Source organism: Tenrec ecaudatus, chromosome 11, assembly GCF_050624435.1.
Source record: "Tenrec ecaudatus isolate mTenEca1 chromosome 11, mTenEca1.hap1, whole genome shotgun sequence".
Classification (NCBI taxonomy): Eukaryota; Metazoa; Chordata; class Mammalia; order Afrosoricida; family Tenrecidae; genus Tenrec; species Tenrec ecaudatus.
This window is the reverse complement of record NC_134540.1, coordinates 90,182,625-90,254,713: the sequence shown is the minus strand read 5'-3', so window position 1 is coordinate 90,254,713 and position 72,089 is coordinate 90,182,625. Positions and strand designations below refer to the sequence as shown.

Genomic DNA, 72,089 nt, shown 5'->3' with positions numbered 1-72,089 from the left:
AGTACACCTTTTCTGGCCCAGGATCCTGCTCAGGATAGCACATTGCATTCCATGGCCATGTCCCCATCATAAACTCACCTGGTTATGATCGATTCTCAGGCTTTCCTTGTTTTTAGTTTTGAATGACATGGACAGGTTTTAGAAGTACTGGTCAGGTATTTTGTTGAAGGTGTCTTTTTGGAGATGTGTCTAATGTTTCCCTCGGGATGCGATGGGGTTGTGGGTTTGAAGGATGAAGACCTCATAGTAAAGTGCCACTCTCCTCCTATCATATTAAAGGTCGCTGTCCAGTTCATGTTGATTCGGTATGCCAGAGTAGAGCTGCCTCAGAGTGTTTTCAAGAACCTAGATCTTTTGGATAGTAGCTAAGTGCTTAACCACTGTGCCACTTCCTATCAAAAGTGCGTACTGTGGACATAACTTACCGCTGTCGATGCTGACCTTTTTCTCAAGGTCAGGGTGCACCTGGAGGACTTTGATTCTAATGAGAAGCATGGTCACCAGAGCGGCTCACGCAGGTCTCCAGCTCTTGCGGCCTGTCCTCAAGACCTGCTGTAATCCGGGAATGTCAATGCAGCACTATGTGCCTGTGGCTGAGTGACAGCTGAGGGACAGAAACACAGATGAGAAGTTTACGTCATCCGACCAGAACCTTGATTTCGTTCATAGTGTTTTATCGAGAGGTAGCCTATTAGAAAACCCCAAAGACACCGTCTTAGAAAATGAGGAGGAAATGATGTATTTGCCTGGTAAGGTCCGTATGACTGGATTACATTCCTGAGAGGTGGTCAGTGATCTAACACTTTTCTCATTGATGCACTGAAAATATCGCTGTCTAAGAAGTTTCTGAAAGCAGATGCCTTCCTCTTTTGCACCACAAATGAATCCCTTTCAGGTTAAACAGTTGAATAGCTTCTGCTAATGGAGGAGGAAGAGCTGGGAAGGGGAGCAGGACATCTCGAAACAGGTCATCAATAGCACCGAATTGTACATGGAGAAACAAATTAATTGAGTGCCATGTTGCTCAAGACCAAAAGAGGAATGCTTTTAAGATGAAATGTCAAATAATTTATGAAAAACAATACCTAAAGCCAAAGATCCATTGTTTATGAAAAGTCATCGCCCAAAGTCCATTTGCGAGCAGATCTCATTAGCTCAACGTCATTCGCTGGAAGACAGCTTGTCAGCCCCTGACATCCAAGGAAGCCCCTCCAATGGAGCGCTGCCACCTTTGCACCGTGCTTCTGCATATGGTCTGCATGGGAAGGGTACTGATATGTAATAAACTGTGCCCAGATCTGCTATGCCTTTGTTTCCCTTGCACTTGGCCTCTGCCCTGCTCAGGGTTCATGGGGACTGATGGCTGCCCAGGACCTGATCTGGGAGAGCCATCAAAGGGAAATGCAAAGCATGACAGGGCGAAACTACACACACAAAACACATACACACACAACACACGCACACACGCCGTGCTTATTCTCACCCAGTGCTTCTTTCCTCCTCAGTCCATCTGCACAGCCAACACCTCTTCCTCCTGCCCTGGAACACAACACACAGCATCCCCTGAGTGGAGCGTTACCAGCCCCAATACTGACCACTCATCTTTTCTCCCCCTCTAAAAGCAATGATGTGTTGGTGCTACTCAGATGGCTTCCTGGTTTCTCACTCGTTTCCGCCCCTCTGACGCTGCGTGGTGGGTGGGTGGGTGGGGGGGAAGATGGTGGCATACCAGCCTCTCGGGACCGTCACCAAAGAGAAATACAAAGCATTCCAGGAAGCCCGAGAGCAATTATGACTTTGGATTTATGAGACCCTGCGAACACAGATCACAAAAGCCTGTTCTCCATCAGAAAAGCTGCCAGGAGCCCTCATCAAGTCTGACAGCATGTTTTTTTTAACACAAACACTGTATTTGGCAGATGTCACCGAAACAAATGTGTGTCTTGGTTCAACGCTCTAGGATGAAAACCGAACTTCCATCTGGAAATAAAAAATGGCTTGTTCTAGCCCAGCGGCCTCCCATTCATCAGTGCCTGAAAGGCTCTGAGGGGACTGAAAGTGCTTGGAAGGTCAGCATGAAGTACGCGTGAGAACTAATGTACTCTGGTCTCAGGCAGGGGCTGCAGGAGCCACGCCAATTGTGCGAACAAGAGCTTAATATAAAGGGGAGCTGGCTTGCTGTGGAGCTGCGAACTAGGTTACCGGGCAGTGCACTACTCACTGAAGGCTTGTGTCCATGTGTCTCCAGCTGGTGCTCCCTGTGGTTGGGCTTGGGCTTTCTCATATTGTTGTTGTGGATTGACTTGGTACTTGAATGTGTGGTGTTTCTTTGTCTTCTCAAGAATTCAAACTCACTACCATGGAGTGGAGGCCAACTTCTTGAGACTTTATAGGATGCAGTACAACTGCTGTGGGGGCTTCTGAGCTGGGAACAGCAAGCTTCCTCTTTCTCCTGTGGAGCAGCTCCTGGTTTTGACTTTGACGTTAGCAACCCAATACATAGCGCACACCCCCCCCCCCTGCACCTGCCCCGCTCCACCTATTTGCTTTTATAATCTAAGACTTAATGTGCTATTTGAATGTGCCCACACCGTTTCTATTCCAGTGACTGACCCCAGAGCTGTTCAGTATGCTTTGGTTAAGGGGAAGGTGTTTTTCTTCTACATGTAGAAAGGGCCACATCAATTCCTTTTGTAGGATGTCTTGACCAATCGTTATTAGCAAGGCTGCCCTCAGGAAGTTGAGAATACAATCCAGTGTTCATTGCGGGCGCATATCTTAGTTTTTGTCCTTTTAAGCAACCCATTGAGTGGCCTTCAGTAGATAGCCATTTCAACTGTGTTTTCCCCCTGCCCCGGAAGGGAGGACTTCAGCCTGTCTGGAATGAAAATGGCCTCTTTCTGTGAGTTGCCTTTTCAGATTTTTCTGCTGAAAAGAATTTCAAAATGACTGAATAAAGGAAATAGTGTCAATGTGATGTATCAGAGAGACTTAATGTGGTATTTGATGTAGCGGCTCATGTTATTTGCTTGTAAAAATTGACTTAAATTATCTTGAATTACATGAACTGTCAGAAAAAGCCGCACCAGCAGATGATGGTAATGAAAAGAAATCTTTTAGCAGAAAGGGAATGGGGCTGACTCACCGAGGCATCTGATTTGCACATTTTGTAGCTGTTTCTGAGAACGGTTTAATTCAATTCACTGGTGGGAGTGCCCTGGCAGTCATAAACGGGAAGGCAGCAAAACTTCAATTGTTTTCCAACTAAATTGGAATCTCCAAATTCTGGAAAGGTACCTGGGGAGGGTAGCTGAAGCAAGCTAGGAGGGGAAGGGAAAGCTATGAGGAAGCCAATATAAGGCAAGCCGAGCTGTACTAATTCAATCTTTATTTCCTTTTAAAATGTTTTCTTGTTTGCTTCAGATCTCTGTTTTAAAAAAGACCCCCCAAAAATATGAAACAGGTAAAGTCTACTCTGTCCTCTACCCCATCCCATTCCTCACTGATATTCCCTCTGGAGGTGACTCTTCTGAAAATGGGAGCAACATTCCCATCCAAGTTTTTTCTATTCTTATGGCACCAGTGGGTGTGTCCCTAATATATATATATAGAGATAGAATACATATATATATACTACTTCTCTATCCCTTTATATACCTATGTTGTCCAGATTACTAATGACATAATTCCACATTAGGCTGCTCCTCACAAGGTCACAGGTTCGAAACCACCAGCCGCTCCTCAAAAGAAAGAGGAAACATTCTACTTTCATACAGATTTTAGTCTTGGAAACCCAAACGGGCAATTCTTCCCTCCCTCCCATCTAGGGTTGCTGTGAGTTGGAATCAACTCAGTGGCAGTGAGAGGCGGGTGTTTTCGCGCACATGCATGGAATTGTGCTACAGATGCTACCCTGCAACTGGTTTCTTTCATTCCACAGGATGCTTTAGACAGTTGCTCATGATCCTATGCAGCCTCCTCCTTCGTTGTCTGTTCTTAATCTGAAAGCTCCGCTCAAGCCTGTTCGCTTTGAGTGACTCCGCGGGCATTGCAAATGCCAGTGACAAGGCTCTGAGCATCGTGGCAGCGCACAGCCACCACAGTACGACACACTGACAGATGAGTGGTGGAGTTCAGGCTTCTCATTTCTCAAATCCTCCACGTATGTGTCAGTGTGCCATCCGGTGGTGAACTGCGTGTTACTGTGACGGTGGAAGCTCTGCCACTAACACGTCCCATATCAGGATAGGCGACTGTGGGGCTTTCACACCAAGAACAGACGAGGAAGATGGAGGAGTGGGCAATCGATTCCTGGGGGACTTAACCACTGAAGACACTAGGAACAGTAGAGGAACGTTGTCTGATACCGCACCTGGAGCTGAGCTCTGGGGTTAGAAGGCACTCAAAACACAACTGGAAAAAAGCTGAGTCCTCCACGAAGACCCCGCTTTGATGATGAGGAAGGGGCTTTGGAGATCCTTCTTTGCTGATGATCAAGTCTCAAAATGAGGAGAAGCAGAAACGGAACGTGAAATGCATGAGGCATGACTCTAGAAAGATGTGGAAGTTGTCAGTAAATGAAATGGAGCCCACACAGGTTGCTGATATTCTAGTTATCAGGGTGCTGAAATGGATGGTCCCGGCCATCTTGAATCAACCAATCATAAGGTTTACTATATTTGGAATTCAAATTCAAGAGGAATGGTGTCATATTTGTCATAAAAAAGAACATTTCAGGGTTTATCTTGAAGTACAGTGCTGTATATGATAAGATAATCATATGATAGAATTTTAGGGTCCCTGGTGATGTCATGGTAAAGTGTTGGACTGTGATTTGCAAGGTCAGCAGTTCGAAACTACCAACTGCTTCTCTGGATAAAGATAAAGCTTTCTACTCCAGTAAAGAGTTACAATCTCAACAACACTCAGGGACAGTTCTGCTCTGTCCTATAGGGTCGTTACGTGTCAACATTGATTCGATGGCGGTGAGTTTTGAGAACAACTTCTTCCTCGCAAATATCATTTTCCCCAACAACATAAATGGTGCCTATAAACATGACCTCACTGAGAGGTTGGAGACGGAGATGTGGAACGAAGATAGAATTTAGCCAGGAATGTGAAATTTGAGAAAGATTTGATTGAGGCAGGGAAAGAACTCCCGGGAGGGAAGGGAGAACAGGGAAAGGGACGGGGGCATCTTGAACCCCAGGGGGTCCACCAAGGAGTTAGGTCAGGGAAGCTGCAGCTTGTCAGTGAGGTGGAGATAAACAGGGCTGGAGCTAAGGAAGTATATGTTGTCAGAAGGAATGGAGAATTTTTATTGCTTGCAGCTGCAGGGCCTTGAGTCAGGATGTGACCCGTGGGAAGTCATCTTGTTGTTTGGAAACTGCTCTCTGGAGTGCTGGGAAAGGGGATATACAAACCTGCCTGGGAAGATAAATTGCTTCCTGGGGTGCTGGGGAAGGGGCTACACAAACCCAGTCTGGAGAGATAAGTTCTTTGGGGTGCGGGGGAAGGAGTTGCGTAGTTCAATAGGTCATCCATCCTCCCAAGAGGCTGGGAATGGCAGCTGTGAGGTTTCATCGTCCTGAGGAGCCAGAGACGAGGTGGGGGCTGCCTAGTCCGGACCCGGCCCAAACACTCACCAAATAAAATACACTGGAATCAACTTGAGTACATCTGTGGGTAGCATCGATGGTGAAGTTCAATATCATCAGCCAAAACAAGGCCAGGAGCCAACTTTGAAATAGAACAATAAGTCAGTTCAGGTTGAAACTGAAGAAAATTAAAACAAGCCCCAAAGTACCAAAATATGACCTTGAGTATATCCAACCTGAATTTCAAAATCATCTTAAAAGCAGATTTGACACGTTGAAGACTAGTGATGGAAGATCAGATTAGTGTGGGAGGACATCAGCAGTATCATACATGAAGAGAGCAAAATGTCGTAAAAAAGTAGGAGAGAAAGAAAAGACCAAAGTGGATGTCAGAAGAGACTCTATCACGTGCCCTCAAACATAGACTATCTAAAGAAACTGGCAAAAATGATGACGCGAGAGAAGAGCGAAACGGACATTTCAAAAGGCAGCTCAAGAAGACAAAGTATTAGAAAGAAATGAGCAAAGGTCTAGAGTTAGTTAGGAAAGCAAAAGGAAAGAAAGAAGTGAACAACAGATACCAGCCTTGAGTTGAAATATTGTAGGATTCTTGGGGCAAAACAGCGAATGGAGCAAGAAGCATGGAAAGATGAACGTAGTGCAGACAAAAACTGGCCGACACTCAACTATTTCAATAGACAGCATATGGTCCCAAACAAATGGTCCAATGAAAGTGAAAGCTGTATTGAAAGCATTAACCAAAAGCAAGACCCCAGGGATTGATGGAATGTCAAATGAAATATTTCACCATGTTGATAAAGCACTGGAAGCACTCACTATTTTATGACAAGAAATTTGGAAAATAGCTACTTGGCCAACCAATTGGGAGATATTTGTATTTGTATCTATTCCAAAATAAAAGTGAGTGACCCGGTAGACTGTGGAAATAGTTAAACAATATCATTAATATCACATACAAGTAAAATTTTGCTGAAGATAATTCAACATTGGTCACAACTGCACAACAGCAGGGAGTTCCACTATTTCTGTTCAAAACACTCAACAAAATAGGAATCGCAGTAAATTCCTCAACATAATAAAAGTCATAAATGAGAAATCAACAGTCAACATCATGCTTAATGGGGAAAAACTAGAAACGTTACACTGAAAACAGGGACCAGGCAAGGATGTCCTATTTCACCACTCTCATTCAGTATCATGCTGGAAGTTTTAGCTAAAGCCATAAAACAATGAAAAGAAATCAAGGGACTATAAATAAGTAAAGAAGAAGTGAAACTCTCCATATTTGCAGATAATATGATCCTATATACAGAAAACCCAAAAGTCTCCATAAAAAGCCCGCTGGAAAAGATTGAGGAATTCGGCAAGGTGGCAGGATACAAAGTTAATTAACCAGAAATCAATTGGATTCTTGTATGCCAGCAAAGAGAACTACAAAAAAGACATAAAGCAATGCCATTAACAATAACCACACAAATTATGAAATACTTCAGAATAAACTTACCTAAAGAAACAAATGAATTATACAGAGAAAATTACAGAACATTACTATAAGAAACTAAAAAGGACCTATATAAATGGAAGGATATTCCATGCTTATAGATAGGCAGACTTAATATTGTGATAATGACAGTATTACCTAAAACAATCTATAGATACAATGCAATTCCAAGTCAAATCCCAAATAAATTCTTTAAACAAATGGAAAAACTAATCGCCATTTTCATATGGAGGGGCTAAAGACCTAGATAAGCAAAGAGCTACTTAAAATGAAGAAGAACCAAGCAGGAGGCCTAGCACTGCCTAACCTACAAACCTACTACCTAGCCACAGTAGTCAAAACAGCCTGTTCCCGGTACAATGAGGATGCATGGACAATGGATCAGAAACAAAAGGCAAGCACAAATGCATCTGTCTAGAGACATCTAATCTTTCACAAAGGAGCTAGAAATATCCAACGGGAGAGAGACAGCCTCTTCAACAAATGGTGCTGGCCAAACTGGAGTTCTATATGTAGAAGAATGAAACAAGACCCACATCTTTCCTGGTGCATAAAAGTGAACTCAAGATGCATTAACGACCTAAATGTGAACCCTAAGCTCCCAGGACCATCAATGAGAAGGTTGGAACAAACTGAAGGCCATATTGCTGGTCATACATTGGCTACCAAGTATAATGGAGGAGACACATTCAGCAGAGGAAAATATAGATAGATGACTGGGATGTGCTGAAATTACATCACTTACGAACATCAAAAGATTTCATCAGGAAGAATGAAAAGAGAGCCCAAAAACTGGGAAAAATTTTTTTTTACGAATGACACATCAGACAAAGGGCTAAATACCAAAATATACAGGACTCTACAACAACTCAATAAGAACATAACAAGAGACCCAATTAAGATATGGGAAAGACATGAACAGACAGTTCACCAAAAATGAAGTACAAATTGCTAACAAGCATATGAAAAAATGCTCACGATCAGTAGACAAATTAAAACCACAATGAGATACTTTTGAACCTACAGTACTAGCTCAAATTAAACAAACAAACAGAAAATAAATGCGGAGAGATTGGAACTCGTATACACTGCTAATGGACTTTTAAATACATGCATCCACCATGAGAAATGATATGGTGATACTTAAAGCAACTGGAAATGAAATCCCATATGATCCAGCAATACCACTATTAGGCACATACCCTAAAAACATAAGAGACACAACACGAGTGTAGGTGGGCTCTCCCATGTTCATAGCAGCACAGTTCACAATAGGGAGAAACTGGAAGAAGCCCAGATGCCCAACAGTGAGAGAATGGATAAACAATCTCTGGTAAACACACACAATGGAATACTATGCATCCCTAAAAAATAGCAACAAAAGCATGAAACACTGTATGACACGAAAGGACTTGGAAACCATTATGCCGAGTGAAGTAAGTCAATTACAAAAGGACAAGAATTGTTTGAGTGAACTGCTAGAACAAGAAACATCAACGGAACAAATCTTAGGAACGAATTCCTGAGCAGAGGGAGCAAAGGCTGCCTACCAGCCATGAACCATACATCATCTCACTTTTGCATACTTCACAAGAGCCAGTGTGAAGGAGGACACCCCACATTGTCTGGGGTCACTTCTTCAAAAAGAGGGGATTGGGAGATGACCATCCATTTGAGACTACACAACACTGACACAAGACTGGGGCAAATCACAAGAAGCTTTCTGGAAATTCAAGCCAAGACCATGAGAGGGGACCACCTACATTGTGGAGAAGACGCTGGTAATTCTGTTGGTGAGTATGGTGGCTGATTGGGGAGAACTAACCACATAGCGGGCAGGGATGCTAAACAATGAATATAGGGAACCTAGGGGGACAATGCGCCAGATTTTAGGTTCCTGAGTAGAGACTACGAATTTGTTTCTACATAACCTTTGGTGAACCATGCCATGGACTGAGCACCACAATGATCATGGAAGGTGACTTGGCAAGCAATAGGGCACAACACAGAGGCTATACCAGAAGCACTGGTGTAGAGGCCCTGCTGAATGAACTGAACACCACCTAGAAGCTGCTTACACCCTTGGGCTGAGGGCTAAGATACTTGGATGGGAGAGGAAGCAGAGAGGGAGGGTGGGTCTCAGGAGTGGTAAATGAAGACAGGATGGGGGAAGGGAGTACTAGAACTGACGGTGATTGCACAACACTTTTTATTGGCAAAAAGGCATAAATGATTTTTTTTTAAAAAGGTGATTTTACCATGGTGGGAGAGGGGGTTCTTAAATTGATATGGTAATGATTATACAATTCTCCTAGATATGATTGAATGATTGAACTATTGAAGTATATGCTATATAAATTATGTACCAACAAAACGGTTAAAAAACAACAAAACAGGGAGTTGCCAGAAATTCGAGGTAGATTCAGAAGAGGACATGGAAAATGGTCTATCACTGCTGACATCAGATGTATGTTGGCTCAAAGCAGATACTATCAGAAAGATAGTTAATTGTGCTCTACTGACTGTGTTCTGCAGGGTTCTCTAGAGAAACAAAACTAGGACACTTATGATTATATATATAAGGATAGGCTTATACAGCAAGAAGGAATATAGCCGCTAATTAGTCCACACAGCAGTACAGAGGGCTCAGTTCAACTCATTTTTGTGAAACAGTTAATATAGTGAACGTCCTTCAACTCATTGTGGGGGGGGGGGCCTTCAGTCTAAGGTTAAGAAAACAGACAGCTGAGCCTTCCCTCAGGCAAAACAGGTAGAGTCTGTCTAAAAGCAGCAGATAGCAGGGTGGGTCAGCAACAGTCAGCATGGGACCTTAGTGAAGCAGGCCGGGATGGGATATCGAACTCAAGCAATGCAAGGGACCAAGCTCCACCAGCCTCAGGCTCAAGCGATGTGTGTTGGACAGGGTTCTCTAGAGAGACAAAACCAGATTGCTAGTAATTATATATAAATATATTTATAAAGATAGATATAATACAATAAATGAACTGTTAAATTATATACAGACAGATAATACAAAGAAATTAAGTTAAATTATAAAGCAGTAAGACACTAGCAGTCCTTTAAGGCTTGAGAGCCGCCAGTTGCCAGTCCCTTTCTGTAGAGAGAGCTGGGCTATATATACCCAGGCAGCAAACAGCAAGGCAGGTCACCAACTGTCACCAACTGTCGGTCCCCAGCTCCAGAGACAAACATTCCAAACGTGTGGGATTAAAGAGAACTCAATTTACAGCAACACAGTCCACAGGCTAGGCATCCTACAGGTAGTGTACCCCTTTAAATTGAGGCACAGAACAAGCAAGGCAAGGCTCACCGAGCCATTTATCCCTCTGCCCTTCAGTTAATCCTACTTGTGTTTATTGGCCAGGCTGGCACAACAAACTATCGCACGATGTATACACCAGCAGCGTGGCAAAGCAGACCTTGAAGGAGCCTCAAGCTCTAGCAACACAATCCACAGGTTGGCTTAGCCCACAGGTAGTGTAGCACACAGGTTAAGGCAGAGAATTAGCTAACGCAGCAGCCTGCTGGTCCAGTCACCAGAGAGCAAGAGAGATGGGAGTGGGCCTCACAGAACCTTTTATCTCGTTGCCCTCCAATCAAGCTGCAACCTGATTAAACTCTGTCTCCCATGTTCCTATTGGCCTAGCTGGCATATAAACTTAACTGTCACATTGACTGTGCAAAGACATTTAACTATGTGGATAATAACCATCTATGGATAATCTTAGCAATAATGGGAATGCTGGGAAATTAATTGTGCTCATGTGGTACCTATACACTGATCAACAGGCAATTGTTCAAACGTGGTTTAAAATCAGGAAAGTGCATATCAGGGTTGTATCCTTTCACCATGCTTATACAATCTGTATGCTCAGCAAATAATCTGAGACTCTGGACTTTTTAAAGAACTTGGCACCCAGTTTGGAGGAAGACTCATTAGCAACACCGTTGATGTGCAGGTGGCACAACCTTGCTTGCTATAACTGAAGATGACTTGAAACATTTACTGATAAAAATCAAGGGATAGTTTTCAGTGTGGGTTAATTTGATGTAACGGAAACCAAATTTCTCCCAACTGATCAATACAAAGCATGATGATAAACATAGGAAAGATTGATATTGTCAAGGGCTTCACTGGACTTGGATCCACAACCAACACCTGCCCAACCAGCTGTCAAGAAACCTAATATAATGCACAAGAACGCTTTAAAGTGTTTAGAAAAAAGATACCACTTTGAGAACTAAGGTGTACTTAACCTAGGGAGCTCTGGTGCCATACAAGGAGCCCTGGTGGCATAGTGGGTAATGAGCTGAACTGCTTACCACAAGGTTAGTGATTTAAACCCGTAAGCTGCTCCATGGGAGAAAGATGAGGCTTTCTGCTCCAGGAAAGAGTCACAGTGTCAGAAACCCGCAGGGGCAGTTGTGCTCTGTCCTGCCAGGTCACTCCGTGACAATTGACTCAATGGCACTGAGTTTTTGATATTCTCTACTTTCTGCCAAGAACCGCCTGATATGAGCAATGATGCCCCTTGTCCTGTGTCCCTTTATACATCTGGCCTTAATATCTGGCAGTTCCCTGCTAATGTATGCCTGAACTGGTTAGTGAATAATCTTCAGCATTTTTAATTTACATGTGATATAAAAGACCCTGTTCTAAAATTGGTGCATTCTGTGGGGCGATTTTCCTTTGGAATGGGCACAAATATGGATCTCTTCCCATCAGTTGCCCAGCTAGCTGTCTTCCAAATTTCTTGGCATAGATGAGTGAGTGCTTCCTTGGCTTGCTGACACATTTCAGTTGTTATTCCATCGCTTCCTGGAGCCTTGTTTTGGTACAGTAACTCAGTGTTTTTTTGCCATGGAATCTTTCAATATTGCAACTTGAGGCTTGAATATTTTCTCTACTGCTTTCAGGTAAGCTATGCTAAGTAACGTCGATGTCGTTAGGTTAAAATTGAAGACCTTATAATTTGCTCTTCCTTTTTACCCATTTGAAATTTGATTCTTTTTCTGAGGGTTTTCTCTGTTTCGTTATGGTTTTTGGTATTGTTGTTTTATGTGTATGTTTTTCTTTGTATGAAATCCAGGAGAGCTAAATCTATAGAGACAGTAATTGGATTAGTAGTTCCTTCGGATTATGGTAGGGGAGCTTGGGAGAAAACAGGGAGTTAATAACGAGTTCAAGAAAGAAGAAAATGTTCTAAAGTTAGAGTTATGAGTAAATGGGAGCTCAAAATCCATTCTATACCTATGGTCTATATCTGTCCCGGGTTCACTTTAGAGACCTCATTATCATTTTACTGAACTTTACAAATCATCCCTATGGGGTATATGGTAATTTTATTGATAGTATGATTAATTTAGCCAATGGTATAGAATTTAAAATACTCTTGCAAATTGGAAAGTATGCAGGTCTAGGACTGAAATACATGAATTGTTGACTTATACAGATTAAAGATTTAAATGACTGGACACTATTTACATAAACAATGAGGGTTGAAGATATGGCAAAACTTTCAATAGTGCTCACCCACAAGGCCTGCTGGACCAGGAAATGTCATTTTTAAAAAGCAAAGCCAGTATGAAAATAGTTAAATATATTACCATAGTCTGAGTTGTCATTTACTGAACATCCCAAAACAAGAGATTTGAAGCAAAATCCAGCGACTTATAAATATCTAAGTTTGACGTCACCTACTTTTTGTATTCAGGCACTTCAGCCTTAAGCCCAAGGGAGTATTTCAGTTCCTTTAAACTACTACAGGCGTGTTTAGGTAAAGTCCAGTTTGCTTAGTGGAATTTTCACATTGGATCCTTTGGTGTTGACTATGAAGGCTATTGTTCATTTTGAGAAACAAAACCAGGACACTAATGATTTTATATATATTTATATAGATAGATATAACATAAGAAATAAACAGTTAAATAATCTATAAAGCAGTACAACTGGCGCAGTGCAACTCACTTCCGTGAGACAGCTAATGCACTGGCAGTCCTTCAAGTCTTGAGGGCCCCCAGGTAGTCCTCTGTAGAGCAGAGCATTCTGTAGCTAATTAGTCACAAGCAGCAAACAGCAAGGCAGGTCACCAACAGTCAGCCAGATGACAGGGTCCGACAGTTCCCAGCTCAAGCGATGTATACTCCAGTAGCGTGGTGAAGCAGGTCTTGAAGGATCCTCAACCTCAAACTACAGTGACACAGTCCATGGGTCAGGTGTCCCACAGGTAGTGTAGCTTGCAAATTGAGGCAGAGAACAAGCTAAGGCAGCTGCACACGGGTCTGATCATCAAAGAGCAAGAGACAAGAAAGGTGAGGCTCACTGAGCCATATGTCTCTCCCCCTTCAATTAATCCCACATGTGTTCATTGTCCATGTTGGCACAATAAACCTACCTATCACCCTAAGTGTGTTCTTCTTCCTGTGTGGCTTTCTAACTAGGTCTTTGCACATTTAATTATAATACTTTATTTTTTCTTCTAGAGTAGCTCTTTGAAATGTTATGTTCAGCTCTTTGACTGCATCATTTCTTCCATTTGCTTTAGCTGCTCTGTTATTAAAGGCAGTTGCAATCTTTACTGACATCCATTTTCCTTCTTTCCTCCTTTAAAAGACCTGTTACTTTATTCATGTATGACATTCTTGATGTCCTCTCACAGCTCTCCAGGTCTTCTGACATTAGTGTTCAAGGCATCAAATCTGTTATTGAGATATTCTTGAAATTCAGGTGGTATAGATTCAAGGTCATATTTGGGTTCTCATGGACTTGTTTTAATTTGTTTCAGCTTTGACCTGAACTTGGATATGAGCAATTGATGATTTGTTCCACAGTCACCCCATGGCCTGGTTTCGCTGTAGATTTTGAGCTTCTCCATAGATATAGTCCAATTAATTTCTGTGTGTTCCATCTGGCAAGGCCCTGTGTACAGTTGCCATGTGTGTTGTTGGAAAGGTATTTGCAATGAAGAAGCGTTCGGTCTTGCCAAAGTCTCTCATGCAATCGTCATTTTTGTTTCTGTCACTGAGACCATATTTTCCAACTACTGTTCCTTCATCTTTGTTTCCAGCTTTTACATTCCAACTACCAATAATGATCAATTATCTCGATTGCATGTTTGATCAGTTTCTGACTGAAGAAATTGATAAAAATTCTTCAACTTCTTCATCACCAGTTTTCATGGTTGGTGCATAAATTCAGTGTGCTGACTGAATTTCCTTGTATAGAAATCGATGTTATCCTATGACAGACAGCACTGTGCTATGAGATAAATCTTGAAATGTTCTTTTGGACAATGAATGTGATGTATTCCTCTTGAATTTGTCATATCTGGCATAGAAAATCATATGATTGTCTGATTCAGAATGGCCAATACCAGTCCAGTTCAGCTCCCCAATGCCTAGAACACCAATCTTTCTGTGCTCCATTTCATTTTGGTGACTTCCAATTTTCCTAGATTCATATTTCATACATTCCAAGTTCAAATTATTAATAGATGTCTGCGGTGGCTTCTTCTCACTTTGAGTTGTGTCCCAACAGCAAATGAAGGTCTTGAAGGCGCTGCTCCTCTGTCATCATGGTCGACTCGACTTTGAGAAGGCGGCTCTTCCTCAGTCGTATGTTGAGTGCCTTCCGACTTGAGGGGCTCATCTTCTGGCACTGTCTTTATCAATGCTTGCTTCTTCTCCTGAGGTTTTCAGTGTCTGACAATGTTCTGCTGCTAGCCATAAGGGTTTCAGTGGCTAGCTCCTCAGAAGTGGACAGCCTGTTCCTTCTCAGTAGTCTGTTTTTACTCTGGAAGCTCTGCTGAAACCTGTACATATTGGATAACCCTGCAGGTACTTGAAATACTGGAGACATAGCTTTCAGCATCACAGCAACACACAAACCACCACAGCACGACAAACTAACAAATGGCGGTGTCTCACTTTTAAAAACTATATATATATATATATATATATATATATATATATATATATATATATATATATACACACACACATAATCATAATTCAAGGAAACTTCACTCAGATTCTAACCCCTACAAGTATTTACTATTATAATTACCATTATAAGCATTCTTTCTACAAAAATTTATTTGAGATTGACTTTGTGTTTAGATTGAAATCTTTATCGTATAGGGTAGTTTTACAGAGCAGTCGTTTGTCATTCAATAACTTAATGCACATTGTTTTCATTTTCTCGTTGACTGAAATCCCCACAATGTAATATCTCTTACTCTACTTCATTTCTGTGTTTCCTGTTCCCCTCATCCCCTCCCCCAATTCTTCTGGACATTATCCTTTTGTAAAATGCTTCCCCTTTGGTCCCAAATTGTTGATGATTCGAAAGTGTACCAATGTTCGACCAATCTTCACGCCCCCAGGAAGCCTGGACTTTTTCTTTTTTTATGATTTTGAGTTTTATTCTACATTTTCCTTCCATTCTGCTGAGAGCCTTCTATTAGCATCCCTTACACAGCAGGTGGCAGTCATGGCTGAGGCACCATCTAGTTCTTGTCTCAGGGATTTGGGTGATAAATTAGTCCATTGTACTAATTGTTTTCCTGTGTCTTTAATTTCATCACTTTATTTTCCTTCAGCTAAGAAGACACAGCAATTAGATGGCCATTTATGACATTTAAGACCCCAAACAATAGCCATCAAAATTAGGGTGTAGCACAGTGTCTTTGAGCACTATGTTATACCAATTGACCTGGGTGTCCTGAGCCCGCAGACCTACCAACTCATTCCTTCAAGGTGTCTCATTACGTCTAAGAAAAAGGTTCATAATTTTGCCCCTGTATTGTCCACCACATTCATGGATATATTTGCACCAACTGTATCTACCCAGGCACAAATTCCCTATGTGAAACCTGTATATATGTGCAAGTGTATCCCCACTCTTCCTCTCCACCTGTCCAGTCTGTATCTATTCATGCATCTACTCATAGTTCACCATCATTGCAGGATGCTGTATATGATAGCAATTACCTTCGTTGCCTTTAGCTCTTGCTTCCTCCCAGGGGTGTCCCCCTGATTCCATTATTTTTCCTCTCACTGTATATTGCACCTTCTCCTTCTTACTGGATATTACACCTTCTCCTTCAGCCAAGTTAGCATGTATCTAATCTCTGACCAGCAAGTTATCCTTTTCCTCTCCCATCCCCAGTAACAATCAAAGTATGTTCCTATTAGTGCAAACAAACATCTTTCTAAAAAATATTTTACAATTGTGGTCTTCTGTAATATTTGTCCTTTAACAAATAATTTACTCAGGATAATGTTCACCCATGTTCTGAGGTGTTTCACAGATGCATCCTTATTCCTTAACGACAACTCTTAGATCTTATTGCTTAAAACACAGATGATTCCAGTAGTTCTTAAATTGTGATTGGTAGACCTTAAGTGTCCCTGAAACCATTTTAGGGGATGCACAAAATCAAAACTATTCTATTAAAATGTAATTGCTATCTTTACAGCTGACATGTGCAGTGATGATTCTAAAAAGGTGGGGCGGTAAAGGAGGGGGTCGGTGTAAAACTGCAGGTGCATTAGCAAAACTCAGCACCTTCTAATTGTTAGTATATTATCCACTCCTGTGCAGCTTTAAAAGAACAAAAGCATTTTAAGAAAGTCCTTGATTGAAGAACAAATATTTATTCACGCTCAGTGCTTCAGTACACGTTCTACGTGACAAGATGGGGTGTTGCATACTTAGTACAACAGTTGTCTCTGGGTAAGTACTCATGTGACGGTGCTGCAGGCAGAACTCACTGCTTTGATCATGAAAAACCATTGACGTTGGAAAGAATAATTGACAGACCATGGTCACCGTGAAATACAATGACTTAGCTATGACTCTTCAATTCCATGTCTTTGTACTGCCACCAAATGATTGCGTAAGGCCTGCAACAGGGTGTGTGAAACAGTAACAGAGAGGTATAAGAAAGTCATATCAGAAGGAGGAAGAGAATCCTGTTAGCACCAAGAAGAAAAGCACTGGGGACCACATGTAAGATCCTTGTCTGAAACAGCATGGGATGGAGGCCAGGGATCACAGCACCAAGATAATGCGCAGAGCAGAGGAGCCTCGCTGAGACAATGAGACAGTAAGGGAGCAAAGGCAGAGGCACCTCACTGTGACCATGAGCAAGGCAGAGGAGTCTCACTGTGACCATGAGCAAGGCAGAGGAGCAGTGCTGAGACCATGAGGCAGAGGAGTGGCCACACCAAAACCATGAGGCCGAGGCCAAGGGACCACATGGATAAGAAGTGGCCAAGAATCTGAGACGTGACTGCCAACATGCAGACACAAGAACCACCTCTTCACCATTTTGTCACCTGTTACCTTCCCTAAACCCTGTAAATGTTTAGAGTAGAAAGCGTCATCTTTCTCCTGCAGAGAAGCTGGTGGTTTCGAACCATCTACCTTGCAGTTAGAAGCCCAACACATAACCCACTGTGCCATCAGGGCTCCTTAACATCTGTAATAAACCCGATGCTTTTGAGTCTTGTCTATGAGTTCTACATGGTCAATGAAACAAATGATCAAATGCAACAGAGAAGCAGAGTATCGTAGGAAGGATCTTGGTGTCAAATAGGATAGATAATTGAAGGCGGACGAATGGCTGGTGTCTGGTCTCTGCCGTGTGGCAATCATCAAGCTAAAGACAGAGGTCAGACATGGCCGCATGCCAAATCCTCACTATTTCAGTCTTGGGTTTCTCTCTCTCTCTTTCTCTCTCTCTCGTCTGGCCCTTCCAGGCAAACAACTCCTGTTATTTATGACCAATGATAAAATTTGGGTTTTCAGGCAAAAATTAGTATGTTGAAAAACACTGGCCTTTGTGAGAGGTTTGATGATAGTAATGTGATTTCAAAACACAGGAGACTGGCAAAATGGAACCAAAAGATAAAAATGCAAAGTATAGACTTTACTTTTCAACACAAGGCCCATCAATTTCAAGACACTTTTGCAAGTGATGATACCATCCTGGGAATTGAATCATGTGACCACAGACATTAGTCACTGAAGCAAAATGGGTGCCCTTAAAGATTTTTTAAGATTAGGAAACTGAAAGAATTCAGAAAGATTTAACAAGTGGTGCTGGAAAAAATGAATATCAACATGCAGAAAAATGAAGCAAGACCCTTATATCACTCCGTGCACAAGAATAAACTCAAGGTGGATCACAGACCTTGAAGTTAAGCCCCAAACTATTAGGGCCATCAATGAGGGAATTGGGACCAACTTGAGAACTTTGACGCAGGGAATATACAGGCTATCAGAAATAGGGAAGGACACAAACACAGAGGAGGCACAAATTGACAAATGGAATATACTGAAGATAAAACACTTGTGTACATCGAAAGAATTCACCAAGAGAGTAATAAGAGAGTCCACAGACTGGGAAAACACCTTTAGCAATGACACATCAGACAAAGGCCTTATTACTAAAATCTACAATACTCTGCTAGCTTCCAAAAAGAAAAAAAAAATAGCCCAGTTGAAAGGTGGGCAAAGGACTTGAACAGAAATTTCACAGGGACAGAAATCCGAATGGCCAACAAACATATGAGAAAATGTTCCCGATCTTTAGCCATAAGAGAAATGCAAATAAAAACAACAATGAGGTACCACCTGACACCCTCAAAGGTAGCCCAATTCAAAAAATCAGAAAGCAACAAGTGTTGGAGGGGCTGTGGGGAGACAGGAACTCTCATCCACTGCTGGTGGGACTATATGTACAGCCACTATGGAAATCAATCTGGAGATACCTAAAACAGATGGAAATAGAGTTACCATAGGATCCAGCAATCCCCCTACTGGGCATATACCCCGAAGAGGCAAGAAACAAACCAAGACCAGACATCTGTGCTCCAATGTTCATTGCGGCCCAGTTCACAATTGCAAGGAGCTGGAAGCAACCCAAATTTCCATCAACTGACGATTGGATTAAAAAACTGTGGTATATACATACAATGGAGTACTACACTTCGCTAAAAAGCAATGATGAACGTATGAGGCACATAACGGCATGGGAAGAACTGGAGGAAATCATGCTAAGCGAAGTAAGTCAGGCACAAAAGGACAAGTACAACATGAGCCCACTGAGGTAAGTATTAAAAAAATGCAAAAGTGGCATAGGGGAAAAGCTACTGTATACAAACATTTTTTGGGGTGAAGACTGTGTAGTATGGCAGAGACCAGATCAAAACCAGGGATGCACATGGTAGACAATGATGGAGGAGGTGGGGAAAGGAAAATAAAAGGATGAATATAAGGAAGAAAAGGGGAGTGGGGGCATGGGGCACTAACCCACCCAAGGGGAGGGTATTGTTTATATCTCCACAGGGAAAGTGGGACCAGACTTCAACCCAGTGCCGCAAGGTGTGAATGCAATATCCCGGCGTGGAGTAGGGAACCAGTGGCGAGGTCTGGGAGGCTGGCCCCAGCACCAAAAATTAAGTGGATTCCTGCCCCTCCCCCGAAAAGAATTTGTTCCAAAGGACGACATTGACTCTGCAGCTCCGGGAGATGGACATATCTGATCAGAGCACACGGGAGCAGATGAAGGGGCGGGAGGAGAGAGTGGAACACAGCCTGGCCCACCAGGCCGTGAGGATGATGTTCCTGAGTAGAGCAGCCAGTCCACAGAGAGAACAACATGGCTGGCCATACTATGAGACATGATGCCCCTCAGTGACTAAGGGTGATACAGGGGACAGCACCAGAGACACAGTGTGGGAATTGCACCTGACCTGATCCCATCACACCGAGGCAAAGCACTGGGGGAGTGCAGCAGAACAGCAAGGGAATGGAGTGGCAAGGTCCCCAGGGAATGCTGAAAGTGGACTTTGGGGCCAGGGCGTGGTGCCCCAACAGACTGGACTGGAAAACGCTCCTAAGGGTGAGCAAATGATCCTTGAACTAACTACAAGCTTTTCTTTTGTGAAGTGTTTTGTTTTGGTTGTTTTGTTGTCTGATTGTATACTGTTGTTTTGTTTTCCTCTGTCTTGTTTTCGTGCATGTTAGTGTCTCCACAGGTCTGTCTGAATAGGACAGGCTGGATGAACTATCTGGAGGAAAAACAACGGGACCGACAGTTCCAGGAGGACTGGGGGGGGGGGTGTAGGGGGGTAAGGAAGTGGTGTTAACAAACACAGGAACAAGGGAACAACATGGGACCCAAAATGGTTGTGAGGGGGGAGTGGCAGGCCTGGTAGGAAATGATCAAGGGTATGGTTGCGTAGAGAAGAGATATAGCTGTAGCCTAGGTGGGGATGGAGCATGGTAGTGGGGCAGGAGGAAAGTCAAGGGAGATGGAGGAAGGAGCTGGGAGTCAAGGGGCATTTATGGAGGTCTAGACAAAGACAGGTACATGCAAATATATATATGAGGATGGGGCAATAGATCTATGTGTCTATATTTATAGGTTTAGTATTAAGGTGGCGGAAGGACCTTGGGCCTCTACTCAAGCACTCCCTCAATACATGAATACTTTCTTTTATTAAATTTGCACTCTATGATGCTCACTCTCCCGACACAACAGCTGAAGCCAAAGTGGGTGAACAAGTAAATGTGGTGAAGAAAGCTGATGGTGCCCGGCTATCAAAAGAGATAATGACTGGGGTCTTAAAGTCTTGAAGATAAACAAGTGGCCATCTAGCTCAGAAGCAACAAAGCCCACATGGTAGAACACACCAGCCTGTGCGATCACGAGGTGCCAAAGGGACCAGGTATAAGGCATCATGCAAAAAATATATATATATATATGTGTGTGTGTATGTGTATATATATATAGTTATAGATATATATCATAGTGAATGAAGGGGGAAGTGCAGAGTGGAGACCCAAGGCCGAAGTGTCGACCACTGGAGATCCCCTCATAGAGGGGTTTAGGAGAGGAAACAGGTCAGTTAAGGTGTGATGTAGTACTGATGAAGAACACAGCTTTCAAATGCTTTGAGAATGATTGGGGCAGGGAATGTATGGATGTGCTTTATACAATTGATGTATGTATATGTATGGATTGTGATAAGAGTTGTATGAGTCCCTAATAAAATGTAAAAAAAGAAAAGGGAAAAAAAAGAAAGAAAATGATTAGGGCAAGGAATGTACGGATGTGCTTTATACAATTGATGTATGTATATGTATGGACTGTGATAAGAGTTGTATGAGCCCCTAATAAAACGTTTTTTTTTTTTAAAAAAAACGAAGAACACAGCTTTCCTCCAGATCCTGGATGCTTCCTCCCCCAACTACCATGATCTGAATTCTACCTTGCAGGACTGGATAGGGCAGAGGTTGTACACTGGTGCATATGGGAGCTGGAGGCACAGGGAATCCAGGGTGAACGATACCTTCAGGACCAGGGGTATGAGGGGCGATGCTGGGAGGGTGGAGGGTGAGTGGGCTGGAAAGGGGAAACTGATTACAAGGATCCACATGAGACCTCCTCCCTGGGAGATGGACGGCAGAGAAGGGGGGGGGGAGACTCCGAATAGGACAAGATATGACAAAATAACAATCTGTGGATTATCAAGGGCTCATGAAGGAGGGGGGAGCGGGGAGGGAGGGGAAAAAAAGAGGACCTGATACAGAGGGCTTAGGTGGAGAGCAAATGCTTTGAGAGTAATTAGGGCAAAGAATGTACTGATGTGCTTTATACAATTGATGTATGTGTGGATTGTGATAAGAGTTGTATGAGCCCCTAATAAAATGTAAAAAAAGGAAAAAAAATGATTAGGGCAAAGAATGTACAGATATGCTTTATACAATTGATGTATGTATATACATGGATTGTGATGAGTTGTATGAGCCCCTAATAAAATGTTTTTTAAAAAAAGAATTCAGAAAGAGCCAATCAAGACGGTAAGGTGGGATGCCTAATGATCTCCCATCAAAACTCTAACAAAAGTGCCCTTGTTTAGTGCAAGGAATGACAGAAGCATTGTCATGGTGAAGGACGCTCTTGCAAAGTTTTCCCATGCATTTTTCGGCCAAAGCCTTGGCTAACGTTCTCAAAACTCTCATAGTAAGATGCTATTGCTCCCTGCAGAAAGTCAAGAAATGAAAGTTCCCAAACCCACTGCCATGTTCTTTGCTCTGAACCAGTCCACTTCTTTCAAAAATAGTTTTCTTGAGATGTAATTAACACAGAACACAATTCAATAGTTTGATTATTTTGAGGTTTGTTCATTCATTGCCACAATCAACTTTGGATCACTTTCTTCCTTCTTTTTAAAAAATCATTTTATTGGGGGCTCATACAACTCTTATCACCATCCCTACATACATCCATTGTGTAAAGCACATTTGTACATTCATTGCCTCATCATTCTCAAAACATTTGCTTTCTACTTAAGCCCTTGGCATCAACTCATTTTCCCCCCTCCTCCCCTGCTTCCCCTCCCTCATGAATCCCACTTTCTTCCTTTTTGTAGCTGTTGTTGATGACTCCTCATTCTCCACTACCAACCACCTTTCCTTCTATGTCCCTATGGAATGATCAATCCCATTGCTGTCTTCATAGATACCCCATCCTGGCTTCTCTGTAGACAAAAACACACCAAACAAAAACAAAAAATAAAAAAATGGACCTGCCCCCAAATAAAACCTCAACAGAAAAGAAATCCAAATAAATTCAAAATGGGTCAACAAGGAATTTAGCCATGTGGACACAAACATTACTCACTAAAGAAAAATTGGTGCCCTTTCATGACAAGGTGTTACATTCCAGCCTTACTCCAGCTGCTAAAATCCACTGTTACAGTGTTTTATATTTACATTTTATTACAGTAGATTAAAAATATCCCCATGGGGCGTAAGGTTAATTCTATTGATATTATTATTATTATTATTGTCAATGGTATAACATTTAAAACATTGTTAAAGGAATTTACACATGTATAGGACATCCTTTTAGACTACATACATGAATTATTAACTTGTACAGCCTGAAAACTTCGGTGGCTAGACATTATTATTTTAAGGGTTTTCACATTCTTAGACTGTGGTTGGTAGGGATCCACCTGTGACTCAATCCACATTGAGACCCGGCAAATGGATTTTGGTCTTCCAAAATCATTCATAACATCACTGAAACTGGGTGTTTTCTATTTAGGATCTGGTACCATTCTCTTCCCTGGGTTTGGGTTTTTATTTCCACAGTCGTTTGGGAGATAAAAGTTTATTGTGCCAACCTGGCCGATAAACACATGTGGGGTTAACTGAAACGTAGAGAGATAAATGGCTCGGTGAGCCTCACCTTTCGAGTTCTCAGGTCTTGCTCTCTGATGGTCAGACCAGGGTGCAGCTGCCTTAGCCAGTTCCCTGCTTCAGCTGGCAAGGCCCACTTCCTGAAAGACATCCCTGAGGAGAAGCCACATGGACCTACCCCAATGCAGCCCTTGGTGCTGGAGCACCCGTGAGGAGATCCCTGCCAGCGTTGAGATGCTCACATGCTCATTGATTCGGCTTTCCTCCTTCAATTGGTGTCATTGAATGTGTTTTGTGAGATGAAGGAGGATTTTGTGGATTGGTGTTGGGCATTTGGATTAATGGACTTGTGGGCTTAGGCAGCACTGGGTTTGGGATGTTTTCTTGATGTGCACGTACCCTTTATATGAAACTCTCATACATTTAAGTTTCTGTGGATTTGTTTCTCTAATGTACTCAGACTAACACAGTTTGTATTTTATTCTTTACAATCTTTGGATCACACAGGCTGGTGTGCTTCAACTGTGTGGACTTAGCTGACTCCTTAGCAGGCTGCTTGTTTGAAGACAAGTTTTTAAGTCACTGGACGCTTGGTTTTTCTAATAGCTGGGTACCATCTGATTCCTTGAACACACTTTGGTATTGAACCCACATCTTCAATGATCTCATGAGGGTGACAACCGAGCAGGGCCACGCCACAAGAACTCATTGTTCCAATACTGAGGCTGTGATTAAGTGGGAGCTCAAGATCCATTCACATATCTATGGTTCGTATATGTCTCTGGTTCACTTTTATAGACATTATCATTTTATTGGAGTGCATCATAAGTCATCCCCATGGGGCTATAATAATATTATTTTAGTCAATGGTATAGAATTCAAAACACTGTTAAAAAGTGATTATACATATGTAGGACATTAGGCTGTAATAATACATTGTTCATTTGAATAGCCGATTTCAGTAACACTCATTTACCGAGGCAGAACCTACTAGGTTAACACATGTCTCAAAAAAGCAGACAGCAGGAAAGCAACAAGTATATGTTGGTTCGAGGTCTCACTTCACTGGGTCCCCTCAAAGCAAGAGGTCTGAACCAAATCAAAGTCCAACCACCAATTCCCTCACCCTGGGGCAGCTATCATGTGCTTCATCTCCCACGAGGGCATTTTAAGTGTTCTCTTCAAGGGAGAACTTCAGCTCTTTAGATCTGCTGCAAGTGGGTGTTAAGGTAAAGCCTCGTTTGCGTTGGATTCCCCAGTTGTGTCCTTTTGGTGTGGTCTATAAAAGGTGTTGTGCACCTCAAAAGGGCAGAGTCAACTGTCCCAGTTGTTCATAGCACATCACCTGTGTTATCAGGGGCTGGACAGAAACTAGGTCCACAGTGCTGTTAGGAAGGTCATACCAGGCGTATTTGCCCCTTGGTCTCTGTAAGCAACGGTGTTTTTCTCACTGGTGAGTTGCATCCCTACCCCGGCCCCGGTGAGTAGTCCGCTCTGCTTTGATGGGACTCCAGTCTCTTGGTGCTTCTGCTCCGATTGTGTGGTCTTCAGGCTTGGAAGTAGTCATGTTTCACCCCTTGTTACAATGCTTGGGGAGGGGGGCGGCAATGCATCAGAATCTTGGTCCCACATGCTCCAAACATCCCCCAAAGGCTCTGCTCGTCTGTCCCTGGCTTGGGTGCGATGCTGAACCAGATGTCGCTGGCTGCTGTTTCCGATGTTAAGGGCACCATGAGACTGTTTCCTTGAACATCAACGTGCTTGGTTTGCCACTGCAAGCTTCATCTTCAGCTCTGCCGTCCTCTTCTGGAAAGGAATTACCCATTCATAAAGGGCTGATTGATATGGGGCGTTTCACCCATAAACTTTCAGGAAAGCAATGATCTCATCATGCTCAGACCACCCCAGCCCCACCTACATCTGATACTTGTTCTTCCATCTCGGGCTCCTGTTCAGACATGTCCTGGCAAGTTAGGATGGGTTTAGTTCTGTAAAAATTGAAATCCATGTAGTTTCATAGTATGCATTTCCTGTGAACTTTCTAAAGATCCCTCATATCAACACTTGGACAATCTGCAGGTTTTCCAAGTTATGCATTAGTTATGCATAGTTTGCATTAGGTTTCCAAATGGTTACTAAACCGAACAAATCGAACCAGCTGCTTTGGAGACTATTTTGACTCATAACTAGCTGATAGATGGTATAAAGTCATGCATGGAAAAAAAGATCTATTTCAAATACAAGATAAATTACTGAAACGTTTCATGTAGCAGTACTAGAAGTTCATAATAGTTCAATAGTTTCTGATTGTACAACTAGCCTTGAAAAAAGACTACCGCTATTGATTCCTGGAGGAGGCCCGGTGGTTTAGTGGGATGCAGGACTGCTTACTAGGTCGGCAGTTTAAACCTACCAGTCACCCCTCAGGAGAGAGTTGTTCTGCTCCATAAAGACCCACAGCCTTGGGAATCCAGAGGCGGACTACGCCGCCCTACGGGTCAGAACGGACTTAATGGCAGTTTGTTTCTGTAAGCTTTCTTCCCCACCCCAACAGTTTCGGTCTGTATCAAAGACTCAGAATTAACTGACAATACTATTCAAATATCCCATACTTTTCCAAGTACTTATTTTTGTGAGGCCAGGTTGTTTTAACAGACCCCAACGAAAGCATATATTTAGGTCATCTTTCCCACAGCAACAGTCATTTCGCAGAGAGAAGCCTTCCAAATCTCCTGTTAAAGACCTTTCCCTGGGTAGTCTATGGTTTTGTGTAAATGAACTTTTAAAATGTTTTTTCATTTTCCTAATGTTTGTGGCTAGTATAAAGGAGGGTAAAAGGGTCTTTGAGCTATACTAATAGTTCTGCATGAACTTAACTTTGGTAACTATTTATTACTCAGAAAAAGACAAGTAAGAAAACTTTCTATCAGTAAATATAGAGAGAAGGTCCCATACCAGTAAAGAATACAAATGTGAAAACCAGCCACTAAATTTAGGCCTTAGACGTCTAGACAGTATGGAAAGTTAAATTCAATGTCAGCTCTCCTTTGCCTTTACTAAGGCAAAGTTTTTAATAGCTCAAATAATATTGTACAATTCCAATTATTTTTAACTGAAAGTTTTACATGAATGGGACATGCCACAATGCTACAAAAATGCTAATAAAGACATGAGGTGACAGTTCGTCTAGAATTTCAGTTTACTCTTGGCCATCGTTAATGATAGCCATAAGATTAATTCCTCTAAAAAGCCAAATAAAAAACCCCCAAATTAAAAACTTATACAAAGTGGAGTATAAAGAACCTTCACATACCCACTAACTGGTTTAAAAAAATACAAGGCTTCACAAAGTTCATGGAAAAAATGGAATAAAAAGATCATGAAACAAATTTACCAACTTCTTGAAGCCTCCCAATGCCGTATCAGCTCACAACCAATCTTTTAAAAAATCAATCGCTATTCACTCCTCCTATACTTCGGGAAAAATTTAGGTATAATTCCATCTACAATTTCTGTATGTCTAAGCAAGAACTTTATGCATGAATGCAGATGTCTCGCCAGAATAATTTAATCTGGTTATCAATTATGTATGAAACATGACTGTCGCTGTGCGGTACTTTGCCCCAAGAAAACCAGAGGCTGACCATGTATTCCAAAATCAATCAAAAGTTTTGATTCTTTGTGTATTGAGAAATTCACCTAACAGTTTTTTGTAAACTTTTAAAATTCACAACGAACTCTCTAAAATGCAATTTAAAAACTAGTCAAAACAGAGGATGCCCTTATATTTCATTTCTCTTACACACTAAGAATATTTTGGTGTCTTGGTTCAATCTGTTAAAAAGGTCTCAAGGTAAGTCTGGTTTGGCCTTGATTACTGAGTAGGGGCACGAGCACCACGTACTTACCCTTTCTGAGCCCCAAATAAGTTCTGCTTTTTAAAAAAAAAATTTTATTAGGGGCTCGTGCAGTTCTTATAATCCATCCATCCATCGTGTCAAGCACATTTATTGCCATCCTTATTCTCAAAACATTTGCTTTCTACTTGAGCTCTTAATATCAGCCCATTTCCCTCCCTCCCTCCCTTTCCACTCCCTCTCCCTCATGAACCCTTGAGAATAAATTATTTTGTCATTTCTTAGTCTGTCTCCCTTTACCCACTTTTCTGTTGCCCACCCCCCAGGGAGGTTATATGTAGATCCTTGTAATCAGTTCCCCCTTTCCATTCCACCCTCCCAGTATCCCCTCTAACCACTTGTCCTGAAGGGATCATCCATCCTGGATTCCCTTTCCAGTTCCTATCTGTACCAGTGTACATCCTGTGCCCTAGCCAGATTTGTAAAGTAGAATTGGGAATGATAGTGGGAGGAGGAAGCATTAACAACTAGAGGAAAGTTGTTTCATCATTGCTCCACTGCACCCTGGCTCATCTCCCCAGGACCCTTCTGAAAGGGGTGTCAAGTTTGCTACAGATGGCTTTGGGTCTCCACTCTGCACTCACCTTCATTTACAATGTTTTGTTCTTTGATGCCAGGTACCTGACCACCCAGTGGTCAGAGGCTGGTGTGCTTCTTTCATGTGGGCTTTGTTTCTGAGCAGATGGCTGCTTGTTTATCTTCAAGTCTTTAAGACCCCAGATGCTATCTATACCTTTTGATAGCTACGGGCACCATCAGCTTTCTTCACATTTGCTTATGCACATATTTGTCTTCATGTTGGGAAGGTGTTGATGCAATACTTTCAAAGCCTAAGCTCCTCATGTCAGTCTACTATGACAAGAATATGCATAACTTAATGCTTTAAATAATAAGCAAGCATGTTAGAATGACTATTTTGCCACCATCTACTAACTATATAATTTATATAAAGACTTTTTGTCATTGACACTGGCTGGAACAGACTTCCGTTTAACAGAGATTCATCAAGACAGTGTGTCCATAAGGCTAGAATACAGTAGAGCTTGTGAAAGCTGGAACTTGTGTCAGGAGAGGCCTTATCAGAAGCAGAAAATCCTAATGTTTCCCCTGGAAATGGTACAAAAGTGGTTAAGATTACACTCTGTCTAAACAGAAAACTTGAGGTCCTTAAGAAAACATGGCAGTACGGTCAAGTTCTGATTGTCACAGGTTTTATGGTATTAATAAACAAAGTATAGCCAAGGGTGATAATCCAAAGAAAAAAGTAAGTTCTTACAACCAAATGCAATGCAAAAAAAAGTCTCATCTTCCTTCCCAGTCTGTCCCTGACCACCACCACCCTCCTCCCCAAAGAAGACACCCTGGAGACAAAATCAATGTAAGGACTTTTTATTCAGTTTGCAAAAGGCAGTTTTAAAGCAAAATGTTAGTAACACTCTTAGTACACGGGTTTATCCCTTTGACATTGTCTATTTCACCAATTTTTATTACAAAAAATCAGAAAAGTAAAAATGCATTACAGTATTTGCAGTGTAATGAAGTTGTCTAAACAAGAGTTAACATCTATAAAACCATAAACATAATGTAGTTTCATCCAGAGATCTAAAATTCTGTTACACAGATATACAAAGCAGTATATATTTTAAAGCAGAACACCTTCCCCCATCAAATTAAAAACAAGGAAAAAAGAAAATACGAGTCAAATACTTCAATGTTTTTGCCTGACAGGGCGTACAGATAGGGATGTCTACTACCCATAAAGGAAACTGTTCTCTGCAGTAAAAGTTCTAGAGACAAAGTAGAAAATGCAAAATAAAAAGACAGTAACTCAGAAGCCCTAGGCGGAACCTATTTTCAGCGAAAAACAAAAGGCAGTGATCTACTTGACATGATTAAAGGGAGATAACTTATACCCCAAGCATGATGTGTGTATACAATGAAGATCTTCACCACATGGTGAGTTACAAGGGCAAGTTCAAACGACATTGAGAAAGACATTAAGTTCTTGGCTTCGTACAAATCACTACAAGAAATCTGTTGTAAGGCTGTATCTTGCATAGGGAAATAGCTGTGTTCTGTCCTGAACTCAACAAGGTGTGGAAGCAAGCTCTTCAAGATGATGCTCATGTGCAAATAAATGTAGACAGGTCACCAGGCACCACATTTATGGCCTAATTCATCTTGATCAGATGTGATTTGATGAAAGAAAACATGATGATTTCTGCCGAGTTTTATTTAGAGGAAAACTCAATACCAAAAGCAAATCTCATAAAAGAGCTGCTCTCCCACTATTTATGCACCTCTGCACTAATCAGCCCTACTCACTCACGCACACACTAACTCGGAAACTGATAAATAAAAGGTTCCTTTTTTAAACAAGTAGATATATATGTATATATAAAATAGTACAGGTCGTGGCATTCCTTCAAATTAATGCTACATTAATATTCTGAGTCGGTTCACAGGAAGAATGAATGTACTTTGGATAAAGAATAGGCCAGAAGCTCTTAAGAGCCATGATAAAGGTGCATTGTACCCCAAACAGTGCTGTCATATCTTTCTTCCACTTTCACAGAATTGGAATGCTCGATAACACTATTAAGCTCAGGGATGCTTTCAGCAGTGTCCCCAAACCCATGGTAGTGTCCATAGTTCAAATTCTCCTCAATATCGTCTACCCAGGAAGGTCTGTTGGCCACGCAGCTACTTGGACTTCCGTTCAGGTGCAGAGAACCGCACATGTCAGAGTTGACGTTCATAGTCCTTCTGTGCTCCTCAGTGCTATTAATAGACAGAGAACCCTGGCCACTCATCAATGGCAGTCCCGGAACAAGTCCATTGCTAATTCCATTACATCCTGTTAAGTACTGGCCATTGCCGTTTTCCATTCCATTGAGCTGTGTTGTGGAGGGGAAGTCCAAATGTCCATTGATGACACATCCATTTGTCAATGTATTCGATACGGAGCTACTGTTTTTCACATCTGCATTAAGAAATACACCTGTCACCAAAATTCAGAACCAACGAGGGAGAAGGAACGATTAAATGTTTCAGGGCTGCTATAATTCTAAAGCATTTCTTTTGTTTTTCCTCCCCGCCCCCAAACCAAACAGCTCTTTGTCAAAGTAAAAACAGTGTAAAGGGAGGTAGCTTTTAAAAATAAAACACAACAGAAGTATTTGCTGGGTAAGATAGCAAAAATCTATCAAATTTCTGTAGCATTGGGTGACCAAATTAATAAATGGAGGTTGACATATTTATATAAGTGTATGAAAAACACCAACAATAGTGAAAAGCCATCTGAAAACGATCCTCACGTAAAGATTCCTTTTGAATTTTTAAAGTCGTAGCTGACAAAACCCCATCAAGACGGAATGCCAGGTATTCCCTGCCCCTCCCACCATACACAGAGGATTGAAATAAAGCATAAAAACTCTCCAGCTCTTAAGGAAAAAAATTTAAACCGTGGCAAACGAAGCATATGAATAAAGAAAGGTCTTCAAGCTATTGTACGGCAGCATCATAAAATACTTTTTAAAGTCAGGGAAGCATAAACAGTAATGTTTGAAAGGAACAAATCTCAGCCCCCAATGTAACACTCAAATCTATCTATATAGGCCTTCTGCAAAATGCCACTTGCGAGCACTGGCATGGTAGGGAGCGTCAGTAGCCAGAGAAGGGAACTGTGAACAGCAATGATTCTCATGCAGAGTCTTGAGCAGTTTATGAATTCGGCTACTAAAATGACTATGATATTCAAGGTTTCATTTTGGGGGGATATTTTCAAAACCCATTTACATTAGAAACAATGTTGATGGGTTAATCTGCATATATAGACATTCATTTAGATGTTCTAAGGAAAAGTGATGCTTACAAAATGTACAAGCATGCTGCGGTAGGCAATTACAAGCTATTTTTCTGTGTACTGCAGTGGTTCTCAACCTTCCTAATGCCACAACCCTTTCTTACAGTTCCTCATGTTGTGGTGACCCCAACCACAATATTTTCATTGCTACTTAATAATTTTGCTACTGTTATACATAGTGATTAAGCACAAAATATGTAATTATATACTGTAAAATGCTTACTTCTAAAGACAAAAATCAATGAAATTTTGTCTCGAAGCATGGAATAGCATGGGTAACAGTCTTCACGCCGGCTACTCATATGTGGGCGTATCTGCATGTGGGCAGACCCACCTGGAGACTGACAGAGTGGTGGTGTCTGTTCCTAAAACCTTCGGAAATGAGTTTTCCAAAGGTCTTAGGCGACCCTGTGAAAGGGTCATTCAACACCCAAAGGGGTTGCTACCCACAGGTTGAGAACCCCTGGTGTATTGGGACTCAGTATATATCTGTGTTCACAGGAATTCATAGAACAGTCTAGAGAATAGTTAAAAAAACAAACACCTTATGTGGTAATATTAAATTTTATCCCAATGTTCCGCTCTATTAAAGCAACCCATGAGTTCCATTCTATTAATTTAAAAGATAGATTTTATCTAAGTCTAGTTAACCTAATACGTCTTAATTTTAGTTTCACTCCTTACGGACTTCTGATAGAGGTTTTTGTGTGTCCTATCATTCTACTTTGTCTCAAAAGCAATCATGTCCTTTTCAATTAAAAAAATCATCTTTTAAATATTTCATTAATCATCAAATAATGGCAATATAATTTTATTTTACAAACTGCTAGAAACTCAAAAAGAATGAAATTTTCCCCCTGAAGTAACAAGATAGCTCCCCAATTACTTAAAACTCAAGACGAGGTATTTCAAAGATTAAATAGGAAATTAAACAAAATGACCTAAGTTATCCCAAGGGGAATATTTATATTTTTTCCTCAAAATAGATTTAAAGACTCTTTAGTGATGTACTAAGTGGTACTTAGTCCACCAAAGACAGTATTAGAATTTGAAATGGTGCACATTAAAGGGCATGCTCACTGGACAGCTGCTAAGTAGGATGAACTTTGCTTGAGGTACCATGCAACATTTTCAATGTTTATGTTCAAGGTTTGTCTTTCAATGAACTTGAAAACTCTGGGAATTTATAAATGGAGGCTAAAGAATTATTGCTTCCCATTTTTCAGAAGCATGTAATCATTTATTTTTAAAGCTTGATTATGAGTTCTATTGTTTGTTCTTGCTGCTGGGTGCCCTTCAGTTGGTTTTGGATTCCCGTGACCCCAGGTAGCAGAGGCGGGCTCTCATGGTGGCAGTCTCTGTCAAAGTAGACCACCAGGTCCTTCCCCACGGGTGTGGTTGAGTGGCTCTCTGGTGATTCGAACCGCCAACCTTTGGTGAGCAGTCAAGCACTTAACCACTGGGCTGGCGGGGGTTCTTTACTTATATCTTTAGATACGATTAAGTAGACCTGAGAATATTTTAAATACTCTAGCTAGACAGAAGTCCTTCTGGAAAATCTAGCTATTTAATTAAGGTAACACATAACCCTCCTGTAGTTTCTAGAAAGAGGTACACATTCATTAGAGTGAACAGAAATGCTATTTTCATGAAAATCTGGGAAGCAAATGGCACTGTTTTATCCCCAGTGAAGAATTTAGTATAAAAGATATAATAATTTGACTTATTAAAGGGTGATTTGTTAATACAGCAACATAAATAATCTTTATGTATTTCTAACTATATTAAACATGAACAGAACTAGCTAGTTTTCTTAGCCATTTAAAACAAACGGGGGAAAGCATTAAATTATTAAATTGAGAGACACTTTAGATATTCTAAATGCTAGAAATGAGTCTGTCTTTTTAATCACTGAAAAAGACCACCAAGTGTTTTAATGTTATATATACTAAAATGTGCTTTGTGAAACACAGTATATAATATTTGAATAGACTAATTCTGAATGCCACAGAAACCAAAACTTTTCAGTAAAGATTCTAGATTGGTGTATTTGGATTACAAATCAAAACCACATTTACTGGTTCTTAATGTTGACAGCTGGTTGTCCTTGCTGAATATTGTGGTAAAATCACAAGCAATGGCATGTTTGGCATATTTACCCAAAGTTCACGTATCAGAAAATTAAAAATGTAGAAAGCTCATTAAAAATAAGCAAGGCACAGAGTAAGCAAAAGCCTCAAATTAAAGTAGAAATATTGCACTTATCGTTTTCATATCCATAAAATGCACCCAAGACACTTATCCTTTTAGCTACAAACTTGTCCAACAAATAATAGAATAACATTCTTTAAAAACACTGAACAAAGTGCAAAAAACCCAAAACAACCTGATAGCACCTTATGTTAGAAATAATATGCATACTGATTCTTGCAACGGCAGGGGGTTTGCATTGCGGAAACAGTATAGATCTCCATTTCTTTTGGTCCGACAGGACCACGCTCCCGGTGTTTGGGGTCTTCACCCATTTGACTGGTGTTGCAGTTAACAGGAAACTGTCCACTCCCACCTGTCACAACAGCCAATTCTCTATCAACGTGCATTTGGTCAGCATCATCTTCTGTTTCACTGTTCACATGTGACATGAAACAATCCAAGCTTTGAGCTGCACAGAAAATAAAGATGGTTTCAGTCTCGTGTAAAGACTTTAAGACAAACGCTTCTTTCCCTCTTGCCAAATTACCTTACACTTTACAGTCGTTTGTAAATCTATCGGTTACTAATGAGCTTACTGTAATACAATGCCAAGTATGCAGTTTCTCCTACAGTTCATAAACCTCAGATCATTCTTGATTTACTTGATTAAACCATTCTTTTTCAGGCTTTGTTTCAAGAATACAAAGCACTATTATGTAGCCCACAGACATATTTTGTAGTCAAAGCACTTTCCTCAAATTTAGCACCCACTACCGTGTGATAAAAAATGGTATTTCAAATGATCTTTTATAGAAGTACATTAAGACAACTTGTAATAAGGAAAACAATCTCTGTATTTCAAAAACATCCAGATTTTATTAGCAAATTAAATCAGGTAAGGGTTGAAATTCGGGACAGTTTAACCAATGTGAGTGGCATTTGATTTCTGTGTCTACCAACACATAGTGGTCTTAGTTGCAAGAAAGTTGGATAACCTAAAAATGTCCATTTCTTATAAATGACTCGTCTCCTCGGTGGAAGTTAATGTGCAAATTTAAGCACTTTTGCTCTAAATACTACTCCATTATTAAATCCTCTGCCCTCAAGGATCAACCACTCTCGTTTATAAAAACTTACCATAAATTATATTTTCATTAATTTAACATGGCATGCATGCATTCACCATCAATTAATTACTAAAGCATCCTACAAGCTGAATCATCATCTGTATAGCTACAATTTACCAAATTGCCCAGTTATCCTCCGAGTGGACCTGTTTCCCTGTCATGAATACTGTAACATTGTTACAAATGTACTATTCTGATTTCTTATTTCCATGAACACTGTCATTTCTGCCCCACATAAAACACACAACAAATCCATAATCTGCGGTGTTAAATGGTCCTTTCAGGTCAACATTTAAAAAGAGAGAATTGAGCCTTGCAGCTTTAATCACTTCTAATCTTCTCAGGACATGAATGATTTTCACCACAGAAGCAGCTGTAACAGCAGTTCCAGATTATCCCCCAAACCGTGTAGGCACTCAAGCAAAGGGCCATCAAATACAGAGTTCATGCTGGAGGAAGCCACTTTCTAATGGTCAGCACCACTTTTCTGAATGGTTACTGCAGAGAAACAGAAGTATGGTATGTGGTTTGAGTGTTGGTTTTGGCTAGAAGTCCTCACAAGCACTAAATCAAACGTGGAGGCTTAGAAAACGTCACGGAACACCCCAGGACATTTTAATTCTATTTTTCCACAAACTCTTTGAAGCCTCCTTCAAAACCAGATGCACTAAACCACAGATCTTAAGTCTTTTATGGCCCTCACTTTTCTTACTGCTCCACAGCCCTGGAAAGTGGTGGAAAATCTCTACCTTCACCAGGACGCACGCTCATTTAAAAGAAATCAGTGGTCAACAAAATTTCTTACATTTTTAAAGGAGGGGCATGAGAAAGTTTGAGAGGACTAGTACCAATGACTAACCCCTATGTCCTTCTGGGTTTGTGCAGAAAACAGAGACCAAGTAAAACACTGCCAGTAATGAGTCAGGCTTTAAATCCTTCTGACTCCCCAAAACTCTGATCTTTCCATATTATATGAAGTCTGCTAAGTCAAACAAGGTAATGCTTCTTCCTGGCATCAAGGACTGGTGGACTGGCCTACCAAAACCACAGAACTAGGTTAAAAAAAAAGTTTTGCTGGAAACACAACTCAGACAGCTTTAAGTAACTATGTGTTCAGTATGTCTGATTTTGTCTTGTGCTTTTAAAAGGCAAACCTTCCTTAGGATAACTTGCAAGTGTAGGTATAATTGGGAACTTCTGGAAAGCAGGCACTAAGGTGTATCCACCACTTATTTAAAAAAAATTAAAACAAAGAGAGACAAACTGCATGCTGACACTAAGCGACCCTGTGAGACAGGGTAGAACTGCCCTTCTGAATCTGTGGGAGTAGAAAGCCAGGGGCTTTCTCTCAGCACCTGCCACTAGAGGGCCAGAGGGAAGTCTAGGCAAGGAGAATCACTTTCATCTAGCCTGAGGGCACACACTGTTCAGTGCACTTGAACTGCTTTGCCTGATAAGGGCTCCCTAGTTGACCCGTCTTTGTTAATCCCGATACAAAAGTTCTCATTGATAAAGCAGGATAAAACTGAAACCGACCAAAAGCTTTCATATTTCAGCGTTTTTATGAAAACACAAAACTCTTTGGGAAGCGTGTTAGAGATCCTAGAGTTCATTATCTGTCTCCACAGAACCTCAAGATAATTACTAACTCCCTTCAATGATAACCTAGTTTAGAAATTAAGATATTCCTTTATTCATATCACCTATAATTTCTTCAGTACTCAATTAGTGGGCTAGAGGGCAGCAATACAGTAGCAATGGTTTTACATGCAAAAATCTTATTTTTTAACCAGATTAAAATTGGCCTCTCCATCTTAAGGATATTGGATTGAGTCCAAAAAGGTGGCACCACCTTGTGGCAGTTTCTTCTAGGCACCCACCAACTTAAGGAAAGAGTAACTGTTCAGCATCACACCTGAGAATGGTGTACCAAATAGTCACTTCAGGAAGAGTGCCTTCTTTCATTTATCAATTTGTTCTATGTGCATTTTTTGTGCCATCTTCCTGTGGGCTTCCATATTCTAGTATAGACAATGAATATTTATGATGAAAGTCTAATTAGCGTCAAACTTAGCAGGATTTTGTCCTACAGGGTGAAGCCACAAACAGGCCTAACTGCCACCATCTATGAGAAGCAAGAAGACACTAATCCAACCTCAAAGATGCCCTAGCAATATGGCTCTGGTGCAGGGTTAAGAGGTTGGTCTGATTTAAGCCTCTGGACACCTCTGCAGGACTGTCTCTATATTCCCAAGTCACTGGACCGAACAAAATCCCTAAACACTTACTTCGATTCTACAACTATATGAAAGACAATGGCCAAATAACACAAACACATGGAGTGGTTTCATTGCAGAAATAAATGCATCTGGATACTAAGATCACCATCTAAGAGAAATCTGTACAGCCATTTGTCAAGTTAGGAAGATGAAATGCTATGAAACATGTTTAGGAAATATATTAAAATACATTGTTAACAAGGCATGTTTGGAAACACCTTTTGAGTTACAAGTCTTTAACTTAAAAGGTAGCAAAATCTATTTATGAAGAGGCAAAACAGAAAAACCAACCACACTTTTAAGATATAAATGGCAACTAAGTTTTACTATCAGGAGCTGCCTCAGATGGTTCTGCTCCCAGAAGAGGCATTTCAGTTGTGTCAAAAGGTTTCACATGAAACCTGAGGTTATAGCACCAGGGTAAAAGGGCTCCTTGTTGGCCCACAAGCCCTTTGAGAGCAAGGTCCTCTAAACAAACAAATCAGTTGCTACGGAGTTGATTCTGACTCACAGTATACCCAGGTTTCAGAGTAAAATTGGGTCCTGCAGGGTTTCCAATGGCTGTACTCTTTTGAAAGTAGACCCAGGCCTCTTGAGGCAGTATAAAATGTATGAGGTTCACAGAGTTTGACAATACCATTTACAATTAGATTTTCTTTTGATCTGGAAGTATCCTTCTGTGTTTTAAGATGTTATGTATCAAGTAACCCAGATGGAACATGCTGTACTTTGAACTAGGTGCTATCTAGTAAAACTTTTATAAGCATAAAAATGGCCCATTTCTGCAAATGTGAGATTAAAATAAACGTTTTAAAACACATATAAAACATTTCTATGTGTAATTAAATTAGTACCAAAAGTAAGTAATTCACTTATGGAGGTACTTGGGTCTCATGTTTTAAGCAATTGGCTAGCATGTCTTTAACATATGACACGACAAGTCAGTTACCTTCATTCTCCCATAGAACTCAAGTTTCGTGAACATGCACAATAAACAGCCAGATTCAATGATCTGATCAATTTGATTCATCCTTGAGAAAGAGTGCTTTACAACAGATCCACAACTTAAAATTGAAAGACATCATAGGTATTTCCCCCCAAATTTTATTAAATACGTAATATGAGATTCGAAGGTTAACATGGCTGAAACCAATTTGGCACCTGAGACCTGATTATTACCAATCTGCCTTATGACAATTCCTGTCTCCACTACCGTGTAGGATGTAGATTATTCAGTTAGGTTTTTAATATTCAAAACTGCTCCCCGCTATCAAAATTCTGGAGCTACATCCAGAACATTATTAATTACAAGCAAGATGAAGTTTTACTCATGGATGGGGCTGGTATCTTTTCTAACCAGGTTATTAATAACTTGAGTTTCCAAGGAATGCACAGATGAACAGTGAGTCCACGTCTTCCTGAAGATTGGCTGGGGAAAGCTGGCAAGCCCAAACACACTAAGCACAGAAACTTCATCTGTAGTTCTGAAGTCTTTCTGTTGAAGTGTCCCAATCACATGTGGGACCACCCCTTTTCCAGGGGGAAAAAATACAACCAAAATTATTCTGTATGTCCCAGGCAATTAAACTTTGCACTATGGCCCATCATCCCAGATTAAGTGAGGGTAGGTTCTTTTTGTAGTCATCCTCAGGATGGGTCAGCAATCACCACCTGAGGGGCAGGATCAGCCACTTTGGGAAACACGACGATATGATCGTGAGCACATGGCTGGGATCAAGGGTAGAGGGGAATACTAAGTGAACGAGTGTGCCGCACACATTGCTCCCTTGAAATTCGGGTTTGAAAAACACGCCAGTATATAAGGGTACCCCTCAAAAAAACTCCACGGAGCAGAGCTTTCTTAGTATGCACTTTTCCCACAAGGAGAGCATCCAGCAACGCGCTCTGAGTCAGTGGACACAGTGGCGTCAGGTTGGAAGGTTTCTCTCTAGTCACAGTGAATTTTTTCATAAAAGCAACTCCACTTGAACCTCATTTTGGGGGGATGGCCGATGTGATGTAGGAGAACAACATGTGGCTGTGAAATTGTTTCCTGCTCAGGAAAAATAATGCATAAAACTGTTGTGATGTTGAACACAGCTTACAATAGTGCTATGGGAAAAACTCAAGTGTACAAGTGGTTTTCTTGGTTCAAAAAAGGTGAAATGTCAATTGATGACAAACCTCGTAATGGGAGTCCATCAATTTCCCAAATGGACAAAAATTCCCAATTGTAGTGCATTTGGCTTCGTTCCACTAGGTCAGACTCCTAATCAACTTTTCTATTTAGAGGTTCTGAAAAGACTGCCTAACAACATGCAACAAAAAAGGCCTGATTTGTGGCAGACTGGGGACTGGTTTTGCCACCAGGACAACGCACCTGCTCACAGAGAGCCAGTTTTTTTGGTAAAAACAGCATGCACCTGACCTCATTCCGATTAAGTTCTTTTTGTTTCTGTGAATAAAGAAGGCCATGAAACGATACCAATTTGAATGAGAGAGCTGAAGAAAATAAAACGAGGGAGGTGCTGTCAGCCATCCAAACAGTTGTATTTGAGTACTTTGAAGGTGATGAGGTTATTTTGTAAAAAAAATTATATAGCTTTGGGGAAAAACATTGGGGGGGGGTACCCCTCATATATATAAAACCTATACACATATATTTATATACTAGTGCTTATTAGAACCATTTCAAATTGGAGAAAACATCACCAACAAACTTTTCATAAAAATCAGTACCAACCGGTCCTGGATCCGAATTCTACCATGATCCGAATTCTACCTTGCAGGGCTGGATAGGGCAGAGGTTGTACACTGGTGCATATGGGGGCTGGAGGCACAGGGAATCCAGGGTGGATGATACCTTCAGGACCAAGAGTGTGAGGGGCGATGCTGGGAGAGCGGAGGGCGAGTGGGTTGGAAAGGGGGAACTGATTATAGGGGTCCACGTGTGACCTCCTCACTGGGAGAGGGACAGCAGAGAAGGGCGGGGAGGGAGACTCTGGATAGGGCAAGATATGACAAAATAACGATGTATAAATTACCAAGGGCACATTGGGAGGGGGGAGCGGGGAGGGAGGGGAAAAAAAAGAGGACCTGATGCAAAGGGCTTAAGTGGAGAGCGAATGCTTTAACAATGATTGGGGCGGGGAATGTATGGATGTGCTTTATACAATTAATGTATGTATATGTATGGATTGTGGTAAGAGTTGTGAGTCCCTAATAAAATGTAAAATAAACAAATAAATAAAATTGATGAACTTTCCAGCCACCCCCCCCCCAAAATCAGTATCAACCAAATTATTTACTTCCAATTTTTTACTTCATTCAACCTGGCACCTGACCCCACCAAAATCCTAACCGCATCTTATCATCAATGCCTGAAACATTGACAACTGCGATGATAGCTGAGTGGGGCAGTGCTTCCTCTGCTGTACGTAGATCTGCCAGGATTCAGACGGGCTGACAGGCACCCAACAATTACCTATGTCTGTGCTCTGACCAAATTTCCCTTATATAATCGAGATGAATGACTGTATGAAAGATATTGTAATGTCAACTGAGAGAACTTCAGAAAGATCATGGAAAATGGAACGGAGACATCTCAGATGCCTTGAAAAAAATTAAACAGCAAAATTGTACTATGAAATAACATTAGATACCTTTATATGCAGCTACTCAAAATTATTTTAGATATGTTACAAGAGGAAAAAATAGTCTCACTTATGAGCAATTTAAATTGAGTCCAAAACAAGCTTACACCTATTTAAACAGCAAATCAAAACAGCACACCAGAAATTACAATTAAAAACAAAAATGAAACTGCATATTTAGGAGGGGAAAATAGAATTATATCTATTCAAGGTAAGAAAAACATGATTTTGAGCATTTGGGTAAATGGCTGAAAAATTTTTTTTGTCTTGAATGATAAATATCTTACTTACCCCATTTCACATTCAGCATATAACGGTTAAAATGAAACAATATATATCATGCTCTCCAATCCAGAGAAATGGAGCAGCCAAGAGTGGAGAAGATAACCTGTACTTAGAAACACAGAAATTCTCTCTCTCTCTCTCTCTCTCTCTCTCTCTCACACACACACACACGGGTTTCAAAATTTGACGGAAAAATGGAATGAAAAAAATGGATTTTTCCCACATTGAGAGTTCCCTTATCAAGTGACCAAAAACCAAACTCACTGCCGTCAAGTCAATTCTGTCAGTATTGATGCTACAAGGCAGAGGAGAACTACCCGTCGGTTTCCAAGACGTGACTCTAACTCTTCACAGGAAAAGAAAGCCTCATCTTTCTCCGTCAGAATGGCTGGTATTTTCGAACTACAGTGACAAACCCAACATTCGTCCACTTCAAGAAATCAAACAGCACCTCCTGTTGCCTCCGCCATTGCAGCCTGAATGGATTCCAACTCATGGTGACCCCATGGAAGAGTCTGGAGGCGTTCCAACTACTGGTTTTGTGGTGAGCAGCACAACACATTCACGAACAATGCCACCAGGTTCAGTCAAGTATGAGGAAGCCTTACAAAACCAGCGCTCAAAGCGACGATGAGCATGCAATGAACAACGCTGGCGTTATTAGCCTCAAAGGAATACACGCCTCAGTTGAACTCAAGATTTGTTTTAGGACAGGTATTAAAATGACTACAACTGCCAGGATCCAACCACTTGCTCTTTATTAGCACCTGTGGGCCGAGGACTGGGCAGTGTAACTTGCAAACCTCCGTGAGGAATTCCAAAGTGCAAAATTTGAAACTACCAAAACGAACCACCACTTGAGAAGAAAATCTCTCAAAAAATGCAGCATGACTTCTCAAAATGAACACGGTGCATAATATATAGATATCATCAACACCAAAGAATGTAATTGCTGTTAAGCTGATTCTGACTCTTGGTCCATTTGTGTCAGGGTAGAACTCTTTCACAGGGTTTCTAAAGACGGATTGAAAAAAATAAAACTTTAAAAATCTTATCACGTTAAAGATCACTTTTGAAAATTATTTAGGATGTAAAATTTACCAGTATGGAGGGAAAACAAAATGCAGCCAAAAATACGCAAAATTAGAAACCAATATGCATGTGTGTGTATCTAGTTCATGCACATAGAGGAAAAAAACTAATATTGTCATTCAAGACATGAACCAGTAGTTCCAAAAGTTAAGAATTATGCTTCAGAGTCCTCTTGCAAAATAAATATATTAAAAAAAGATCAGAACACACAAATAAATGACAATGCAGAACAATAATTGTGATCAAACCAGTACCTTTGAAATTTCTGCTTTACTTATGGGCAGAATATTAAAGGAAATTTTCAGTATCTTTTAATTCCATTTTCCCTGACTTTTTGGGAGCCACCATAATTATCTTTTGTGTGTTGGGGGAGGGGAGAGGGTGTTTTCTGGAAAAAACAGAAAACTGCTAGACAAATTCTAAAAGAGCTGTAATATTTCATATATCTTTATGAAACACTTATTTTGATAGAATCTTTCAAGAAATTACCAATTATGTCCAAACCTGATAATTATATAAATTTAACTGTACAAAACAGTGACAAAATTTCTAGGGTCTTTAAAATAAGCAAGATCTTAAATTTGCCAGAGTGACAATGTGGACATGTCATCAACTTTATAGAGGATATTTTTGCTTGGAATATATTGCATTAAACTAGCTATGGCATGGAAAGATGATAACGCTGAGCCATATCAAACATAAAGTCAACTAAAAGTTCTAGGCCATTAAGTGATAAACTCATTAATTCACAACGTGTGCTATACTTGTATAAATGATTCATTCTTTGAGCCCAAATCTTAAGTCATAATGTCAGTATGATTATTGTAAATCCTGAGTTGTTCTCACATAAAACTTTCCATTTCATGGATATGTAAGCTATTAACTTTGTTTTCTTTTTTAAAAAATGATATACACATACATACATATTTCCATTTTGACCCCCCACCCCTTCTTACCAACTTAAAGTGAAACCCACTGACTCTTCATGTATGCACACTAAAAAATTATACACACAATAGGTGGGGGATCCTTAAAAGTTACCTTATATATTCGTCTTGACATCAAGCTGCAATACTGGGTCTTACATGATAAATCATTATATATAATCAAGTGAGGTATGATGACAAGATGAGGGCAAATCACAGTGCTCAGACTCCTACTGTCCCAAACAGAAACACAACTTTTATGCCATACTACCATCAGCTTTTATAATCTCTGAATCATACACAAAATTAAAAAATATCAGGCACAGTGATAGATTATTTTAATAGTTACATTTCAAACAGATATAACAAATAAGCCCCCCGCCCCCTCACTTCATGCCCTCTTACACCCTTCCTTAAGAGACCCCATCCTCCAAGTGTCATTGGGGGTGGGGGGAGGAGTAGTGGCAGCAGGGAGAACCACTCCACCACGAGAATCCATCGAGGTACATTAACACCTTAGGTGAAGATCTGGTCTTGAAGGAGCTCTAAGGCATAAATCAGATGAGAAATTAAACAGCTGTTCTTTCCCACCCAAAAAGCAGTCTCACCTTCAGTTCTAGCTTTCTTTACTCCAATGGTTTCCGACTCTTCCAAGGATCTCTTTCGATTTGCTCCCAGACTAATATGATTAGGAAATACATTCTGATGAACCCCATTTAAGGTGCCATTATTATAGAAACAGTTCAGATGACAATTCTGGAGGTTCAAGAGAAACTGGGTACAGTCTTGAAAACCCTGGGTTTGTGCAATGTCTGCTGCTGTCAGGCCACTGGCATTTCTCAGGCTGCATGACACAAAAAAACTGAATTACATTCCATTAGCCTTTGAGCTCAGTTCTTGCTCCTGCTGAACTGACTAACTATCTGAGAGTGATACGAAAGATTACAAAAATTTATAGCAATTTTTCATTCATCCTAGTTCTGTAACTAACTTCTCTCTTATACATCATTGATTTCTAAGCAAGATTTGGGAGATAATTTAAAAATCAATATACTCAACGGTTTTAAAAAGGCATCTTCCTATTTAAAGTCTAAAGATCACGTTTATGTTAGTCTGAAGAACCTAAATTTATGCCAACTTCAGACTTAACCTGAAACTGAATTCTATATTATCTGTATTTAATTTTAATAATTAATTCCTTTAGCTTGGATAAAATTATAACAAACAAACATGTACTAAAATTGTCCATGGCATTCATAACAACTGGCTTCCTAAATGCAAAAATTGGCTTACCAGGAAGTTTAAGTTTGCGCAAAGCAGATTTCATGCTAACATGTGACACTATAAGTGGAAGTTAAGGATGTCCTGACACTAGTATTTATCATCAGATTTTAAAAGCTGGAGTCAGTTTAGTTTGTGTTTTGCACTAAGAACTTGTTTGAGTATAACATTTTAGCATCTCAGAACACTTTAGCCTAAAAACTCATCCCCAGGGTAAGATTTCTATCACTCTACGGAGAGCTACTTCATACTCTAGAGTGGCCAAAATTCAGATCAAAGTAGGTGGTGGTAGAATATAGAGAAAGATCTGAGTAAGACGATTATAAAAGAAATGGTTGAACTTGAAAACCTTAATTAGGATGCTGAATAAAAATTTAAGAATTAGAAAGCAATTCCATGTTGTAGCTTCTCTCTGGAAGAAAAGAACACACACTGTTCTGTGAAGTAAACTTTTAAAAACACAAAACATTCTGGTAGCTGCAGATGGAGAAATTAAAATCGCTAAGTACTAAGCAGCAAAAAAAAAAGCTTCCATATTTAACTAGCATGATAATGTGTGCTATATGCAAAACAAAGATGTGGTATCAGATTAGAGGGGAAAGTTTACATCAAATAAAACAACCAATCCAGACTCTTGATATATGAGGGTCCTTCATTCAAAAAAAGTGAGTATTCATTCCTTCTACTCCTTTTTAAAGTCCACTTTCCAAGGTGTTTTAGAAGTCTCCCTGTATATGGTCCCCACAAACAGTTGCTACTGTTAAGGCAAAAATCATTTTGAAAGTGAAAGTTATGAGATCAGGAGCAAACCTGGGTTTTCTATTTTACAAGGCAGCAGTACAGCCATCATACTTATACAGCTCCAATCTCAGAAACAAAAAAATCTGACTCTTTGGATTATCACACTGAGCACTTCTCTTTTTAAGCATGAGGTAAAGAAAAGTGCTATACATTTTGAAGAAAGGTGGAAGTTCAAATAAGTTTGACTAGAGGCAAAAAAGACTTGAAAATCCCCTAACCAACAATTGTTTGAGAATATAAAGTAGCAGTGCCTGAAATTGCTACAAATGAAAACTGACATTTTCCTGTACTGTAAGACTTCATTGGTTGGGAATTCCAATGAAATAATTTCCAAATTTTCTCATTTTTAATATATTAATTACATAAGGAAATGCAAAATTTGAGGCAAAGTTATATTAAGTACAGTTGTGCAAAACAGTGTCACTTACATTAATTTTTATAAGTATGTATATGGATTGCTAATCACCCATGTGTTATTTTTAGGAAGTATTCTAAATGGTCTAGAGAAGATCTACTATAAAATAATTTCAACAAAAAAATAAGTTGCCATATGAAGATAGAAAGTTAAATAACTGCTTAAATTTGAAAAGATTAATTATCGAACATTAAGCATTTATAATCATTCTTACAGGAAAATAAACCCTTGAATTTAGGGCCAATAGAAATACTAGCTTAAAGCTGACAGCAAAGATTATGCCTTAGAAAAAGAACAAAGTACTATAGCACGTAGATTTGTTAAAAAAAACTTTTTAGTACATTGTTTTTAAAGTAGCAATTACAATCATAAATGCCAGCTCACTGAAGAAAATGATTTTGAAGTTGGGAAAAGAAGAGAATTCCAAATATATTAAATTATTTACATTTTATATAGCAAACCAACACTAGCATGAATTTGGGTTAGGGTAAAATTTCACTGCACTTCCAAAAAATGAGACCCTAAAGAAAAATAAGCCGTGGTACTGCCAGTACCTCGAGGCTTCTTGGGCTGCTTCCTGTACCCCCACAATCTGGGCTCTCCCTGGCAAACTGACTCTGGCTCAGGAACTCCCGGGCAGAGAACTGTGGGTGGGTTCCAGCCACCAACCTTTTGGTGAGTACTTATGTCACCCAGTGACTAAAGCCAACCAAAGTTCCAAGTGGCTTCAGACAATCCCTTCAAAATATACCTCAAAGTAGAAGTAAAGCTCAAGAGAAATTATCCATGCTATGTACTCTGAAGCATTAAAGAAGAAAGAACAAACACAAGTCCCTGGTTTCTCACAACACTTTGGGGGCAGGGAAGTTCATCCCCACAGATGAAATGAAAAAGACTAGAAAATGGAGAGACAAGTAACAGAATCTGGGACAGTGAAGAGACTAGATCATAATTTTGCTCAGTGTTTGACTGGCTCTATCCCGTTTTATGAAGCCACAAATAATCATACAGATCCTTTCTGTTTCTACCAATCTACAAAAGATTTCCAAGATATCCTCATGCTACTTGTATATATTAAGCTCAAGTTGACATCCACTCATATTCCTCTCAAACAAGATGACCTGTTGATACCAGACTCTAGTAACAACTGGTCTGCAAAGAAAGATATCCCCCTTCTCACTTCTCCTACTTACTACATTTGACTACTTCCTCTCTAACCCTGGGAAATGTCCACTATTTTCTCCTCAGTTCAAATGAAAAATCTTGCAAGTGACCGCTCTGCTGTGCACCACATACCAGAAACTGACCTGAAATAAAAATGATCAGTACCGGTTACCATGGAGTCAGTCCCAAGGGCTAGGGGCCAAGGACATGTGTGTGCAAGGAAGACTGTGCTCCACAGCCCTCTCGGTGGTTGATTGGGGGAAGCAGAACAGGCTTTTCTTCTTTTCCTACCTCTACGTTGAAGTCCCTCTGTGTAGACTTGAACCAGCAATCTTTCAACTCACCCCCTACACCATCCGGGAAAACAAAAAATACTCGAGAACCATCTAGTCCCAGAATTAGTACATTTTTTTCTACAAAGGGCTACTAGAGAAACGATTTAGGGCTTTGCAGGCCACATGACGGTCCGTCACACTACCTAGCTGTTGTCATCTCAAAGCAGCAGCAGATCACATAAATAATTGGGCACGCTGTCTTCACAGACCTAGCTTTAAACACTAACATTTGGAGTTCACATAACTCTGTGCCATAAAATATTCTACATTTGACCCCCTGTACCACTGGGGAAAATGTCAAACTCTCTGTAACTCCTCTTATCTTAATGATAGATATGGTTTCCTAAGGGAAATTGTTTAAAATGGTATGCACATTCCAATTCAAGTGAAAAGGAAAAAGTGCCAAACCAGTCACAGAATATTAAATATAGAAAACATGCATATATATAAAGAACAAAAGGAAAACTTATGGGGAATATAATCATTGCTGTTTCATTTGAGTATCGTCTGTTACAAGTTCTAAGTGCCTGCTAAACTCGTCAGCGTGGATAACGGGAATCGAGTGGACTCCATCTTTACAGGACTCTCATGGATTTTTAATGGTTGAATTAGTTAGCTGGGACTGTCAAATGTACTAGAGGCTGAGAAGCTAGAATCCTCCATTAATGGTACATTTCACCAGGGAGCCAGTGGTGCTGAGGTAAGTCCTCGGCGGCCAAACAAAAGAGCAGCACTTCAAACTCACCTCGCAACCCGCCAGAGAAAGATGGGGCAGTTCTTCCTACACGTGCCCTACTGGGTCACTGAAAGTTGCCATCAATTTGACAGCAGCAGTTTCTTTGGTGTATAGTTCTCAAAACACACTGAATTTTTAACATATTAGGCTTTCAAAATGCATTTACATATGCTTCCCTATTTGCTGAAAGAAATCTACTTCGATGTTTAAATACTTGAAATAATCCTAGTTAAAATGTATCCCTCATTAATAAATCTTCAAGTCCTATTTAGTGTTTCAAGCTAAGTAGTTATCAAATCTACGTTATTTTGCTAAATTTCAGTGGGATCAGGACATGTGAATGAGACACTTTCGGATTTTACAAATTCTATAATCTCACATTCAAATTTCATACTTTATTCTGTTATAGCACAAACTTTTAGAAAGCAGGCATTCAATGATATTTATTGAATATATTAAATAGCCACACTATGATGGCTGAGGTATTACAGAGAAAATTAAAATGAATAGGAATTGCAATATTTAATGGATTAGCCCAAAGGAAAACTAAGATTCTTGAAGAAATCGCAGAAATACACTGTCAAAAAAGCACCTTCTGAATTAAAATGGAAATAGTAATGAAACTACTACACGCTTTATGCTTAATGAAAGCTTTCATAAAAACATGCAATTTGGAACTTCATGTCTTCATCGTGATGTATTTGGCATGATATAACATTTCTGAGAACAAGAGAACTCCCAGCACGGGAGCCTGCTGTGAGATGACTCGGGGGCGGCAGCAGCTCCCCACCCTCGTGTGTTTCTTCCACCTCTGCAGGGAAAGCTTTGGAAGTGGTAAGAGATTGATCTGAATGAACTCTCAGTCCTCTGAATACTCCTAGTGGTACCAGTTTGTTGATATTTTACAATCTTAGTCTTTCTCTGCAAGTTAGCATAAGTAGACTTTGAGACTGGCGAGCTAGATTTGCCACAAGCGCTTTTAGAAAGTATAATGAGTGTGGTGTGCTCCCTGTTGATTCTAGTTCCCATAATATTACAGAATTATAATTATAATGTCTTATAAGCAATTTGGGGCAGGGTGACCCAGTTCCCTTGATAACTTCGACAGCTATTTCAGGAGTTAATAAAATCATGGAAAGCCATGGAATAATCTTCACATTTTATATAACAACACCGTGAAACAGTAAAGTTAACCATGGTCCCAAAAACCTTTTAAAGACCTCATCTATGTTCAGCCTCCTCTATTTCCACTTATAGTGCCACAGTGACGTCAGGCATGTTTAAGAAGCCATTCTAATAAGAACTTTTTAATTATGTCTTTAAAATGCGCCTCAGGAAATACCAGAAATAATAATTTTTGGAATCTGAGTTGTCACAGCACCTTTGGGATGTTTCCTTTTCAGTAATGCCATATGACAATAAAAGATTACCACAATTTTTTCTATAAATATTTCTGTTAAAATTCTGATCTCAACTTATCTACTGTTAGTTTACAAATAGAAAGGTAGATATCATAAATTAGGGTAAGCAAAGCATGCAAATCTAAAGAATCTATAACTGAATTCCTAGATTAGCAGTAAAACCAATCACCGCAACAAATACCTCAACAGTATGCCTTGTGTGCAGAAAGGAAGCGATACTGAACACTCACTGCCACACTGTAAGGTTTTCGGAGAAGCCTGTGGCAGTTTCAGCGGTTTCTATATGGAATGTTCCCCCTTTCTAGGGTTACTTGAAAAAATCAAGTCAATTCGAATTACGTAGCTGGAAAACATTGACATGTGTAGTTTTTATAGATTCAGAATGTTCTGCTTGATTTAAAACGGGCAATTGTTCATAAAACAGGAAACTTAAAATAATAAGGGATCACGTATTTGCAGGCAACATTTGAATTAAAAATACATATACATACATAAGGTGCAGAAGCACATTTAATGAGCTTAAAGCCATTGTCATGTGACCACCTTAACCATGATGAGATACTGCTCTAGCACACTACTGCCTTTAAATTACCTTCTGGTAATTTTTTAGCATGAAGTCAATTTAAATATGCCAATATTTCAACAACGGTTTAACAATATGGACTAAAAGCCATTAACTCACGATTCTGGTTACGTTAAAATTTGGTATGCGGTATCTCAAATACATTAGTAACTATTCCTAGATGGAAATAAGCAAATATACGGTATCATTAAAAAAAAGATGAAAAGAAAACATTACTAAATGTCCATTTGTACAAACAAAACATTAGCAAACATTTAAAATTTCTTCAGTAAAAAAATTCATGTGTATTTTTAACCCTTTGGTATCCAAAAACTTATATAATGACAAGGACTGCCTTGAATAGACTTTCTAGGTAACAAAAGGAAGAAACCAGTTTTTACAAAGTTTCAACCTGAATAAAGTTGGTGTCAAGTTTCCAAGTTCAATAAGGTTGAAGAGTTTTGTATTATAATTCTACCCAAATTATGTTTGCATACATTAAAACATAAGTACATAATTTAAAGGGTGTGATAGAATAGTTAACATTCTCACTTGATAATTTGACAAAGGAAAAATACATCTAGATTTAGAAAACCATTGGTCGGTCAAAGCACAATTTGCCAAAGCACTCATTTAAATGCTTAGAATAAATTAATAATCTAATGCATACATTATTCAGACTGCTATGGAAACAGGAAGATTCTAAATCAAACTTGTCAAAACTCTAGCCACCAGGTGGTTCCTGTCTGGCACATAAAACTAATAGCAAATCCATCACAAAAGGATTTTCATTAAGCCACAAAATAGAACCACCAGACAAGATTGTTTTAGTCAAAATTAGATGAGGGAACAAAACTAAGATTGCAACAAACTGTAATTCAGCGGATCGAAAACCAGACCGTATTAGTATTACAATTAAAGATTTAAATACCAATTTAGAGTTAACTACTGAATTCTATGGCTGGACTTTTATTCTGAAGTGTACATAAATCCGGCAACAACAACAAAATCCTTCCTACTACGAGATTCACCAACCAAATATTAATACTAGCTTTAAATGTATCAAGAGAAAAAAAACAAAATCTGAGTTTATATATATATATAGTACGAGTTAAGAATTATTATAGACTAGTTAAGAATGGTGCAATAAATTACAAGTAATTTAATCACATTTAAAAAAGAGTATTGGTGCAATTGAGAACTAACCAATCCTGTTTATTTTTCAATATGTTTTAAAAGACTATATGGCACATGACAAACCTAGCATGGCTTCACAAAGACAGTATGGATCACTGTAAATTCAGAAAGAATTAATGGCCAGTAAAGAAAACCTGGGCTAAATTATTACCAGGTGCAAATAAACTGACAGAAATATTAAGTACCTTCATCAAGTTTGTTTTCTTTAACAAGATTTTTGCTTCCAGACAGGGTTACATTGGTAAGCAAATAAAGGTGGGTCAAAATAGCCACCAAATATGAACCTAATTAAAGCCAATTATATTATAATTAAGGACTTAAAAGTTCAGCAAAATATTTGTGTTGCTAGATTGTTAAAAAAAATATGACTAACTTCACGCTGTAGATTGTTGTTATAACTAACTGTACCCGTCTTCTAAAATTAGGTATGGAAATTTTTCTTTGCTTGAGTCACTGATCTTGCTTCTTATAAGACTACGTAGATGCTTGTGATTTGATGATCTTGGGATCAAAGTAAGTTAAAACATACATAACACTTTCACAGAAATGATCTCCGAGAGGAAAGCTGAGACTTCGGTGTAAAGCAATTACTAGTGTCAGTGTAATGTTGCACTGACGTCACTAAAGTTCCCTCAGATGCAAGCAACTCTAGTTTCACTCTAAATCCAGTTAAATCCCTTTTAGGAGGTTTTCCCTCAGAGGCATTAAAGGCAGGCTATTTTGCACATCAGGTTGATAGGGAAACAGTCTCTACTTGATGGCTCAATAAAGAGGTAACTAAATTTACTTGATTCCAAAATACTAAAATGAAAAATAATCTAACACCCAAATTAAACTATTTACAGTATTAGTAGTAAAAAGCTGGTCTCTACTGAAGCTGATGCTGTTATTTCCTCCATGGTCCACAGGAAAGAGGCAATGTGTTTTTCAAGTTAGTGTATGCTCTTTTTTCTAATCAAAACCTGCTGTTTTGTTTTTTATTTTTCTAAACAATAATAGTATTCAAATAGCGGTTCTGAGGAAAAACCAAATGACAATGAAAGCTAAATTAAGAACAATAGCAATTCTACAAAATAAAATTGTATTTAGATGCAGGGAGAGAAAAATGGGAGTAATAGTCTGTAGAGGTTAGCTGATTTAAAGTATGCAAACATTTATCTTGGTAGTATAACTGACATTTAATCTTGTGTATAGTCAAATGTAAACAATGTTAGATACTAATGGCCATGATCACACATGGCGGAAACAAAGTCTAAATTGGGAGAGAAAACTTGGCACCAAAACTTAAGAATTAAAATAAGAGAGGGGAAAAAAAAAAGAGTCCGTTAACATACTCACGTGTGGTGCTAGAAAATTTAATACGATGCACAGCAGCTGATCTGCGTTATTGATGCAACCTACATTAACAAGTAAGTTATACAACAAGCCGTTCCAGCCAGAGTAGACTTGCCCTCCTCACCATCTTACCGAATGGCTAATAAAGCAGACAATTTTCACACTTGGTCTATTTAATGCAGCAGATTATTGAAGGCAATATAGGAACTAAGAGCAAACTTATTAATTTAAAAAGAAGGGCATAAGGTTGGTAGTTTTTAATCACAGGGAAAAGAAAAAATTGTATTATGTTCTTAATATTAAAGCATAAGATCTGAAGACTTAATCATCTGGCCAACTGTGAATTGGAAAAGAAAAATGTAACTTTGAATAAGTAAATTAATTCTGTGCTTCTTGATCGTCCTTTTGAAAAACCATGTTACTTGCTAGGACTGTCATTAAGATAGCATCATTCGACACAAACAGAACCAGGTGCCATCGTTTTGGAGGACCAAGCCATTCTATCCTGGTAGACTCAAAGTGTTAAATGACAGAAAAGATACCAAGAAGCAAGTTGTAATTAAGCTTACTGGCAAATCTGATGTCTTATCTAAATGTTAAATAATCACACATACAATAGTCATAAGTAATAAGTATTAGCTCTAACTCCAAGCCAAGAGCATATATTTTTACATTAAAACTGCTTTTGACTATGTGATTCAGACTAAATATTTTCCTTAAAAAACAAAACAACAAAAACCTAAAAGTTCAATCAAGGGAAATCACCATAATGCAGGGTCTTGAGGGAGTGGCTCTTATACTGAGAACGAAAAACAGACTGGCATTTGAGGCCATGCTCAATCACACTGTTGGTGGAGATGGAAAAAGAGACACTTGAGGGTCCTGTAACCAAGGACAAAATTATAAATAAAGTATATTCTCTTTTAGAAGACACCTATATCTTTAAAAAAGGACATAGTGACAGATATTTATTGGCTCAAAGTAAAAAGTTATCCATTAATAAAACTAACAACTTAGTCATGAAATACTCCGGATCAATTAAGAGTATTATTTAGGAAAGTTGTTAAAAGGGTCAACTTCTAATTATCTACTTTTCAATAAATGACAATGTTTTAATGAATTACTTTTTAGATGACTGTATTTTATTATCAAAGCTTCTGTTACAAAAATGAAAAATTGACTTTTCAATCTATGTATAGTTATTAATGTAACTTCCTTAAGGTAATCCATTTAGAATAGTATTTTTTAAACTGTATAATAAATATTCACTTTTAAGTGATAAAGAGGAACTGCGTGTGAACCAAGTGACAAGGTTTCTTGCAATGCAAGAAATAATATAGGCCACATTAATAATACTAATAATAATACTAAGTCACCATAATATGTACATAGATGACCACACCACAGTGACTAATCTCGACAATAATACGGAATGAAACAGAAGCTAAGATATGAAGATACTAAAAGACAGTCTTGGGTACTGCCTTGCATTGACCTATACGGCTTTACTGTCCAGGAGTTAGGTTTCAGTGGCAAGCACAATACAGTCAAAATAATGAAATGGAAACCAAAGGGTTAAACTAAATCAGTTATGTGGTTTTTTATTTCTCCAAGTCTAAATGTTCATATTACCCATTTCAATAACGTGACTAATAATTAATTTTTATGAAATATTCAAAACACTCAATAAGGTAAAACTAAAAAGCTGATTATTATTTTTATTACTTGGTTATTACAGCTAAAGAGCTTACACTCAACATTTAAGGGTGAAAACCGCATCCATTTTGTTAATGCTGTAAACTGCAGAAGAAACATTTTTATAATATAAACATTTTAATAAAACATTAATGCAAATGAATATAAAATAAAATGTCTAACACTATGGCTAGCTGAAATATGAATGGATCACATTTCTAAATTAATATATTTAAAATACTATGATTTGCCCATCAAACTATAAACTAGTAAATCTAAAATAGGCTTTAAGCAAGGATATTCTAAAATAGTGCTATCAGTATCAAAAGTTCAGTGTAAGCTTGAAGTCTTTAATGTATACGGCTCTATTTCAGAGCTATAAGTCATTAAAAAAAATCACAAGAGGCTTCTAAAATGTGTTGCCCTCACATCTTCTAAGATGAGGAAGTCAAAGCCTGGAAAAGCCAAGTGTCTTTAAGAACGTGTGAGTCAAAAGGCCTGAAACTAAGTCTTCCAAGGCCTTCAAATTAAAACTTGGCAAAGCAAACTGGACTTGCCCATGGTGATACAACTAATTAGTTGTTGGCAGTCAGATTCTAAATTCCAAGTGAAATTAGTGGACTATTCTCGCCATAATATACTTGTCCTTAAGACAATGAATTCTGAGGCCGACATGAAATTAAACCCCCTTTTGCTAGTGGTCAATGTGATCCACACAATAATTTCCCTCACTAACGCCAACTGACCCAAAAGACACTGCTTATAGTAATTAAACAAACAAAAAAAATCAGGTAGTTTTTATCCTTTGCTTATCTTTAGCTCCAAACAATAAATCATGACACTTACTCGATGTGAGCTCCGTTTGCCACAAGGGCACTTATGCAATCTAGGCTACCAGACCGAGCCGCCTTATGAACAGGAGTTTCACCCTCACAATCCTGCAAACACAAAAAGGCAGAACAGACAATTCAGAGCTTATACAAGGTTGACATTTTTTAAAGTCAAACAATGAACACAACACAGGAGTTCATAATACAGCAAACACAGCAACCCAAGCTTGAAGCGAGACACAAAATGAAAAGGGACTTGTCTAAACTTTCAAAGGTCAATAGCTTCTGGGGGGAAATTGTGGATCCTCCACCACAGTGACAGCAGTCATGCTCTAGTTGGTGATTTATAATTAATTTTATGCTGGGACTTGGCACAAGCATGCTCTATATAACCACCAAGATAACGACCCTATGATAAACAGGAAGCAGTACTTAGCATATAACTTGGGGACTGATCTGTTTTTCAGGTACTTCTACCTAAAATGCTAACCTGAGTCAGGACACAGCAGGGTCTAGCTTGCATGTTCTATTTGGAACCAGAAAAGGGATCACAATTTAAAACAAGAGAGTTGGAGGATCAAGAGCTCGACAGAGGAACACAGAGGTCAAATACAGCAACCTTGGTAGACAAATAGAAGAATTTGCTACTTATCCTATATTTGCTGGGCGATTTTTACGTGTTTTTTTTAAAAAAGAAAGGGTGTGTTCCAACTAGACTTATGCTTTAAAGAAAAGAAAAAGATTTTAGACTTAAAAATGGAGGATACCTAAGATGGAGAAGGAAGTGTGGAGACTACTGCAAGCATCCTTAAAAAAACAAACACACAAAACTGGGTTACATGGAATGAAATGGGGAGAAGGAAACAAAATTTTAAAAACCCTCAGTAAATATTTCAGCTCCTCACTACTTATCAATCACCTCAAGGGGGGCGGGGGGACGGGGAAGTGGACAACTGAGGTCTTCATTCAAGTAAAAGAGATCCACCCAAAGTAAAAACAGTGGTTACTTTATAGAAATACACAATATGAAAAGTTTGCCTAGTGAAGACTGTACACTTATCTTAAAATGAACATAAAGATCTAATCAGAACATCTCATTTTTTAAAGACAAAAAACCCCAGAAAAGCAGGTGGTTGCAGAAGGAACATTTGGCGAACAAAGACCTCTTTAAGATGCTAGAGAGCAAAAATGTCATTTTGAGGTCGAATAGGTAGTTTTTCTTGGCAGATTTAGGCAGTATTTGTTTTACCATTTTTCACTTTAACATTCTACAACTTTCTTGAAGCAGTGCAACTCACTCACTTTTTCTAAAGAACATCCATTCCCATCTTGACTTCACAGCCACATGAGGATTCTGAGGCTGTAAACCTTTATGAACGCAGAAACCCTGAATTTTATCCTGAGGTGCAGGATTGGTGATGTAAACTGACAACTTTGCAGTTAGCAGTCCATTAAAGTGCCAAAGATCGATACCTTTTATTTTTGAGGGCTTTTTATGGGTGTGTGTGTGTGTGTGGCACAAACCTCAACTTACTTAGGTTTAATTTTCCTGAAAATACCTTTTATATTTGTGATTTTTTTCTTCTTTTTAAAAAAACAATTTATTAGGGGCTCATACAACTCTTATCACAGTCCATACATCAATTGTATAAAGCACATCTGTACATTCTTTGCCCTAATCATTTTCTTTTTTTTCCCTCTTTTCTTTTTTTACATTTTATTAGGGACTCATACAACTCTTATCACAATCCATACATATACATACATCAATTATATAAAGCACATCCACTCATTCCCTGCCCCAATCATTCTCAAAGCATTTGCTCTCCATATTTGTGATTTTTATGTCTGTACTATACCTTTTCTTATCCTTTCTATTTTGGGAATATGTTTTTGCTTTTCATAAAATAGGTATTCACCAGATTACTGCTGCTGTTAGGTACATTCAAATAGGGACTCACATTCAGGAGAGTGTTAGGTCAGGTTGTCTGGAGAAGCAAATCCAGTGACACTCATCGATACATAAAAAGAGCTCTATATCAAGAAGTATTTATATATCAAGAAGGCATCCCAGCCCCGTCTGTCCAGCTCCAGGGACACAGAAAAGTGAACTGAACCAGGAAGCAGGAGGATCACAAGCCATTGGGTGTAGTTAAGAGGATTCAAGATCAGTGGAAACATGACAGGGCGCCACTGGCAGCTCTCAGGGTCAGGTGACCTACATGAAGCCATGCTTAGAGGAGGCAGGCAGTGTTCCAACAGATTGGAAGGCTGGAGAGTGGAGAGAACAGTTCCCAGAGTTCCTCACTCTGGTACAAAAGGCCACACCCCGAAGCAGGCACCATCAAGCTACTGCTTGATTGACAGGTTTAATTCCATGCCTAGAGCCATGAGTGAGTGGGTAGTCTAGTAGACATAATCCCTAACCACCACGGAGACCCCTCTGTATAACAGAATAAAGCACTGCCCAATCCTGCTGCTATGCTTGAGCCCACTCCCTGAGTGCGGCCATCTCCTGGAGTCCTTTTCTGGAGAATAGTCTCTCCTGATAACAAATCCAACCAAGTAAGTGATAAAGTCTTGCCATACTTGCTTTTAATGAGCATTCTGGCTGTATTTCCTCTTAGAAAGATGTGCTTGTTCTTCTGGCCAACTAAAGCCAATCCAAACTCACCATACCATCAAGTCAATTTCAACTCATGGCGACCCCATAGGAGAAATTAGCTTGCCCTTTGGCTGTGTACTTTTATGGAACAGAAAGCCCGATCTTTATCCCTCAGTGGCTGGTGAGTTTGAACAGCTCACCTTGCTATTAGCAACCCAACTGGCAATCTACTACGCCACCCAAGGTAATTTCCACATTCTTCAACACTTTAATTCAAAAGCACCAATTCTTCTGCAGCCTACCTCATTCGGTGCCTAGCTTTCACATTCATGGGGCAATTGTCCTGGTGGTTCTGTTGGCTTAGCATTGGACCGCAAATCGCAAAGTCAGATGTTCAAACACACCAGTTGCTTTTTGGATTAAAGCTGAGGCTATTTACTTCCATAAAGATTTACAGGCTGTCCAGCTTTGCCGAGTAGAAATTGGGTAGTGGGTTTGCTTTGGGCCCGGCTCGTCAGTTTACAGGGGCATCTTGTTTTCTAATGCTTCATGCGGCTCTGGCAGCAGATGTGCACAGTACACTAACTCATTCCATTTTTTTTGAGTTACTGCTTCCACGAGCACTGATGGCAGGTCAAAGTAAAGCAAAAAAAGGAAATCCTTGCCTTCAATCTTTTTTCCATATAGTGTGACATTTATAATGATGTAGGGCAGTGATAATTTTCTCCTCCTGATGTGGAGGTATGGTCCATACTGTAAGATGTAGTCTTTGATCTTAGTCTTTCCTTTCTTCTTCACGCTCAGCAAGCAGGTGTGTCATTTGTGTACCAGAAGTTGCTAACGATGTTGTTCTTCATTACTGCAGCTTTTCAGATCTGTTCAACTTTTATGGTGAAAAGATCCAACTCGGACACACATCTTTCCTGATTTTTGTACACACAGTACCTCTTTGTTCTGCTCCAAGTCCCTCATGAGCACAACGAAGAACTTCCAGTCTTTGTATGACCCATGGAGTCTAATACTTTTCCATAGTCAAGAGAACAGAGGTTAACATCCTGTGCTTCCTGCTTTCTCCCCAAATCCTACCAGGCCCTCGTCTGAAGCCAGTCAGTTTATGCCAGTTCCCGTCAATGCACTGCTGCAACCACTCTTTGATACCTTCAGGAACATTATGTTTTCATTTCATGACATTGGTCAATTATTTTCCACTTTATGTTGGGTGAATTTTCTTCAGAATTGGCACAAATTGAAAGACAGCTACTTGGAGAATCAGCGATGATAGCTGTCTTTCAAATATCCTGGCATTTAAGAGTGAATAGCCAACCTACAGCACTGCAACTGCTTGAATGAAACATCATACTTTGTTTGAATAGCTTCAACTTAAACTACACTTGAGTAGCTAATGGTCTGTTTTGCTGTTAGTCCCTGGTTTTCACCAATACTGAGCCTTTTCCATCTTTCCAGAGATGTAATCTATTTGACTTCTGGGTATTCCATCCAGTGAAATCAATGTGTTTATAGCTGCTGTTTATATCTTATTGAAACAGGAGATTTTCAATGAATACACTGTTAGTCTTGCAAAATTCTATCACGTGATCTCTGGTGACATTTCTACAATACACATACTTTCCAGTCACCAAGCCAAGCCTTCTTGTTTCCCACTTTCCCAATATAACCAGTCATTATCAATCTTCATTGTATATTCTATTGATTACAGAGGGAAAATTCAGTAGAATTCAATTTCTTCATGACTGACTTTAGAGCAGCACAAATTTGAAACCGTTGCATTAACTGATCTACCTCGTAAGCATAAGGATCTTATCCTATCACGGAAAGCATCACATGTCAGCATAGACCTTAAAATGTTCCTTTCTGACAAGGGATGAGAATTCACTCATTTCCAATGTCATTTCCAGCGCAACCGACCATATGCTTGTCTGAATCAAAATGGTCAATACTACTTCATTTCAGAAATCCCTAGATGTTGAGCTTTATGCATATTCACTTCCTATAAAACCCGTGTTTCTTAGATCCATACATACGTCACACATTCCACTTTCAATTATTAATAGATGGTTGTAGCGGTTTCTTTTTTTTTTTCCCCAGCCCCCTCACTCTCCCCCGTTGTAGCTGTTTCTTCGGTTGAGTTGTGCCACATTACCAGACACTGGCTCGGGGACTTTACAACCGATCTAAATCACTAAGGCATTCTACTTTGAGAAAGCCGTTCTTCCCCAGTCACAGTTTTGGGGCCTTCCCACCTTAAGAGCTCTTCTCTTGGCACTAGATCAGGCAATGTGTCATTCCTATTTATAAGATTCCAAATTCTTTCAGAAGTACATCACCGGATCTTTCTTCCTATTCTGCCTTAAGACAAGACACGCGGCTACACATACCCCCAAGGGCAGCTCCGATGGCATATGAAAGCCTTTGGCAGAGCTTCCAGTATCACAGCGCTCAAGCCACCACAGTACACCAAGGTGACAGAGTAGGCCATAGTGATTTTTAATAAGAGAAGAAAATTTTCATTTCTAATCCAGATACTATAAGTCAAAGGCATTATCAAATGCCTACACGAGCCTAGAAAAGGTAGTAAAAGGAATGGTGCGAAAATACTTGCAAAACTGCTACCACTGGTAGTCAACAAAGAGTTCATAAAACCAAATGGTGAAATCACCGTTTCCTTCATCAGATAAACTTAGAACACTGAAAACTCCAGCTAATACACTGAATTCCAGCAGTCTGGCGTGATATATATATATATATATAGCCCATTGACTTAAGCTGTGGGAAAATGACCTTAAAATTAACATGCCAAAAGATCAACAAGCTATTTTATTTATATAAAATAAATACATCACCTTTTAATTTTATCGGTCTGTTTTCTATTTGCTATGTCATTTGCCGTATATACTCAAGTATAAGCAGACTCGAATATCAGCCGAGGCACCTAATTTTACCACAAAAATGTATGAAAAAGTGCCGGAAAACTCGGCTTATACATGAGCATATATGGTAACTCTACAATTTATCTCCATTCTAATTTATGACTTTACTTCTGGTTGTTTTCAGCTGCTTGTTCTTTTATACTTCTTCAAGATGTAGCAGTCTGAAATGTTTCTTCTTCCTTAATCCAAGGGCTAACCAATAGTTTCCCTCTGCAGCACTGCCTTTGCTACATCCCTTACGTTTTGCTCTATTTGTGCTTTCATTTTCTGTGAACTCTAAATTTATTTTTCTAATTTTCCCTGTGCTTTCGTCTTTGTACTATTGGTTAAGAGTATGTTAAATTTAAGAATCTTAGTTTTATGCCACTGTATTGTATTATTTCAATCTTTTCACACGAACTGAGACTTGCTCTGTCACCTAACAAATGGTCTCGTCTAGGGGTCCACATAGTTTTGGGTCGGAAGAGCAATCCTGTCACTCTCAACAATTTAAAAATTATTCAAGAACCACAAATATATTTTTACAAACAAATGAAATTACTACTGTCTGAATAATAGCCTTTAAAATGAAAGAAAATGAAACTGTGGCAGTTTTATTTTCATTTACTTTGGAGACACATGTACTAAAAGAGACACACGTGGCTCACCAGCCCGTGTGCCAAACCCTGGTCTAGCCCGAAGAATCATCCACTGCACTGGAGGAGAATGTGTATTGTGCTGTTACTGCGTGGAATGTTCTGTTAGGTCTGGTTGATTTACAGTGTAAGTCAAGCTCTTTATTTTCTTGCTCATCTTGTTTAGATGGTCTACCGACTATTGAAATGCGTGTGCTGAACTGAAGAATCTAATTCAACTGCAGAGTGGCCTTTTCCCTTTGATGCTGTCAACGTTTGTTTAATAAATTTTGAGAAGCTTGTTAAGTACGTATTTATAATTACTAATTCAGGTTACATTTTCTTGATGAATTGACTCTTTTATCGTTATATAATGTATTTCTCTGTGTCTTAGAAAAGACTCAGGCTTAAAGTCTATATGGCCTTCTAGAATCGAGCTACTTTGGCTCCTTTGATTACTAAGAGCTGTTATAACTTCATAATCACTGAGGGTCCATCACAAAACAAATAACGAGAGAGAGCAGAGTCTAACTGTGCACAACAATACTCCAAACTAAGACCTGAACTTGACATGTTGACAGACTTCAAGAAAAACGTAAACTTCCAGGAGAAAGACGGCTTTGATGTTGGAAGCGACACTGGCAGTCCTTGCATTAGGAAGCACCGTGGGGGAGAGGTTTCCGCACTATTATCCAGGAGTCTGGTGGTTGAGTTGGTTATGTGACAATAAGGGCACTAACTTCACAGCCGCAGCTCAAAAATCGCCAGCCCAGGTGGGGCGGTGAAAGATGCTACACTATACTCTCAGGAAGATTTGGAGTCTGGGAAATCCACATGGCGGTCCTACTCTGTCCTATGACAATGAGTCCGAGTTCAGATCTAGGGTACCTGGCAAAAGGAAAGGAGTAACAGGGATCTACAGCCTCGCCCAAGTCCTCAGACTCCTCTCTGTTGAAATCAGTAGACTCACATAAAACACCAATCTAAAGGGTTTCTACATTTCTAAAAAGCCAGAAAAGTAGCCTTTGACAATATCTTCAGACCATTCTAAATTAAGTTCTGTGTTTAACAATTACTCTGTATGTAAATTCCATATTAATGCTAAATACTAATGCTTATCTTTCTTGGAATTTTATTGATAATGATGGTAAGCAAAAGGGCAAGTTAAATGATCTACCCAAGGTCAGAGATATGAGGCAGTAGAACTTGGAATTAAGCCCAGGCCTTCAGACATTTATGTCCCCGTGTGCCCTTTTAACATAACACAATCCAGTGTTTGAAGGGTGTGTGTTTGTGTATGTGTGTGTGAGAGAGAGGGGGGGGGTGAGGGGGGAAGAAAATGCTAAACACAAGGACTAGAAAGAGAAAAAAAATATAACCAAAACACCTAGCTCAATAGTGGAAATATATTAGGGGACTCAATTTAAACCTGATTATATTCGTTTCCTTAGTGGTGTATGGTTACGAGTTAGGCTGCTAACCACAAGGTACAACTGGAAATGGAGAAAAGACTTCACTGTCTTGGAAACTCACAGGGGCAGTTTTATCCTGCCTTAAAGGGTTGAGTCTACTTGATGAGTTTGGGTTTTGGTTAGCATCACTATTAGGAATTGTGTTGTTTGTATGGGTTTTTTTTTTTGTGGGGGGGGTAACAGTTCTCTTAAAAACAATAATAGGCATGTGGTAAGTGGTAAATATTAGTTAAGAAAAGCATATAAAATAGGTAAAAAGAGAAAAATAGAAAGGCATAAAGAACGGTTATGTGAGCTAGTTGCTCAGTTCTTATTCTTACCTGCACATTCAGGGCAAAATGCTAAATCTGTTGACTGCCCCAACACAGGTTATCTAGCATAGATATCTACACAGATGCTTGCTAGAGGGTAACCACGTCTTTCCTCTATAATCTAAAAACTATTGTCTTTTTGGTTCTTCCTCATTTAAGTAAAAAGAAGACTGAAGACAAGAGCTGAAAAGTTGGCAAACTTGTGAGCTTAATCTTAAGTACAAAATCCTTGACCTTACTGCCAGGTGTCACTCAGCCACTTGTATTATTACCTAGCCACCTACCGAGGTCACCATCACCCTCAATTCAGACCAAGTAAGATAACTTACTTCAGTGAATCTGCTGATAAAGACTTTGCAACTGGGCTGATTTAGTAAAAATCTTTCTCCTCTAGACAAACCAGATTCACTGCTGCTGTGTCCATTTCAACTCAGAGCAACCCTAGAGGAGAGTACACTGCCCTATTGAGGGTTTCCAAGACTGTAAGAAGTCTTTACAGAAGTAAAGGCTTCATGTTTTTCCATGGAGGATGAGTGGCTTCGAATTGCTTGTCTTGCAGTTAGCAGACTAGCATATAAACCCGCTGCACCAGGATGTATTTTCTACAATTATCTGTGGAAAATACATTAATAAATAAAACTACGGCTGTTGTGAGCCAGGGAGTCAAAGGCTGGCCTCTTTTAGTTACCAGCTACCTTAGGCAAATCATGCTGGATCACAGTAAATCAAATCCACGAGGGCACGCCGACTACAGGAAGCAGTGACATGGATCAAGACTACGGCCCACAAATGAAAAGTCAGTACCTGTGAGAAGCAACAGCTGGAAAAGAGAAAACCACCAGCAATGAACACCGTCTTACCTGTTTGTTGATGTTGGCTCCTGCTTGAATCAACCACATCAGACAGTGAGGATGTCCTCCAAAAGCTGCGATGTGGGCTGGCGTCTGGGCGTACCGAGTGGTGCAGGCATTTAGAGTGGCCCCAGCTCTCACCAACTCTATTAAGCACTCCAGCTTCAAAAACAACAGGAATCGGAATGAAAAACAGGCATGCATGGCAGCACAGTATCAGACCTGGGTATTCTAAGAGTAATCTAAATTCACTAATGACAATAAATGACATCTGGGGTAACAGATTTTTTCCTTTGTTTTCAAGAGAACAAATAAGTCTTATTCCAATTTAACTCATGTTCTTAAACACATTTTCTTTTTAATTGGCACACAGGAATAGAAGAAACTAAAAAATGACGACATAGATTTAAAAGTACTTGGTTTCTCCAACAATGGAAAACTTTCTAGTGAAAATCAGAAAAGATTCAACTGTGCCATTCAAAGATGTCTATTAAAATGTGAACATTTAAAAACCTGGGTTTACCACTCTGCATACTAAAAAAACATTAAAAAAAAATCAAACTTTTCAAGGCTGAAGATTGTTGGCTATGTTCTGCGCAACTCTGTACATCCAAACAATCTATGTACATGTCCTACGTGCCACGGTAGGAGGGATGGGCAGGAAAGCAACATGTAGCTTTTTCTTTAAATTTCTTCATTTATTTATTTGGAACATGCAGTTTTTTCAAACTCTACGGGGGAGAAAAACCATTATTTGGGAAAGCCGACCTTAGTCCCAAAGAGAAGTTCTGTACCTTCCAAAACCAAGACTCACAGCCGAGTTGATTCCTACGCACAGACTAAAAGACTGGCTAGTAAAACATCAGAGAAGCAGACCTGCTAACTCCTACATGTAAGATCCACAGGAGACAAATATTTAGCCCCCCAGGGGCTAAGCACTGTCCCCGTAGGGTTGGTGTGGCTTCAAGACATCTACCATTCCTTTTCAGTTTGTCCTCTGATCCAAGGCTGTGCCATTCTCCCGTACTGATTCTAAAGCAGCTAGAGAAAGGCTGCTGTTGCCTGGCTACAAACCAGCATCTTCTTCCTTGCAGCACTGTTCCTTCTGGTCATTCCCATAAGAGTTCTGAGATGACACAGGAGCCTTTGGGGCACAGTGGTTATGAACTGCACTGGGATCCACAAGGTCACCACTTGGAAACCACCAGCCGCTCTGCTGGAGAAAGATGGGGCTCTCTACTCCTATGAATATTCAAGGTCTCAGAAATTCATAGCAGTTCTACCCTGGCTTACCTAGGGGGTTGCTATGAGTCAGTGACTTGAGTGAGACTGACTGTGGCTAGCATCCCATTTTGGAGGATGTTAAGACCTGATTTTAGTAGAGGGGGGAGTCCTGGTGGTGTAGTTGGTGAGTTGTACTGCGATCTGCATGGTAGGCAGTTTGAAAACACCAGCAGCTCTGAGGGAATAATTCTGGGCTTTCTACTCCCATAGCTATAGTCTTGGAAACACACAGGGGGTCACTGAGTCAGCGTGGTTTCAGTAGAGGGAGGCAGTCCTAAAGGGGTGCTGGGTTACTGTTAGGTTGCTAACCATAAGGTTAACAATTCAAACCACCAGCTGCTCCACAGGAAAAGAGATGGAGCTTTCTATTCCTCTTGAATAAGTTTCAGAAACCCATAGGGGCAGTTCGACCCTATCCTATTGGGTCGGCGAGTCAGTCCTAAGACACCATCCTGTTTCCAGAGAGGAATGGTCTACTAAAAGATAAAAAGCACACCTCCATTAAAGCTATCTCTGTCTTTCCCCCTGAGAAACAGAAGTAGAAAGACCTGCTTTGATTTTTGGACATCTTTGGCTTCTGACTTTACACCTTGCATTTGGCTCGTTGATGGCTTGCCTTCAGATTTGAGAGGTAACAGTACTCACAGCCATGTAAGACATTTCCTTAAAGTCTTGTGAGTTCCTGTGAGACACTGTGCCAAATCACAATAGAAAAACCCAAGGGTAGGAGGGGGGAAATGGAGCAGAACAGGAACTTGGAAGAGTAACCTCCAATGTCTTGGGGCTAGTCTGATATTAATTCTTCTAAAAAACATATTACCACAGAAAAACTCTGCTAAGCAATTGGGAGTAACATGTACAGAAAACTCCAAGGAGCCTGAGCCTGGTAGTGAACGCTGGTAAACACATACAACTTCTGCCAATTTTCACAGTGTCTTTATTACTATTCTGAGTGGCGGGGGGTGGGGGGGAGGTGTTTCAGCCTGTGGCAAGATGAATCTCAAAAGCCCAACAGAAATGAAACAATCATGGGAATCATTTGAATGCCAAAAATTACTCATCTTTAACATCAAATTAAAGTTTATTGGCCTTAAAGTGCCACCTCTAGCTATTTAGGAAATTTCACTGAAAATTCTGAAAAGGGATTTTAAATAATGGAAAGTCACCCAAGAAGCTGTTGAAGGGGTAACTTTTGAAGAAATTGGCATTCCAGGAACATTTGCATGACGGGGGAGGGGGGGACAGTGGACAATATACTGATGTTGAGATAGCCTCTACACAGGAAGCTGAAGCAAGCACAGGTTTAAATATATGCAAAAGGTGAGCGGAACCTGCCAAGAGGAAACAAAAAGGGTGGAGTTGGAAAACTGAGTTCTGGCCTAATTTCTACCCTTAGGGCTTTTTCTCAAAGATGTGAAGGGATTACTTTGGGTGGGTGGGGGGGCAGTTTTCTAACCTTCTGCATTCAAGCCTACAGCCTTAAAAATAATGAAACTCATTGCCAACCAGTAGATGCCATCTCCTAGCACCTCTGGATGGTAGGGCAGAACTGCTCCTATGAGTCCCAAAGACTAACTGTAAGGGAGTGGAATGCCATCTTACTCGTGAGGGGTAGGCTGGTGTTGGAGCCGCTGATCTTGCAGACTGCAGCCCAACGTTTTACCACTCCACCACCAGGGCTCTATCGCCTAATAGATAAAGCAGTAGACTTCCAACCACAAACCCACCAGTTTTGTAAGAAAAGAAGCCTTCATCCCCTTACAGAAGGGTCCTGGGGAGGACACCAGCCAGCAAGGATGAAACATACAACTTTCCTCTAGTTCTTAAATGCTTCCTCCCCACCCGTCCCCCTAACCATCATGATCCCAGTTCTACCTTACAAATCCAGCTAGACTGGAGGATGTACACTGGTACAGATAGGAACCAAAAACACAGGGAATCCAGGACAGATGATCCTGGTCAGGGCCAGTGGTGGGAATGGCAATACTGGGAGGATGGAGGGAAGGTGGGGTAGAGAGGGTGAACTGATTACAAGGATCTACATATAATCTTCTCCCTGGGGGATGGACACCAGAAGAGTTGGTGAGGAGAGTTGTCGGATGGTGTGAAGACATAACAAAATAATAATACTTTATAAATTATCAAGGGTTCATGAAGGAGAGGGGAGTGGGTAGGGAGAGGGAAAAGTGAGGAGTTGATGATACAAGGGGATCAAGTAGAAAGCAAATGTTTTGAGGATGATCGCAACAAATGTACAAATGTGCTTGACACAATGGATAGATTATAAATTGTGATGAGTTGTATGAGCCCACAATAAAATGATTAAAAAAAAGAAGCCAACTGCTTCCATTGAGTCCTGGTGACACAATGGGCTGAGTAGGGCTGCTAATTTCAAGGCCATCTTTTTGTAGCTACAAGCCACTCCTTGGGTGGTTTTATACTCCCATATAAAGAGTTACAGTCTTGGAAACCCACAGAGGCAATTTCTAGGGTTGTTATGAATTGGGAATGACGATGAGTTTTTATGATATTTGCTCTCATAAAGATTTATAGGGCTGTTCTGAGTCAGAAGCAACTCTTGGCAGTTGATTTCAGTCCACCGCAGTAAATTTGGTCTTGAAGCCCTATGAGCTTAGCGGATTGTTTTGAACGGCTAACCCTGAGGTCAGCAGTTCAGAACCCCTTAGAAGTCTGCAAGAGAAAGGTGAAACTTTCTATTACACAGTGGTAGTTCTACCCTGTCCTATAGGGTCACATGAGTTGTAATCAACTTGATGGCATTGAGTTTTGTTTGGTTTTGGGTAAATACTGAAGTAACTGCCTCTAGTTAGTATTTGGTCTCCTGGATTAATGTACTGGTAACTCAAGCTCTACAGAAGTTGAGACTGAAAAAGTGAACTCAGTTATGGTTATTTTTATTCACCGGAGATAACTGCAGAGACCACTGGAAAAATATTTCAAGTGACCATTTGTAATGAAGCTTTAAGTATTCTACTAACTTTACACTAGGTAGTTATTACACAATAGTATCTGTCTCCCCTACAACAGGGGCTCATTTCAAGCAGGGAAGTCTTCAAAATAACTGCCTTGTGAGTAGAGTGCTAAACAGCTAGAGAAGATGGTGAGAACTGATGCTCTGAGCATGTACTAACATTTAGTATAAGAATAAACAACAAGATGCACTTTACAGGGACACAAACTCTCAGACTACTGCTGTCTTCAGGAGCCCTGGCAGCAAAGTACTTAAGGGTTGGGCTGCAATTAGAAAACACCAACCTGCTCCCCCTGAGAAAGATAGGGCATTCTCCTCCAGTGTAAAGTAGAAACTCAGTCTCAATTCCACCTTGTCCTACAAGGAGGCTGTGAGGGAAGGTAGTGAGCTTGTCCCCTCCCACCCCCAAGTATGATGCAAAGCTGGAGGGAGTTCTTTTACTTTTGTTTTCAAGAACAGAGTTCTCAGGGGCATTCAGTGCTATCCTTAGCACAACTTCAGAGACAGGCAGCCATTGGGCTCTAACAGCCTCTGGTGGGTTAACTGGCTTCTCCCAACACCAGAAAGAGCAATGTCAACTACAAATGCATGAATTGGCAATACAAACATCAAGATATTTATTCAAGTCACTACGAGGTGAAATAACATTATTCCACATTATCTGGGTCACCTTTACTCTGAATTTTCATTTATTTCAATCCAACCTCATGTAAGGGAAGGAGGAACTGTCTTGAATTTTAACAAGTGAAAAACACACTAACGAGTCACCTTTTGCAAAACACACGTGAATCAATTTAAGAACCGAAAGAGACCTACCTGGGGTCAAATAACCCAATTTGACTTTACAAGTGTGTACAATGTTACCTAATCTTTAAAAACTATCAGATAGCATCCTGATTCTTGCCAATTAAAAAGGCCCTACATAATTCTATTTAACTTAACTCCCACTTATATGGAAAATATAGGCACTACTGATTACTGATTTTACAGGAACTCATTACAAGATAAAAATCTTACCTGCATACACATAATATTCTGCACACACCCCCTAAAACAATTTACAAAATATTACTCTTCATCATAGGTTAATTGTCTGATGACTTTCAAAATTAATTATTAAACATAATATTTCCTGTGTGTGTGTAGATCACCCTACTCTTAAAAACGTTTTTGTACCAAAATTGTTTGTTTTTAATCTTCAGGAATCTAGAAAAACTGAACTTCTTATTCTATTGCATCTTTTCCCAGGTACTTTCCAAAGGGGTTCTTCATAAAACTTGTAGGTCGTTTCCAGGTCCCAAACACACGTATGTACCATGCAAAGTGAACTTCCAGTTAAAAAAAAAAGATATCAGGTGTCTGAGTATCGAGTTAAAAAAATGAGAAGGGTTAGGTATGTTCACACTTCCAAAATTGATGCGCGTGGGGTGGGGTGGAGGCCCAAACCCTAAAACCAGGGCCATGAGTCCATTCTGACTCAGGGTTTGGGAAAAGCAGGTCAAATTTAGAAGCAGTCTCTCGAGGGCTACTCATTCAGAGCTTTGTGAGCCGGGGCCTTCCACAACTGCACTATCACCCGCTGCGGGCGGTTAGCCTCAAACGCAACGCTTAGAAGCCGTTCAGATGGCGGATCATTAACACAGCCTTGTAAGTGGGTACTGGGCTTGTCCCGTTAAAACTTCACATATTCCCGCGCCTTTGAAAGACGACTCCGTTTAACAAAACTTTTGGGAAACAAAACATTTCAAAAAGACCTCTTCAGCTTCTAACTTTAAACGGGGCAGATCAGTCGTCACCAGCGATCGAAATACTCAAGATCTACCGCAAATTGAAAAAGTCCCATTACGACCGCCGGGGAGACACAAGCCCCCTCCCTGTGGCTCAGGAACTGGGGGGGGGGCGGCCTTCCTTCCCCCCAGGAAGCGGCCCGAGCGCACCCGACGACCTGCGCGAGCCGCTGCACAAACGTGCCTGGGAAAGGAGCCGCTCCCCTCAAATAACTTAGGGCTTCACTCGTCTACCCTCCCCCCCACACCCCACGCCCGGCAAGCCAGCCCAGATGGAGGGGCCCCCGAACTCCGCGCGGGGCCAGCGCGTCCCGGGGCCCGGACCTCCGCCCGCCGGTCCCGCCGGCTCCGCGCGGCCTTTCCCGGGAACCCGCCCCCGTTTGAAACTAGCTCCGCCCCGCGGCCCTGGACCCGCGGCACCTGAGTCCCCGCGCACGCAGGCGGCCGCGCTTCCTCCTCGACCCGGGCAGCCCTGAGGGGGCGCTTCTCGGCCGGGCCGTTCAGCCCCCTCAGCACCTCAGGGCGGCGAGGAGCCGCGGAACTGCAGAAAATGGCGCCTTAAAGCGACAGGGCCCCCGCAGCGCTAACGCTCGGCCCGCGTCCGGGCAGGGCCTGCAGCCGCCGCGCGCCCCCGGCACCCACACACCTTGCCGAAGTGTGCGGCCCAGTGCACGGGCGTCCAGCCGTAGAAGGAGTCCTCGGCGGCTAGGTGGGCGCAGGGCGTCTGCTGCAGCAGCAAGCAGAGAGCGGCCAGATCCCCGTCGCGACAGGCGCGGTGCAGTGGAAAGCGGAGCGACAGCAGCTCCTCGCTGGAGAAGCCCGCCTCCACCCCCGGCCCCGTTCCCGCCGCCGACATGATCCGCAGCCAGCGATCGCGCCGCCGGGCATCCGAAGCCGACTCCGTCGCCGGCAGAGCCTCAGGCCGCTCGCTGGAGTGGCAGCCGGGGCTTAGACGAAGCGGCGCCCACTAAGGATGCGAGAGGCCGCCGCAGCCTGAAGACAAAGGAGACGAGGACCGCGCCGCTAGCCCGCCGTCCCACAGGCAGCCGAGCCGAACGCACACTGAGAGGGGCGGGGAGGGCGGCGTGGAGCGCGGCCGGGAGGGGCGGGGCCAGCGCGGGGAGGGCGGTGTGAGCGCGGCCGGGAGGGGCGGGGCCTGGGCTGGGAGAGCGGCGTGAGCGCGGCCGGGAGGGGCGGGGCCAGCGCTGGGGGCGGGGCTTGGCGCTGCCCGGGTGTGCTGGACGCATGGAGAAGGCCAAGAGTAGGGCTGGCTGCACGTCTAGACTACCGGAGTTAGTACCGGGAGGGCAAGCTGCAGCCGAAGTTTCCGGATCCGATCCAGAAAAGACTCAACGAATTCGGCAGGGACCACCTGGCGGCGGGTAATCTCCAGAAAAGCCTTTCGCCTTTTTTTTTAACTAAGCTTTCCGGAATAGCACAGATTTTAAACAAGGGTTTTTGTGCAGCGCGCGCCTAGTGCGTGCATGTTAATATGCCCCGCCCCTGAGCACGGGGAGCCACCGTGGTCTCCCCTGAGGTTTAATTTAAGCAGTGTGTGTGTAATTCGTCCGATTAATATTTATTGAGTGCCTGCAGGGAGCAGAGCATCTCATTAAAAAGCTGAAAGCTAACAAGCCTTAGTTTCTTTAACAGCAGAATAAATTACACCTTTAGCTTTTAATTAGGAAAGTCTACCTCCCAATGAAGCACGCTGTATTAAAATAATGGTAAGTCTATACATTTGCGGTTTTAAATGTAAGCCTAGAGAGGAGAGAAACAAACGGGTTTCGCTGAGAAAGAAATATAACTGTAAAGAAATACTAAATTATCCGTTTGCAGTGACTGATTACCAGAGGCTTTTAAAATAGGTAACAACAACAACAGAAACCAAGGTATCGTTTTCTGATTTCTGTGAAGAATCATCTATTTCACTATTAAGGAAAGTTGGTATTCTTAGCCGCCCTCCAGTCTGCTGGGACTCTTGGAAAACCCCATTGGAGAACAGAATTGGTCCGTGGGATTTTCTTGGTCGTAACTAGTACCCAAGGTACCTACACAGTTTGCCAGGATTTTCTTCCGCGGAACAGCTGTATGACTAAATCTCCAACCTGTAAATTAATGGATTGCAAACCCTTGAGGCCACTCAGTCTCCTTGTGAAGAAAAACCACTATTAACATTCATGGAGGTTTCTTTGCAGTCCTTATAAAAACATACTGTTTTCTTTTATGAAATCAGTAATTCAATTTTAAGTAATTGGATGGTTGGGGAATTGCAGATACAGAAGAAACTGCATTATTGCATTAGTTATAGTAAAGCAGGAAATTAAAAACCTTAAGGTGAATGAAGAGAAACTTTTATTATAAATCTAAAATACAGCCATTCATACAACAAGTATGTGTTAAGAGCAATGGCGACTAAGACAGAGGTTGGGAAATGCCCGGCAAGTAGTTAGTGAGCAAAGTCACAAAGTGTTTTAATTTAAAGAGCAATTATTAATATATGTAAAATATGAGTGGGACATACCACTCTTAGAAAGCTCATTATCGATGAGAATAGCCTAAAAGAACATTGTAATAGCTGAAGTCATACTTTTGTCTGAACCAAAAGAGAAAATGCTCTAAACTAATTTAAACTTCATAATGTAAACCTGTTTCTGGGTTTGCACCGTGCTGATTTTAATTTAATGATCTCTAAGATGTATCTCCTGCGAATGACTTCCACCCTTCCTAAGAAGACATTCCATTTACAAAAGG

The 72,089-nt window shown here is 40.5% G+C and overlaps 1 protein-coding gene and 1 non-coding gene across 2 annotated transcripts; both read right to left on the bottom strand.

Annotated features, from left to right (window-relative positions):
• Positions 1–28,652: 28,652 nt before the first annotated feature.
• Positions 28,653–70,386, bottom strand: ANKRD10 (ankyrin repeat domain 10). The gene is made up of 6 exons (XM_075563419.1): positions 69,982–70,386; positions 63,282–63,434; positions 54,488–54,579; positions 43,308–43,543; positions 33,711–33,806; positions 28,653–30,262 (listed from the first exon to the last, which is right to left on the bottom strand). Exons 1-6 carry the CDS (start codon positions 70,189–70,191, stop codon positions 29,787–29,789), a joined length of 1,263 nt encoding a protein of 420 aa, XP_075419534.1. The 5' UTR covers positions 70,192–70,386; the 3' UTR covers positions 28,653–29,786.
• LOC142461962 (U7 small nuclear RNA) lies at positions 42,152–42,212 on the bottom strand. Its single transcript, XR_012787121.1, has one exon. It is a non-coding gene; the product is annotated as a U7 small nuclear RNA (small nuclear RNA).
• Positions 70,387–72,089: the final 1,703 nt, after the last annotated feature.

Bases quoted from the DNA above. Each gene is read 5' to 3' on its own strand.
- ANKRD10 (XM_075563419.1), bottom strand. From the start codon at position 70,191: ATGTCGGCGGCGGGAACGGGGCCGGGGGTGGAGGCGGGCTTCTCCAGC. The intron at 54,580-63,281 runs GTAAGACGGTGT...TTGTGTTTGCAG, and splicing joins GAGCCAACATCAACAAACAG to GATTGTGAGGGTGAAACTCC. The intron at 30,263-33,710 runs GTGGGAGTGGAC...TTCTTAATGCAG, and splicing joins AGAATTGGCTGTTGTGACAG to ATGTGAAAAACAGTAGCTCC.